Below are 72,089 nucleotides of genomic sequence, written 5' to 3'. Positions count from 1 at the left end.
ATTTTGCGAATTCCTTTTGAGTCTGATCAAATTTCAGTATGATTTGAATTGAAGATTGCATGAATCGCTCCTAATTCCAATCGTTGAAATTCATGTTGATGTATAACGCAGGGACAGGATTATATATTTGTGAGGTCATTCGTCCCGTTTGCAGCGAGTACATTAGTGAAGTCCTCGAAGGAATCTGGCGATGGTTTGGATATGGAAGTGATTCTCGGTGGGATGGCATCTCTAAACGACGAAATCAATTGGTTCAAGAACGAAGCTTCCAAGTTTCATGTTTCTCTCACAAGCGTCGTCCCACAAAAACCAAACATCAAATATTGCAGGTATTAACATAATCGACGATTCTTCCATTAACGTATTTTATGTTCAATTAGCAACTGAATTGCTTGTTGTTACAGGTTTCTGGAGAATCTAACAAGTTCAGAAGTCGAATACCCAGTTGCAATTTCAGTGTTTTGGGCCATTGAGGTTGTGTATCAAGAAAGCTTTGCTCATTGTCTTGAAGAAGGGAATATGATCCCAGAAGAACTACAAGCGACTTGTGAACGATGGGGGAATGAAGGTTTTGGAACATACTGCAAGACGTTGAGGGAGATTGCTGATCGTTGCTTGCAGAAAGCGTCGCCTGAGGTGATCTCGAAAGCAGAAGTGGCTTTTTTAAGTGTTCTTGAATATGAAGTTGACTTTTGGAATATGAGTGTTGGAGAAGCGTGAGTTATGTGAAAAAAGTGTTTGACCTTTAAAAACTATGTGAAGTATGTTAAGTTATTACTGTATTAAGATATGTATTAATGTATGATTAACCTTTAACAAATCGCTATTAGTAAATTATGTGATTGTAGAATTACATTGCAAAGATGTGAACATTTTTTAACTTTTTCTATGTAACATGATTTGAAACCCTCCTCCTATTCTTGCCTAGAGGGTGTTTAGGACTGCGATATGAAACAAGCATATAAATGCAGAATTAGATAATCATTGTAACATGACACGTAAGGTAAAGTGTTTGGATGTGTTCTTAATTTGTAATACTAAGGCAGAAGAGCAGTGAGCACCAACCCGTTTCCGAAGCCTGATTTCTCGCTGAAAACCCAACATCATTGGGCCCAAGTCCAATGATCACCAGTGGGACTTGCTGGTCTACTAGCACAATAAGACAGACTCCAGTCTGGAGGCCCAAACGTAATGATCACCAGTCCATTAGTCGGGCTTAGACACGGTAGAAATGCTCAATGCCAAGATACAACCGATGTGCTACAATACCCCGCTATAAAATAGTGGTGGTGATGCACCACAATACCCGGTTATAAAATAAACACACTAGTGGTTGCAGAGCCCCTACAACCAATAAGGGATCATATGATAACCACACCGTAGTAGTGGTTGCAACTTGCAAGGCCCCTACAACCAATATAGGATCATGCGATAACCACAAGCGGCTGTAAAAAAACACATGATATCACAACCTTCCTAGGCCAAACGGATTGAAATTGTCTCCGATACCAAACTATAAATACTTATCGCAGTGGAAAATATTGTTAACCAACATCTTGCGCACTTACTCTATAGTTGTTCTCATACTCTTGAGTAAAAACATTCTAACTTGACGTCATAGCCTAATCCTAAGCTCATCTAGAATTACAACCGACTGTAACTTTTCATTTGTAAACAACATATCCAGGAGAATCACACAATTTCAAGTATATCCACCATTCACAACTCTCGTTGAAGATTAGGGAAAATGCTCTAAAATGAGAATATAGTTCTTATTTTGTATAGGTTTAGTTCTTATTGGTTTTTTTTTCTTATAAAATACGCTCTTTAACCGGTGATTTTCTACAAATTCAGTCTTTATGACCGGCTACTCCAATTTAGTTCTAACTCTCAGTTTGTGTTTTTATACATTCAGTCCTTATGACCGTTTTTTTTAGGTTTTACTCACATGACATCCTATATGGGATAATCATTAATGAGGTCTCCACATACGTGGTTTGTCCCTCACTTATATTACTAACCTAATTCACGAATTGGTCAAATAATATTGGTGTCCTAGTTTTCTTCATGAAGAATATGTCTCCAGCTTCAATTTTTTCTATCTTTATATCTTTGTTATTGTTTTCACCTAGGTTGAATTTGCACTTCCAAGACAAAATAACACCCTGATAAAAAAAGTTTAGTGCCTTCCGTAACTAGGGGTGACAATTGTTGACATGACACGACAAAAATACACCACACGAAACGAAATTGGGACGAAACTGAAATTCAAATTCGTGTTCGTGTCGTGTTCATGTTAAGTGTAAAAACACGATGTCGTGTCGTGTCGTGTTCGTGTTTAAAATTCGACACGAAATTGACACGATTTAACATTTATTTGTCGTGTTTTTCGTATTATGTATGATTAAATATTAATTAAATAAATTTTTCTTTATTATGTTATCTTTGTTGTGTCGTGTCGTGTATGTCGTTTTTTATTCGGTTCGTTTTCGTGTTAGTTAATAAAAACACGACATCGTGTCGTGTAATGTCATGTCAGACAAAAACACGACACGATGGCCGATTTGCCTCCGCTATCCATAACTCCTTGGTATGTCAATTTTGAACATTTTTTTTGCAAAATGAGCTTTTTTTTTTCTTTTCAAATTGACTATGAGAAAGGAGGTTTCCTCAACCACCTTGGAACACAAATATAAAAACCTTAGAACGATTAGGGTTTTGTCGCAAGGACTAAAGAGACGCGTCCGGAACTTCTATTAATTTATTAATTTCTAATAAATTAACAAACTGGATCCGCAATAAACTCTCAAGTTAATAATTGCTTAAATTTGTTCTTGCATATAACCTAAAAAGACTTCGTTATTAATAATAATATTACAACAACTGAAATTATTATGGCTAGTGTATTTTCTTCACCTAATGTAATGTAGTTGGTATTTTTCATCTAATAAATTAACAAACCGGTCATATTACCCTATTTTGAACAGATCAAACAAGTTCAATGGTCAAATATGAATGAAAAAACATGATTACCTAAATGTTGATAAATACCAACGTTCGTTACCTTTTTAGGTCATTAACCCATATATAAAACTTTTTTACAAAGCATAATCATAATTTTATGAAATGATAATGTTATTTCTATGATTTTGTTTTACAAAAAATTATTAAATTATTTGAATTTTGTAACATGACCACTCTACTTTTGGCTATTTTTGTAATATCAATATTTAACTTCTCTATAAATATACAAATGGTATCTTATAAGTGGTTAGATATGTAGTTAAAGAAATAAAGATGGCATGTTTCCGATTTTGTCGCATTAGAAATAGATCATGGGAATCAAGATGGCCTGATCGTAAAAAGTAGTAAAAGCAGGGGCATTTTAAATGCACAATAAGAGTCAAGCGGAGTATCAACAAATGAAGAATATATTCTTTTCTCGCAGCAACAGAAATGAGCTTAGATTCATGTAAACCAAAGAATCGAGCCCTAGTTTCCATTTCTTAACTCGATTGCTTGTTTCAGTGTTGAAATTTTCTAATCAATTGAAACTATGGCGTTTTGGTGGGCTTTGATCGTGATAGCATTCGCCTTTGTGATCTGTAAATTTCTACTGATGCTCATTCCTTCTAATGTGCCTTCAATCGACGTTGACGCCTCCGATGGTATGCGTTCTCTGTAGCAGTTGGTTTATTTTACTAACATGAGTTCAACATTGAATTTCAGTGTACATTTCCCGTAAATTTGCAGATTGGGACATACAGTTGATAGAAGTGTATATATTTGATGCAAATGCGTGCACTCGTTGTGATGTGTAGCAAAATGTCATAGAACACTCGTTGCATTTAGATGAATGTGTAATCTATGATGTTTTGCAGTGTGTATGTTTGAGGTTGTGTATAGAGCCATGCCCTAATATGCATACATTGAGTTTTGTTGGGGTTTTGTATTGTGTTCAATGGAAGATTTTACTTCTAGATGTCTAGATGATATAGGGTGATAGTAAACACTTGCTTATTTTAGGTACATTAGAAAATTTGACTGACTGTATTCTGAAAAGAGAGGCTAAATGATTTCTGCCTACTACAAATTCTATCAGTTTTGGAGTAAAATTTGATGGTGAGAACGTTATAACTTTTAAGCAGATGGATTTTATCATTTAATCAGGGTCTATATCTTTTAGTCTTTCTTCTCCTGCCATCTTTTGTAGATCAAATTTCTAACACTTGTTGGAGTTCTGCAATGAAATCTAAGTTTTGTTTCCTGAAAATAGAAATAAAATCTATCAAAAAATAAATGTGGTGTTGTCCAACAAAATGGTTAAAAGAATTATATTAGGAAATCGACAGGTTTGAACTCTGAGATTCGATATAATCTACCATTTTCTATGGTATGAAGTATTATTACAAGTAGAGAGTTGTGAAATTTTGGAAGCATATCTGGGCAACAGAAATCGGCTTCTTAGTAGCCATCATTCAAGCCAACTAAGACATGTTTTAGACCCTCTTTTAGGCTAAAACTAATTGATCTTTGATTGTGATGCTTCTTTGATTATCTCTTGTGTCATGTGTGCATTTGCTTTTTCCTCCATATGTGGATGCTTTTGATGTATGTATTTTGAGACTCTAATACCTTTTACACATATTGGATGTTTAACAGTTCTAGATGATGGGCATCCAAAGGAGAATAGTTTCATTTATGTAAGTTTCTTATTTATGTTTCCAGACATTTAACAATGTATAAACCTTGGTCCTTACAGTTATTCCATGTTCAAAGTTCAAACACTATGGATTTTCAAGATTTAGAACACTTGACTTACCATTTTCTGTTTGGAATCTTCATATGTTAGATACCTTCAAGAAGACAAACTGACAAAGTCCAATGCTATGAGCCTGCAACAATGAAGTACCTAGGGTATTTCCCTGCTCTCAAACCTGATGAGGTTAGTAAAAGACAAGGCTACCCCTGCATTGCTTTCTTAGATTCCTATTGGTTAATAATGATTGACCAAAATGTCCTCAGGTGAAGGAGCGAGTGGCACAGGTTAGGAAATCTCAGAAAGTGTGGGCAAAGAGTAGCTTCAAGCAAAGGCGCCAGTTTTTACGTGTACTTTTAAAGTATATTATTGAACATCAAGAACTTATATGCGAGTAAGAAATCTTTTCAAAATTGAAGGTCTGATAAGTCAAAGAAATGAAAAGAGTCAAATGATCCTAATTCATTTTTATATTTCTTAGAATCTCTTCACGTGATACTGGAAAGACAATGGTGGATGCATCATTGGGAGAAATAATGACAACATGTGAAAAGATTACTTGGCTTCTTTCAGAGGGTGAGAGGTGGCTAAAACCAGAGTATAGGTATTCAAATGATCTCTCTTTAATTTGATTTTATTCAGTATTTCAATTACCAAACAACATTACTAGAAAAAAGTCAAAAACAGTTGAAAATTAATTATGTTTGTTATCAGATCATCTGGAAGATCAATGCTTCACAAAAAATCCAAAGTGGAATTTCACCCCCTTGGTGTAGTTGGAGCAATTGTATCATGGAATTATCCATTTCATAACTTGTTTAATCCAGTTTTAGCAGCTGTCTTCTCTGGGAATGGCATAGTTGTCAAGGTATTTAATTCTTGAGTAATTTACATTACACCCCCCGGAGTATTGCTATTTTTTCAGTCTTGGTCCAGAAATGTTTTTTCTTGCAAATTTGGTCATCATTTGTGGTCTTGTAACAGTTTTGGTCCCTGTTCCAAGTAAAATAACTATTTTTGTCCCTGAGTACAATTGATTTTTGCAATTTTGGTCCAAAAAATAGTCATTTTCTTGAAATAGATATGAACAACCTCAAATAAGGGACCAAAATTGCAAAATCAGCTATACTCATGGACCAAAAATGAAAATTTACTCTTCCTTATTGGTATTTCAGGTTTCAGAACATGCAAGCTGGTCTGGATGCTTCTACGTGCGAATTCTCCAAACTGCCCTTGCAGCTGTTGGAGCTCCCGAAAATCTTGTTGAAGTCATCACTGGGTAAGCCAATCCCTTTTTGGTCATTTCAATAATTTTTAATTTTATCAGGTCCCTTAAACTTTGAATTTTCCAGGTTTGCTGAGACAGGAGAAGCATTAGTCTCCTCAGTTGACAAAATCATATTTGTCGGCTCGCCAGGTGTCGGCAGAATGGTATGATTTTCCCTTTTCCATCTCATGACTGGAAGATAACATAAAGGGTATTAACGTAATTTCACATTACTTCTTTTATAAATCCAGATAATGAGAAAAGCTGCAGACACATTGATACCTGTGACACTTGAGCTTGGTGGAAAAGATCCGTTTATTGTCTGTGAAGACGTTGATGTGGCTCATGTAAGAATCTTTGACTTTCAGTTAAATTCATATAACAATTTTGACTTTTCCATCTTTTGTTTACTCCAAATTGTGAGAAATAGCAATGAATATACATTTTCTACCAATAATAGCAATATGTAATCCATAATAGCAGCTTACTTACATTTTCTTTATAAAAATAAGCAGCCTACTTACATCCTTTTTTTTACCAACAATAGAAATATATTAACAAATAAAGTACATTGCCTATATTTGTAAAAATGTTAAAGTACATTGCTATTCTGAGCAAAGAAGCCATTTATTAATAAAATCTTAAAATACAGGTTGCACAAGTTGCTGTTAGGGCTGCTTTACAATCTAGTGGACAAAACTGTGCAGGAGCTGAAAGATTTTATGTCCACAAAGACATATACGCATCATTTGTAGCTGCAGTAGTCAAGATTGTTAAATCTGTCTCAGCTGTAAGTAACTGATTAGTAATTACAGTTCTACCCTTTTGATTATATGTAATTTGCAACGTAGTGTTTTTATTTTTTTAATTAAGTAAAGAAATATTCCAGGGTCCTCCACAACTTGGAAAATACGACATGGGTGCAATTTGTATGCAAGACCATTCTGAAAGGCTTCAGAGTTTAATAAATGATGCGTTGGATAAAGGAGCTGAAATTGTTGGAGGTGGAAATGTGAGAGATATTAGTGAAGGTGCTGTTGACCAATACTTCCCTCCTACTGTTATTGTAAATGTCAACCATCAGATGAAATTGATGCAAGAGGAAGTAAGTCTTTTTTTTTTTGATAATTTGGATTATGATGACGTGGCATATGTTAATTTTTATTTGATTCCATGAATAGGCTTTTGGACCGATTATGCCAATAATGAAATTTAGTACGGATGAGGAGGCGGTGATGCTTGCAAATGACTCGAAATATGGGCTTGGGTGTGCGGTGTTTTCCGGGAGTCAAAAGCGTGCAAGATCAATAGCTTCACAGTTAAATTGTGGAGTTGCTGCTATTAATGACTTTGCTTCTAATTACATGTGTCAGGTAAAACTTACATTTATAGGTTCTTCTAACGTTTTTGGTCCCTGTTCCAAGTAAAATGACTTTTTGGTCCCTGAGTATAAGCCAGTTTTTGCAATTTTGGTCCATATTTTTAGGTTCTGGTTACGTTTTCAGTCCCAGTTCCAAGTAAAATGACTAATTTTGGTCCATGAATACAAAACGATTTTTGCAATTTTGGTCCCAAAATTAAGGTTTTAGGCAGAAAAGTCCTATTATTTTGGGAAAGTTTTCGATAAAGTCGTAATTTTTTTTTTTTTTTGAATAGAAAAGTCTCATTATTTTGAGAAAATCACATAATCTATCATTTCATGTTAAAATAAAAAAAGGACTTTTTCGTTAATTTCGGCAAAATGCTAAATAATCAGGACTTTTCTGATAAAAAAAAAAAGATTTAGGACAAAATTATAAGTCATTTTACTTGGAACAGAGACAAAACATGTTATGTAAAACCTCAAATAAGGTGCAAAACTTCAACAAATCTTCTTGGGGCCAAAATTAAAAACTTAGCTATACTTAGGGACTAGAAATGTAATTTACACAATCAATAAATTAATTATTTTTTTTGGTGATGGCAGTCTCTGCCATTTGGTGGTGTGAAAGACAGTGGATTTGGGCGGTTTGCTGGGATTGAAGGGTTGCGTGCTTGTTGCCTTGTGAAGTCGGTTGTGGAAGATAGGTGGTGGCCTTTGATTAAAACCAAAATACCAAAGCCAATTCAGGTAAAACTTTTCCAATTAATTACTTTAAAAATAAAATAAGATATTTTATTTTGTCTAAAAATATAGACATTTGTTTTTTTTTTTAATAGTATCCTGTTGCGGAAAACTGCTTTGAGTTCCAGCAGTCACTTGTGGAGGCTTTGTATGGGGTGAACGTGTGGGACCGGTTGAGGGCGTTGGTTAATGTTTTGAAAATGCTGACTGAACAGAATTCTACATTTAACAGTAAGAGAAGTGATTGACTTTTATTTTAGAATCAAATGAAAATGTATTTTTGGTTTGAACTTTGTATGTGAAAATGAAGTTGAAAATGACATTTTATCATAGGATCTTTTATTAAGTTGGAATGTATTTTTGATTTTTATTCCATGGTTGCTGATTATTATCGTATTTGTTCTTTTAGTTATGAACATGCCATTTTATTTAAAACAAAACACTCGTGTTTCATATATTTATGTTTTTGAAATTAGAGGTTTAGAAAACAAAATTAAAACTGATAAATAGATTGATGAATATATCAAAGAATGGACGACCCAATTCATCTAAATATTTGCCTGTTTAATTATACTTACAATGTGCAAAAAGTACTAAAATGAGAATAGACATTTTGAAGAAAATCAATGCTTTAATTGTATGAATAATAATGATATTGATACGTAATATTTACTTTTAATTTTCAAATAAGTAAGATTGTATGTTTCTAAAAAGGATAATGACTTGATAGGGTAAGATACTTTTTGAAATGTATACATTTAGTCTTTATTTTTTTTTTCTTGTAAAATAAATTCTTATATTTTATTTTTTGTAACAATGACCGGCTATACCTGGTATACAGGTCATATATGAATTTTCTTTTAGGGAAAACGACTTGATAGGGTAAGATATTTTTTGAAATGTACACATTTAGTCCTTATTATTATTTTTTTTTGTAAAATAAACCCTTATACTTTATTAATATGTACACATTAGGTCTTTTTCACCGGATTCTACAGGTTTTGCTGATGTGGAAGTATAAGTGGCACTAAATAGCAATTAATTAGCTTGTCACCGGAAGTGGGTGATCCTCCAGCAACAAGAAAAGGGCGGCGACCCTTCTCTTTCTCGTCTCTCTTCCTTCCGGTCGAACAACAACAACCAAACACTCTTTACCTGTTGTGTTTCTCATATCGGTTTCTCTTTGCCTCCATCTTTGAGATATGTTGCCAGAAAAAGAAGAAAGAATCGACGAGGGGGCTACCAGAGCAGCTCATCGCCGCCAATTACAGTCTCTACTTCCTCCTGCCTCACCCTTCGACCTTGTTGTTTTTGCCATCATTCCTCCTTGCTACCAGTGATGTGTAGGAACACACAAAGGAGTCGCCAGAGATCTAGGTTCTCCTTTTTCATGATGAATAAAAGTTGGAAAAATCTCGTTGTGAATATGTGGATGCCACCTAGGTATTTCATTTCAATAAAATAAAAGAAATGGAAAATGACTTGATAAGGTAAGATACTTTTTGAAATGTACACATTTAGTCCTTATTCTTTTTTTTGTAAAATAAACCTTTCCACGTCAGCAAAACCTGTAAAATCCGGCGAAAAGGACCTAATGTGTACATATTAATAAAGTATAAGGGTTTATTTTACAAGAAAAAAAGAATAAGGACTAAATATGTACATTTCAAAAAATATCTTACCCTATCAAAGCATTATCCCTTCTAAAAAAGACAACCAAATATTTTGAGAACAATGGTGAAAAGTAGGGCTGACAATTCTCGACACGACATGCGACACGACACAAAATAAATGGGTTTGGGTTGAGTTTTTCAACCCACCAACCCGCCAACCCGTTTATTAAACGAGTTATATATGGGTTTCTCAAAAAATAAACGGGTTGACCCGCCAACCCGTTTATATTCTTAATAAAAAAATTATTTTATTTTTAAATGTATTTATGTATCAAGTATTAATATTTAATAAGTATTACAAAAATATACCATTTATTCATAGACCATTTGATTGTTTTGACATTATGACTCGTGGTGAATGGTCTAATGTCATGAGTGGTAACCTATAAGGTTAAGTTTGTAACATATTTCTATTTTAATATTCATTTGGATGTTTAAGACTTAAATATGTAAAATTCGGACCCATGAACCCAAATCTGACCCACGAACCCGCCAACTTGTGAACCCATTTAAATAAATGGGTTGGTGGGTCATATATGAGTTTATGTTCCAAACCCGTCAACCCGTGACCTGTATATTTAAATGGGTCGTGTTTGGGTTTACATATTTTGACCCGCCAACCCGTCAACCCGCGACACACCAACCCGAACACGACACGATTGTCAGGCCTAGTGAAAAGTTGTAAAATTGTTAAAACTGTTTAAGATTGTATGATTTTTCTACTGACTTATTTTTATCCATCAACACAATGTTACAATTAATTGACAATTACGATTCTCATTTATATAAGCATCTCATTTATATAAATAATCAGGTTATAATTCATATACCACAAGGTTGACAAAGTAAAACAACATTAAAACTTAAAAAAAAAAAAGATAATGTAGTCATAGATTTACGAACAACTAAATTTAAAGAGTTAGATGTTTTGACTATAATTATAGAATCGTTAATTTAAATTAATATATAAGTTGTTTTGAGGATATGAGAAATTTTTTTTTTATGTCTAAATTAATTATAAATGATCATGTTCAAAATAATATTGTTCAAATTTAAACGACAAAACAAACCTAATAAATGTTGTTGATCAAAGGAAAAACAAACCTAATAAATGTTGTTGATCAAAGGAATAGAAGAAAAAAACTATTGTAAATTTGACATAGATAAACCATTTTAACTGCAATATGTATAAACCTTTTAAATAAAAACATTTTAACATTTTTTACAACAATATTAAAGAACTAAGATAAATTTGGCTTGCTCATTTTTGACTTTATTGACATCCGCATACGTAATATATTTGACAGTAATATGCACACAATTCTAACATCAAGATTTTAATATTTTTGACATAAGCATAAAAGAACTACGATATATTTGACATCAACATTTTTTGGTGTTTAGTTGTAAGCAACTTATCCTTAAGTACCACGAAGATGATCTCCAATAACAAACTTGAAACTCCCTGCACGATCCACTCCAAGGTTACCATACTAAATGCTCAAAACTTGGTCGACCAAAAGTAGGAAAAAACTAGACAAAGGTTACAAAAAAAAAGTTATATAGTCAAATCTTTTGAATGATAAAAAATTCAAGATCTCATTAGAACTTTATGTTACCTCAACTTGTATCTACAAAATTGATAATTTCATTAGACATAAACTCATTTCCGGTTACCTAAACATCAAAGTCAACATTCTTAGCCTTTTTTTGCCACTAAAAAGTAAAAACAATCAAGGTCCATCTTTTACAATTAAAAATGACAAAAATCTACAATTTTAGTCATTTTGACAAAAAAATCTTTGAAACTCGGCATTATTGTAACATCCCGTTTAAAATAGAATAATTAAATAATAAACCAGGGACCCCGAGAAGTAATTGTTATTATTATTTCATATTATTATAGCCCAAAATCAAATAAAAACTAACGGGGTGATGGTTTCGGGGAGCCAAATGACAAGACTTGAATCTTCAGGGGTTAAAAGTGTAAGTTCTGGATTTAATTTGAAAATGATTTTAGAAGTCATGGTGTGGTTGGGAATTAATGGACTTAAATTGAAAGGATTTGAAGGCTTAGGGGGGCATATTGGTAATTTCGGGACATATTATGAAATGACTTTTGGAGACAGGGGTTAAAGGGGTAACTTTTAGATTCATTTTGAAAAGATTAATTGAGGGAGGGCCATTGTTGTTATTCTGGGGAGAAGTTTCATGGGGCTCGGGGTATAAGACCCGTCACCCCGGTAAACCATAACCCTAGCCAATGTCAGCCGCCACCCTCTCTGTTGGTCTTTTGCAGGGACAACAAAAGTCCTTTTCACCAAAACAGGGAACTAGACACAGGAATGTAAACTAAACAGGGGACAAAAACAGACGAAAGACAGGAAGGGCAAAACTGGAATTAACAGTCCTCTGGGAAAGCTGCACATCACAGAGGACAAAGTGAAGGCACAAAGGATATTTGAGGCAAAGTATCTTTATTTACTGATTGGAAAATGAGAAAGCAAACTTTTGGGATACTAACAACGTACACATTGCCTAGAATTTAAACAAAAAAATGCAGAAAAATAGGAACTACCAACTACTTGCTAAAGACCAGGGGCATATCTGTCACGTGGCCTTGATTTATTCTTCCTACTCAATTTTAAACATGCAACATGTGACATCCCCATTTTCTCGGCCAGAAAAGACCGGTTTGTTTATGCTTTGTAAAAATCAGAGTACTTCTTTTAATGAAAGCGTTGCGGAATTTGTTCCCAGAAAAACACGATAAATACATTATTAAAACATTTTCGAAGAAACGTATTTTATTCACCTTAAAACGTTTGGGATGTCATCGTTAATACAGAAACATAAGCATAAACAGAACTTACATTTGTTTACACTAGTGATCTACATCTCTTTAAATCTCTCAATGTAAAGTGACTTCATATCAACACCTGTGATATAAATAAACTGAGTGGGTCAGGTTGGGAAACCTAGTGAGTACATAGGGTTTTCAACCCACAATAATATAATTATTATGTTAAACAATCAAACAATCCACCCAATTACCCATCCCCATTATCTTCTTTACTCTTAAGGATTTAACCTAAGAGTCATCTATCCTGCATTCGTTTATTCTGAAGTCCCTTACTTCCAGGGTTATAGGACTGGCACTAAATCCATAGATGCCAACGTTCGTTCGTAAAGCACTAATTCCATAGCTACTATATTCTACTCATCGGGTACTAAACCCATAGCTACCAGTGTTCAATAGGTACTAAGTCCATAGCTACCAATCCCTAACAGGTACTAAGTCCATAGCTACCAGCGTCTAACTAATAGGTACTAAGTCCATAGCTATCGGTGTTCGTCCCATAGGCACTAAGTCTATAGCTGCCAATGTATACTCACATCATCTTCTATCTCTCATCATTCATCTACCCATCTCATACCCAACATATTCGTATATATAAAATACATATACAGTTTAAATCCTTTAAAACATGTATAAAACGTTCATCCAGCATAGACAGCAAGTATTTAGATAATATGCACACATAGCACGTAGTTTATATAAAATACTTCATATCTATGTATAAGATGAAAGGGACTATGCACTCACCTGAGTAGGTGGTGACTCAGCACTTGGACAGCGCTTCGATACTCTCAAAACGATATTCCTTCGATAAAACCTAGTACCAATACCACTAGGGTTTAGTCTAACGATAGCCGCGACGAATAGTTAATAACACTCAATATAACTCATAATAATAGCCCAAATAATTATTTTAAGGACCTAATAACATTCCTATAATTATTTGAAAGCTATATTAAAAATTGCGTAAGCGTAGCACACTTACAGCGAATTTTATCGAAAACCGGAACTTAATTGGAGCAGCGTTTCGAAACCGAAAGGCTCTTTTTCTCGAGACTCTGGGAGCCTCGGGGATTCCCTCGGGGGCTAAGGGGTTTAACTAGGGCTTAGGGGGGGGGGGGTTAGAAACCCTAGAGAGAGAAAGAAATCTAGAGAGAGAAGGAAAATTATGGGAAAAATGCGAAGGCCCTCGCCCCTTTTTATACCCTGCGAGGCCTCGGACTACGCTGGGCATAATCCTTGGCTACGCAAGGCGTAACTTCGGATAAGGCAGACACGCATGTTCCAGCTGGCTCACACTCGGACAGGACCCGGATAAGACCAAAGGTACGCGGGGCGTATCGAACCTCGTACGTGGGGCGTAATGCGAAGGCTTCGTGGCATGATCCGAAGCGAGGTCTGATCAGCGATGGAGGGTCCGGATGTTGCCACGTCATCTTAGTTTCGCAAATTTCCTTCTCGACTTCTAAAAATCATAACTTTCGCATATGAGCTCCGTTTTCGACGTTCTTTATATCCACGCGAAGGTGGAAATGTACTCTACAACTTTCGTTTAGACTCCGTCGGCTAATTTTGACTCGATTTTAAATTTTATATTATTAACAGGCTGGGACAGGATTGGTCCGTTAAATCCTCATAACTTCTTCATCCGACGTCCGTTTTCGCCCATCTTTTTCTCGTTATGCTACTCTTAACGAGATCTTCGATTCTTGTTCAGGTCATGTCGGCTAAAAACTGCTCGATCTAATATTTGAATTTCGGGCTGTATACTGCTAGTCCGAAACTTCGAAAAATCATAACTTCTTCATACGAAGTCAGATTTGGGCGTTCTTTTTATCAATGTTCTTAGTTTAACATATTCTACGACTTTCGTTTAGATCGCTAAGGCTAAATCTCGCTCTATCGTAAATTCACTATTTACACTTCCTGGTGCCGTGCCAGTTCCGTCACGAAACTTCGACGGGTCATAACTTCTTCGTTATAACTCGGATTTCGGTGTTCTTTATATGTACAGAAACCTTGTGACATACTCTAAAACTTGGTTAAGATTATTTATTCTAAATAATCTTTTGTCGAAAACTCGTTTTCGACCCCTATTGCCTCTAAATTGACTAGCCCGGATCTACGGGCGTTACAATTACCTCCCCCTTAGGATGATTACGTCTCGGAATCATCAACCAAACAGGGCTCGTATAATGACTCCATATGTCATCTCTTCATCCTAGGTAATAATTTATAACTTCTATATTCCTTCAAGTCTATCTCTTAGACTCATTGACTGCAAGCAGTACTCGATCGTGTACCTGCTCTCTACCTAAGGTTAGACTCCAAATTATGACCTACCATCATGTGATGCTCGTTTAGACTCAGGTCTCTTAATGTCAAATTTTAAAACAAGCTATGCCTTCCTTCATGTTCTAATGTGATATAATCACACTACCAACTTCTTTAACAACGAGTGCGATACATCTATTGATCGCTTTGATTTCAATCGTTTGGTTTAAGTCGGACGCTACATTGAACTTGGTTCTCTGAACCACACAACATACTTATCGTAGTCGGACTCGATTCGATATGACCACTAGGGTCGGAATATCAACAATCTTCTTAGTCATTACCGAAACAATGGTAACGACATACTTGAATAAAACGAAATCAATTACTAGCTTCTCGATGACCTTGTGACTTTCCCTGATCCAAGTGTGAGTCCTGTGCTTCCGGTAGTATAGGCCTCTACTACCATTCACACCTACTCATACTCGTCCCAAGTATTGTCTCGTAGTTTCCCAAGTCACCATGCAGAAAATCACACAACAATTTAACACACCAGATAACAAAACGAAGATTTTATTATCTCTTGAAACTATTACATAGGTGTTCAAGTTCACCCTAGACTATGCCTCTAATAGGCTACATCATAAAATACTATGGCTACTACATAACTTGATCTTTCGATATGAAGTCCTCATCCTTGATTCCTCGCACGGTTTTCTGCTTCGTCGAGGATCATGTGAAATGCCCTTGGCCTTGGTGGTGTTTCTGGTCTTGCTGCTTTATTTTTCCTTGGGCAGTCTCTGGACATGTGCCCCTTGCCTCCACATCCGTAGCATACTTTATCATCATGTGTGCAGTTTTTGGAATAGTGACCAGTCCTCCCACACTTGTAACAAGTCACTTCTTCGTTGCACTTCCCACCATGTTTCTTCTTGCATTTATCACACCATCTCGCTTCACCTCCATCTCCTCCCCCAAGCTTTGAAAATTTGCTTTCCTTGTTCGACCTCGAAGATCCTTCAAACTTCTGCTTCTCTCCTGCCTTATCTTTTTCTAGACCCTTTTCTCTTATCTGGGCCTCTACGTTCTTAGCTGCCCTAACAGCTGCTTTCAAGGTAGTTGCCATTTTGACCATTGGGCCAAAGTCAGTGGGCAGTCCGTTAGCAAACCTATCAATCTTGGAGAGTTCAGTAGGCACCAAGTAGGGGAATAGCTTCATCCTCTCGGTGAATGTGGTGACATACTCATCAACACTCATCTTCCCTTTCTTCAGGTTCTGAAACTCGTTGTTTAGGTCTATCAGATCTATCTTCGAGCAGTACTGCATTTTCAACTGTTCCGAGAACTCCTCCCATGACATCCTTATGGCTTCTCCTCGTGGCATCGTATCTGCCAATAGCTTCCACCAGCTCAAGACTCCAGTTTTCAGTTGTCTTACGGCGATGACGGTCTTCCGTTTCTCGCTACAGTCGCAGCTCTCAAACACCATTTCCATCTCGGAGATCCAATCCATAATCTCAATAGGCTTTGGGCTTCCGGAGAGACTTGGTGGTTTCGAAACCAAGAAATTCTTATACATCCCCCCATCCTTGTTGTTTCTCCCTTATGGGCCATCCCTTTGCTCACCTTGAGTCCCTACTTGACTCACTTTGCGGCTGTAGTTCCCTGTTGGAATAGTGTCTAAGGTTGCAACTATATTAGGCAAGTATTTGACCCGGTTGTGCATGGTCCTTTTGGGTTGCCTTCACCATAGCAACTTGATAGGATGATTTATTACGAGAGAGTAAATATTATTAATATATTATGAGAATAATATAATGAATAATATATTTGTTATTTGATTAATATAAGTCATAGAATTAATTAGAATTAATTTGGTGACTTAAAGAGATTAATTAAATAAAGGGGTATAAACTGTCAATTGTTTGATAGTTAAGCTTTAGACTGTAAATCCATTAGGATATGGTATGGACGAATTCTAAGAGTTTTAGGATAGCTAAAATCGTCCATATAGATATCTAAGGAATGGATTTGGATAGCCTTAAGAGAAGATTATCCAATTAGGGTTTAGGTTGTAACCCTTAAGGAGTCTACAAGTATAAATAGACCCCATGGCATAGAGAATTCGACAACTCTCCTAAAGTAAGAGAACCCTGGCCGAATTCCTACCCTCTCCTCTCTCCTAAATCATTCTTCTTGCTATTGGTGTTTGTAAGCCATTAGAGGAGTGACATTTGTGACTCTAGAAGCTCCAAGACCTCAAGATCAACAAGGAACTCAGAGGTATGATTCTAGATCTGTTTCAATGTTGTTATTTAACCTAATTAGTCATTAGAAGACTTGGATTCAAAGCATGTTTATTAGAAAGCCTAGATCCGAGCATTAGGGTTTTGCATGCGCACATAGGAAAGTTCTTATGGCTAAAACCCATCATTCCCTTCCTCAGATTGCTCGGGAACTGGCTCCGTCGGTTCAACATGTACGGTAGGTTCGTCCCTATTCAACATCCCTCTCATTTCTTCCCTTTGTTTAGCCAACATAGCCCGAATCATGGCTTGAACTCCAGCCATGGTGACTGGCTCAGGCGCAACTTCTTCTACAACATGTATTTGTTGAACCACTGGGGGTTGGTTTCTGTTCCCATTTGCGTTTACGTTTCCGCTACGTGTTCTTGCCATCTTGATCTATACACCGAATAAGGTGAATCTAGATCTTAATTTAGGATTGACGTCTTAAATCATCCTTATCACCCCGAAACGTTTATATGCTAGTTCTAATATCGTAGTTAAACGCTTAGAATCCTAAACACATAAGGTTTCCAGATCCGGTCGGCAACAGACCATGGATCTGAACAAATAACAACATATCATGCACAAAGCATTTAGCACATAAAAGCAATTTAGGCATCATTCCTAAAATAAGCTAGTGCTCACACCTCACAATCATCACTTAGCATTCTAAGTTTAAGTCTAGAAATAAATCCATATTCCTAGTTCGCTTAAACTAATGCTCTGATACCAACTGTGACATCCCCATTTTCTCGGCCAGAAAAGACCGGTTTGTTTATGCTTTGTAAAAATCAGAGTACTTCTTTTAATGAAAGCGTTGCGGAATTTGTTCCCAGAAAAACACGATAAATACGTTATTAAAACATTTTCGAAGAAACGTATTTTATTCACCATAAAACATTTGGGATGTCATCGTTAATACAGAAACATAAGCATAAACAGAACTTACATTTGTTTACACTAGTGATCTACATCTCTTTAAATCTCTCAGTGTAAAGTGACTTCATATCAACACCTGTGATATAAATAAACTGAGTGGGTCAGGTTGGGAAACCTGGTGAGTACATAGGGTTTTCAACCCACAATAATATAATTATTATGTTAAACAATCAAACAATCCACTCAATTACCCCCATTATCTTCTTTACTCTTAAGGATTTAACCTAAGAGTCATCTATCCTGCATTTGTTTATTCCGAAGTCCCTTACTTCCAGGGTTATAGGACTGGCACTAAATCCATAGCTGCCAACGTTCGTTCGTAAAGCACTAATTCCATAGCTGCTATATTCTACTCATCGGGTACTAAACCCTTAGCTACCAGTGTTCAATAGGTACTAAGTCCATAGCTACCAATCCCTAACAGGTACTAAGTCCATAGCTACCAGCGTCTAACTAATAGGTACTAAGTCCATAGCTACTGGTGTTTGTCCCATAGGCACTAAGTCTATAGCTGCCAATGTATACTCACATCATCTTCTATCTCTCATCATTCATCTACCCATCTCATACCCAACATATTCGTATATATAAAATACATATACAGTTTAAATCCTTTAAAACATGTATAAAACGTTCATCCAGCATAGACAACAAGTATTTAGATAATATGCACACATAGCACGTAGTTTATATAAAATACTTCATATCTATGTGTAAGATGAAAGGGACTATGCACTCACCTGAGTAGGTGGTGACTCAGCACTTGGACAGCGTTTCGATACTCTTAAAATGATATTCCTTCGATAAAACCTAGTACCAATACCACTAGGGTTTAGTCTAACGATAGCCGCGACAAATAGTTAATAACACTCAATATAACTCATCATAATAGCCCAAATAATTATTTTAAGGACCTAATAACATTCCTATAATTATTTGAAAGCTATATTAAAAATTGCGTAAGCGTAGCACACTTACAGCGAATTTTATCGAAAACCGAAACTTAATTGGAGCAGCGTTTCGAAACTGAAAGGCTCTTTTTCTCGGGACTCCGGGAGCCTCGGGGACTAAGGGGTTTAACTAGGGCTTAGGGGGGGGGGGGGGGTTAGAAACCCTAGATAGAGAAAGAAATCTAGAGAGAGAAGGAAAATTGTGTGAAAAATGCGAAGGCCCTCGCCCCTTTTTATACCCTGCGAGGCCTCGGACTACGCTGGGGGTAATCCTTGGCTACGCGAGGCGTAACTTCGGATAAGGCAGACACGCATGTTCCAGCTGGCTCGCACTCGGACAGGACCCGGATAAGACCAAAGGTACGCGGGGCGTACCGAACCTCGTACGTGGGGCGTAATGCGAAGGCTTCGTGGCATGATCCGAAGCGAGGTCTGATCAGCGATGGAGGGTCCGAATGTTGCCACGTCATCTTAGTTTCGCAAATTTCCTTCTCGACTTCTAAAAATCATAACTTTCGCATATGAGCTCCATTTTCGACGTTCTTTATATCCACGCGAAGGTGGAAACGTACTCTACAACTTTCGTTTAGACTCCGTCGGCTAATTTTGACTTGATTTTAAATTTTATATTATTAACAGGCCGGGACAGGATTGGTTCGTTAAATCCTCATAACTTCTTCATCCGACGTCCGTTTTCGCCCATATTTTTCTCGTTACGCTACTCTTAACGAGATCTTCGATTCTCGTTCAGGTCATGTCGGCTAAAACCGCTCGATCTAATATTCGAATTTCGGGTTGTTCACTGCTAGTCCCAAACTTCGAAAAATCATAACTTTTTCATACGAAGTCAGATTTGGGCGTTCTTTTTATCGATGTTCTAGTTTAACATATTCTACGACTTTCGTTTAGATCGCTAAGGCTAAATCTCGCTCTATCGTAAATTCACTATTTATGCTTCCCGGTGCCGTGCCGGTTCCGTCGCGAAACTTCGACGGGTCATAACTTCTTCGTTATAACTCAGATTTCGGCGTTCTTTATATGTATGGAAACCTTGTGACATACTCTACAACTTGGTTAAGATTATTTATTCTAAATAATCTTTTGTAGAAAAGTCATTTTCGATCCCTATTGACTCTAAATTGACTAGCCCGGATCTACGGGCGTTACACAACAAATTAAGTAAAACTTTTGAATTATTTTTAACACTTTCCCCCCTTAATTCAGAATTTGGTAATAGCCTTGACTCCAATCAGATCTCTCATTTCTTCATGCTTCACTTTTGCCATTGTCTTTGTGAGGATGTTAGCTTTCTGTTTGGTGCCACACACATGACTTACCAATATCTCCCCATTCTCAACACATTCCCTAATAAAGTAATATATTATGTCAATGTGTTTACTACGCCCTTGGAACACCGGGTTTTTCATCAATTCAAGAGCTGACCGATTATCAACAAACAAAGCTACAGGTGGCACCTTTTGCCCAGTTATTTCTGTGAGAAGTCTCCGAAGCCAAATACCTTGGCAAGCTGCCATGGTTGCTGCCATAAACTCTGCTTCGCAGGATGACAAAGCTACACTACGTTGCTTTTGTGAGGCCCATGTCTCTAGATTGCCATTCATATAAAATGTTGTCCCACCTGTGCTTTTTCCATCATTCATATCTTTTCCAAAATCACTATCAGAGTACCCTGTGAGAGTGACTCTGTTTTCTACTTTGGTATAAGTCAAACCATAGTTGAGAGTGCCCTTTATGTATCTAAGTATCCCTTTTACTGCTTGTAGATGTTTGACAGTTGGTTTCTCCATAAACCGGCTGACTACCCCTACTGTGAATGAGAGATCAGGGCGTGTGTGGGTGAGATACCTGAGTGCACCAACAATGCTTCTATACTCAGTGGGATCAACCCGTTCTCCTTCTTCATCCTTAGTCAATTTCAACTGGTGTTCCATTGGATATCTTGTGGCATTGCAATCTATCATTCGAGTTTTGTTTAGGATGTTCTTAGTGTAGGCTTCTTGTTTGAGTGTTATTCCAGCATCATGTTGACTGACTTCAATTCCAAGGTAGTATGTTAGCAATCCAACATCACTCATTTCGAATTTTGCTCTCATCTCCTGCTTGAATTCTTTCACATCATCAGGGCAGCTACCAGTGGACCAACAAATCATCAACATAAACACCTATTATCAAGATCCTCCCTTGCTTCTTTCTTGTGTAAATTGAGTACTCTAGAGAACATCTCATAAATCCCAGTTTCTGTAAGTATTGGTCTAGACAAGCATTCCAGGCTCTGGGTGTTTGTCTTAGTCTATACAGAGCCTTTGAAAGTTTGTAGACTTTGCCTTCTTCGTTTCTTCTTTCAAAGCCTTCAGGTTGCTTTACATACACTTCATCTTCTAGTCTTCCATTTAGGAAAGCCGATTTCACATCCAAGTGATGTACCCTCCATCCGCTCGAACCTGCAAGGGCTAAGATTACTCGAATCGTCTCAATTCTTGCCACTGGAGCAAAAACTTCATCATAATCGACCCCCAGTTTCTGCACATAGCCTTTTGCCACATTTCTCGCCTTATACTTCATAATTTTCCCATTAGGGTCTCTTTTCACCTTGTAGACCCACTTTAACCCAATTGCTTTTCGTCCTTTTGGAAGATCAACCAGCTCCCAAGTGTTATTCCTTTCGATTGAGGTCAACTCTTCTTTCATTGCATTGACCCATTCAGTCTTTTCTTTTGCTTCTCGAGTTAGGTTCTTCTTTATCTTGGACCATTAACAGTTCTTCAGGGAGTTCAATTTCTTCTGTTTGATCGTACAGATCTGTGAGAAGTCGGTATCGTTTTGGGGCTCCTCCTCCTGTGGAGCTTGAAGTCGTGCTTGGCGTTCCGACTAGCGCACTCGGTGTAGCAGGTGACTCGTGTGAGGTGGGTAAATTGGGCGTACCCGACTGATTTATGGGTATGCTGTGTGGGCTTCCATGGGAGTCCAATGGAGAACTGTTGGGCTCACCTCCTACGACCCAATCATTATCACCATATAACGAGTCGGACTCAAATCGTGGAGACCCGATTTCATGTTGGGGAGTATGTGACTCTGAGTCCAGATCATCGCCTTGAAATTCTTCCAAACTAAAACCTTCGACTGTAAAGCTCATACCAGGTATCGACTTAATCTTGGTTGACTTCTCCCATGCCCACATTTTATTTTCTTCAAACACTACATCTCTGCTTACATATATCATTCCTGTGTCAGGATCCAAAAGACGATGAGCCTTTGATCCCTTTTTAGTTCCAAGATACACAACTTGCTTTCTTCTATCATCCAGTTTCTTCAAATGACTCTTAGCTATTTTCATGTGCGCAGTACATCCAAACACCCTTATGTGACCCACATGTGGCTTTCGACCGGTCCACATCTCATAAGGCGTGGTGTCCTTTAGAGCTTTTGTGCTTATTCTGTTTAAGATGTAGACTGCATGACTCACAGCTTCTCCCCACAACACATCTGGGACACTCATCGTCTTCAAGGAGCTTCTAACCATCTCAAGCACTGTTCTGTTTCGTCTCTCCACAACACCATTCTGTTGTGGAGAGTAAGGTGAAGTAAAGTGTCGATCTAGTCCTGTTTCTTCGCAGTACGTGATGAATTGGTTGGAGAGGAACTCCCCTCCTCGGTCTGTTCTAAGCACCTTCATTCTCTCTCCTGTTTCTATTTCAACTTTTGCTCTAAAATTCTTGAACATTTGAAATGCATCTTCTTTTGATTTCAGTAGGTACACCCACATGACCCTGCTGAAGTCATCTACGAAAAGCATAAAATACTTATTGCCTGCAGGTGTTGGTGGTGAAACTGGTCCACACAGATCTCCATGGACAAGCTCTAACCTTCTCTTTTCCCTGAAGATTGTACTTGTTGGGAATGGATGCCGGGTTTGCTTCCCTATGAGACACCCTTCACATGGATTAGATGGAACCACCGCTTTTGGTATTCCTTCAATTAGAGTCTTTTTAGACATTGCTTTTAATGAGGTAAAGTTCACATGACCTAACCTTGTATGCCACAACCATGTTGGGTCACTAATTTCGACTGCCAAGCACCTTGAATTGACTTCTTCGAGTTCTATTTTGTAGAGGCGGTTTGGAGACCTCTAGACTTTCATCAATAATCATCCAGCCTTGTCATGTATCCACAAAAATGGCTCTTTTATTTTGATTTTATCTCCACTCTCCGATAGTTGGCCAAGGCTTATAATGTTGCTACACAAGTCGGGTATGTAATACACTTCTTGGAGCTTGCGTTGCTCTCTGTTTTTGCACTGGAAGATTATTGATCCGTTTCCTTCTATTCTGACTTTGGCATCATTTCCAAATCTTACGTATCCTTGCACCTCCCTGTTCAGATCACGAAATTTCTCTTTGTCACCGGTCATGTGATTGCTTGCGCCGATGTCGAGATACCATACTTTTGACTGGCTTGTTTCTCCACCTCCTGTCTTCAATTTCGGATTCACATTTTCTTCATTCAGAAATACTTCACCCCTTTCTTCTTTGTGCTCAAAGGATGACAATAGAAGTGCAGGCTCGTTGTCCTATTTTATCAAGTTGTTTTCAACATTTCTCTCACGTCTTGGATTCGGGCATTCTGTTGCATAGTGACCATGCTCCTGACAATTATAGCATTGGACCTTACTCTTGTCTTGGTTACTAGTCGAGCCACGACCTCCATTTTTCTGGTAGTGTGATCCTCCTCTCCCACGAGTGCCACGACCACCATTACCTCTGCCTCTTCCTCTGCCTCGTGCTCGTGAGTTTCCAAATCCTCCTCGATTTGACTTAGATTTGTAATCTCCCTCAGTCTTCTTCTTGTTCCTTTCTGACCACTCTTGGTGAGTTAGTAGCAGCTTCTTTTCATCATTCTCCCCATGTCCCTTCATTCTTTCTTCATGGGCCTTCAGTCTCCCAATTACTTCCTCTAATGTCATTGTCTCTAAGTCCCCAAATTGTTCAATTGTTGAAGCAATTTGGAGAAACTTAGATGGCACAGCCCTTAGTAGCTTCTTCAACACGTAGGATTCTTCTACCGTGTCTCCCAAAGTACGCATAATGGTTACAATATTGATCACCTTTGCAGCAAACTCATCAACACCCTCTGTCTCTTTCATATTCGGTGCCTCGAATTCTATTTTCAAAATCTGAATCCTGGCAGTCTTTACTCTATCTGCTCCCATGAACATTGTTTTCAATGCCTCCCAGGCCTCTGTCACACCCCAAAACCATTGAATGGCGGAAATGTTCTGGGGCGGAAAACGTCATGTACAATATCACAACAAAGTAAAGTAGTAAACAAGCAACAACATCATCCATTGCATTAATAATATAATTATTATACAAATGTGTTCTGTCAAATTTTCATAAACACTAAAGCATAAATCAAAATGAAAGATGAGTCTTCAACGAGCTCCATCTTCCCAAATCCTTGCATCTGTACCTGTCTATGATGACCTGAGGATACAAGTAATTTTGAAAGCGAGTATCAGCTTTGAAGCTGGTGAGATCATAAGTATTTTAGTGTCTTAATTTGTATGAAAATACTTGTACGTATTTGAAATATAAATATTTGTATGTATAGGAATTGTAAGTATTGAAAATGTAAATGAACTGTAGGTATGAAAATGTTTGTAAAACCACTGTAAACATTTGAATAGCCCTAGAAATCCCTATGATTCCTATTAGTAACAAAAGGAGTCTTCTACCAAGACTTAACTGTTCTCAAGGTAGTCTTCTACCAAGACCTAGCTGCTCTAAATGTAGCCTTCTACCAAGGCATCTAGTGTCTGTGCGTGTGTCTCTTGTAAGAGTATGTATTTTCCCAGGTATGACTATTATTAACCAAAAATATAGTTTCTACATTTCCGTGCGTCGTGTGAATGTTCACGAAGTGAATGTAAATGGGAAAACGAAATAGTACTATGGTGTAGTGTCGAACTACAATCATACCAATTTCCTTAAGTCTATGGTAATCGTGTAAGTACTGTAGTATTTGTAATAAATAACTACATCGGTACTCCGCTGCCTTATTTGAGGGATAAGGTATAATGTGATGTCTAGATCCCAGGCTGTACGCTCCCATATCAAAGGGATTTTGGGATCTACCCACGACCACTGCATATCTACAAGCCGTGAGCATCCACATTACTATGATCATGTATACTCGATATAACTATCACAATTACGTTATGATTCATTAGTATAGTTAGATCCTGAATTGGGTCCATGCTTTAGCACCTAGTGACATCTGTTCTATGTATATGTAAGTGTACTCGTGTAAGTGCGATCATGTAATTGTACTCATGTAAACGTGACAACGTAAACTTATCTATGTAATAGTATAGTAATGTACTGTAATGTTCTAGCTGTAGTTTACGTGCTCTCTATCTAGCAAGTATAGTAATGTACTCGTTCTAGTATCGTTGTATATGTTCTCTTTCTAGTATAGTTGTATTTGTTCTCGTAGTAAGTATAGACTCATGAATGAACTGACTCATAGTATGATATTGTGTTCTAGTAATAGTTCTAGTATCTTCCTAAACTACCCATATGGTAGTTTACTAGTAATCTAACTGGTACGTATGGACATGGATGTATACCCTTGTTACCCAAGGGCATGGGATGAACTGGAAGGACCTTTATGACTATATATGTACATGTGATATATAACTAATGTATAAACGACCTTCGGACGAATACCCGATATCCCACCAGACCACATCTCAAGCGTGAAAAGGAAATAGGGTGGATAGCCTTCCTAAGTCTTTTAAACATTTCTTATACAACTATACATATAGAGGCATGCAATTTATAATTTAAAAGCATAAAATAAGATTTGTAAAACCTTTGAACATAAATATTTTCTAAGAAAAGACCGACTTGGTGTCGATCTATAAAATGGTTTTGAAGGCATGGTTTTGATAAAGCAGTTTAGTATAAAGAAACGTTTGTTTGAAACACAAGTGTAAATGAGTTTGAAAAGTAATATACAAAGTAAAATGTAAAGAGAAATAAGGAGTTTTAAACACATATAGTGTTTATGAAAGACATTTGAAGGAAACTGTTTAGTAAAACGGCTAATGAGTAGCCAATCATTTAAATGCTACTTATTAATCACATGTGATTGATATAATAACTAGCATAATTCTACTTGTATCCCCCCCATAAAACATTTAAAAGTAGTTTAAAATATTATTTAAGGGGTATGAACTCACCTGTAGTGAGTGGTTCTGATGAAAATGTTGGATCAGTTGCTAAGTATCAAGTGGTGACTTAAGTACACACGTAAATCCTATTTAGCATATATTGACACATATATGAATATAATTAGTGTTATGAACAACTAATTAATGAATTGGGACCACCTTAGGGACTAGTAAACACTTATATTGAAGCGTTACAACCATATATGATTGTATGAAGGGGGTATAAGGCTTTACAATGGAGTGTATGGCCAAAATACACACTATATGTGTGTGTGCGGCCAGGTGTGCGGCCTAGTGTTCTGCTAGCACATGTGTGCGGCCCTGTGTGCGGCCATGTGTGCTGCCAGGTGGTGTGTGCTGCCATGTGTGCTGCCGGATGGTGTTCTTGGTACCTTTTATGAAGATCTTCAAGGAGAATGGATGATACTTGAGAGGATTTTCAAGTTCTATGCTTGAAGAAGTGAAAGAAGTGTTCAAAAATGACTAAGTGTGGTATATATAGGTGGAGTGTGCGGTTGGGAAGGGTGTGAGGCCGCAAAAACATGTGTATGGCCACACACTCAAGTGTGTAGCCGCACACTGCATGTGTTGGAGTGTTTGGCCCGGTTTTGATTCCTACACTTCGAGTTAACCCTTTTTAACACTCCAACCTTGAATATAACATGTTTAGAACGCCCCAATAAACCCTAAATGGTACTACAAGATAGCAAAACGAGTCTATTGTTGATAGGAAATGAAGAATGCAAGTTAGAAATTTTCGGGTTGTCACATCATCCCCCTGTTAAAGGGAATTTCGTCCCGAAATTAGAATTTAGATAAGGAAGTAGGTACGAATGATCGAGTCACAAGGAGGAAAATTTCTACTCGATTGGTTCTAGCGCTCCTAAGTGAAATCGGGTTCTCAGTTGGTATCCCAACGAACCTGCACTAATGGGCGGTGGCGATGCTTCGTCCGCTTGACCTCTCGGTCGAGGGTCACTACGGTTCAAATATGCAGGCGTGGATCTCGACTAGTGGACTTACAAGAGTCCTAACGGAAAGGTATGGTTTCATGATCGAGACGCTAAGAGAATAATGTACGTTACTGAGTTCGCGAAGTAGGTCTAGTTTGTGCAAGGCACAGGACCGATTCTAATAAGAATCTCGGAGGTCCTAACTATATTGGATTTAGCTTTCCACGCGATCCGAAGCGTATTAAGCCATTCCCAGAGTGGGTTCTCCTAAAGAACTTGGTCACTCACTTGGAATCTCCAAGGTTTCTTTTTCTTGTTTAACTTCCCAGTCAAGGGCCACCCCTTGATGGGTTAGAGTCGAAAGGGTTTCTGTGATTTACGAGGAGTTCTGGATGAATTATGACAGTAGGTCTGTAAGACCTAGAATTTGGCGAATTTCTGTTGGCGTCTCTGGTGTCGATAAATGCTCAACGGTTTCAGATAATTGCCAGAGTACTCAAGAATTTCCACATCACTAATAGTGTGTCTTTAGGAAATTTTGACTCTTCAACTCGAAAGCTCGAGTTCATAGAACTTTGCGAAAAGTTCCTCTGAAGGTAATGTTTCCATGGGTTCCTTCTTACTACAAGGGTAGATAAGTGAGTCATTACATGGAGAAATGACGAACTGATCCAAGTAAGAAGGACGCACCCTACTCATTTTAGCTCATGAAAGCTATGGGTGCTTTGGTCCTATCCGAAGGGTATCACTACGGACTTGAAGTGTCTGCATCGAGTTCGGAAGATAGTCTTCCGGGCATCCTTCCCTAACACTCGAACTGGTGATATTTGGATCTCAGATCCATTTCTGAAAGTAATTCTTTCCTTGCGTTTGTTCAACCATTTCATCTATGCGAGGCAGAGATAACGATTTTTATGAAATCTTGACGGAGTCCTCGATATCCGAGGCACATACGATGCAATCCGTCGATCTCTGGGAGCATAAGACTGGGGGTTCTCGAGGGTGAGAAGCCTAGTCTTCTTATTCTATCGCTGTGCAGTTCGTTAAGTTGTTTGTACTATTCTGGCATTTCCGTAGGTGTTTAGACTATAGGGCGATCTGTTTACAAGAGTCGTACTGGGTTCTGAGTTTGTTCACATGACGATGCGATTACTTGTAGGCTTAGGCAGTTCTCCATCCTGAAGTTCATATTAGAATTCATACATGTTTTCACAATCTCAATCTCGTGTATACGGGTCGTATATAATTAAGATTGAAAAGGTAGTCGAATAACTAATTCTTCTTTAAGCTCACATGCCATCGGGGAAAAAGAAGTTAATGTGGAATCATCAATTCTAAACCTGTAGAACCATGATTATATATCACTCTTATGTATACATTCCTCAGTGATAGATCAATCGTATGAATCCTTGGATTGAACTTGACGTACTGCATGAGTGGTACTTCGGGGATTTCTTCGGAAATAAAATATCTAAGAGGTACTCCTGGCATGAGTACTTCGGTGTTCTGATATGACGGCTTCGCTGGAAAAGTAATCTAGAAGAAAGAGATGTACGCATGAAGCTATTTTTGTGAGGATCTAATTGAATCGAGTCGTATGATAATGTCGAAATCATACTGAATCTTAAAGACATTAGATTTGAACATAAGATGTTTACAGACAAAACACAACTGTGCAACCATGAACAGAGTTACAGTACTTTAGACTTACGACAAGACTGTTGCTGCGAATATGATATATTACAAAAGACAAGTATACGCAGCACGAACATCCTTATAAAGACAGGATCTCGTAAAAGGTAAGACTCTAGTTGCACTAGTTCCGGATAGTTTATAAGTCTGTTAATACACAACGCCTTAATTACATTAACGAGGGTTCCGGAGTAGGTTCCCCTGCAGCTGTGATCCTAAGAATCTTCCCATCTGCACCCGAGTTCTTCGCTATCGGGCAATCCCTCTTGATATGTCCAATTTCACCGCATTGGTGACATATATGGACTGCACCCACATTGGTGGTGGAAGTGAAGTGTTTAGTAGGAGTTATGGGAACGCGGGTTCTTTCCCTTTTTGGGCAATCTCTTTTATAGTGCCCAAACTCACCACAATGATAGCAACCTAGGCTTGCCCCAGTGGTGGGGGTAGTTCTACAGAAACGAGCAATGTGCCCTACCTTGTTGCAATTAACACATTTCAAAGCTCGACACATTCCCTCGTGGTGGTAGTTGCACCGGTCGCACTTCAGGAGTGTTCCTTTGTATGGTCTGCTCGGTACGGGGATGGCAGAGGTTTCCACTTGCTGCTGTTGTATAGCCAGCTTTTGGGATCTCTTGCGTTTTCTCCGGGCTTGACACTTTCGTTTCTTGTTTTCTGTTTTTCGGCTTTGCGAGCCTGTGACTGTTACTGTTTGGCGACTTGCTGGATGGATACTACGATTGGAAACTTCATTCCCATCAGTAGCTTGGACTGTGCTGATAGCGCTACGGTGCGCAAGGACCGCGGTTACGGCAGCCACCACGGTAGCTGTAACTGCTGTTTGAAAGGTAGCGGCGTCCATAGTAAAGGCGGAGGTCTCGCTGTTCGACTGATTGTTTCCGGGTGACGACATGATTCTGTAACACGAAAGATAAGGATTTTGTGAGCGATTCTGGTTGACCCTTGATGTACTTAGATTGTTCATGTAAAAGAGTACGACTATGTTCTCGAAAGTTTGACCTACATCCCTATGATGTAGTCCTAGCACGAAGTGGAAGTATGTTCACGGAGGTTTGACCTACATCCCTATGATGCAGTCCTAGTAATGAGTAGAAGTAAGTTCGTAGAATGGTCTCAAGATGTTTGTCATTCAAGCTGAGGTATCGTGGGTTGGTGAATAACAAGATCCAACCACTGAAAGAGACTTGGAAATGTCTCCAGAGCTAAATTACTATAGTCCAATGACTTGACTAAAGCATGATTCAGATAGACTCCAATGAAAGTATGATAAAAGTACTTGAATGAAGAATGACACAGAAGTTAGCCGACTGTCAATATCTTTGATATTCATGACGTAAAGATTCGGGAAAATGACCTTGTAAAGGTCTTACATCATATCCGAAGAAGATAGTTCTTGACGGCATAATGACTTAACCAAAAGTACTTACGGTACAAGATAATTTCATAGAAAATGCCACATCGGGCATAGACAGAAATCGATTCCTTTTAACAAGGAAAAATAAAGTAAAGCGTCTACTACCGGCGACGGTCATCCCTCTGGTGAACTCTCAGTTCAGCCAGTTGACGTTCCACATCAAGTAGGTGTCTTTCGTACACCCTCTGGCGTACTCGGAGCTCTATGACTTCGGCTTGTGATTCAGCCAGTGCTCGCAGCAGGGTTTCATGGTTTCTCTCAGATCTCTCGCGTGCATCTTTTACACAAATGGTGCGGAGGGTATGCATTCTCGTATTGGCGACAACTTCAGTGATCTGATGTAGGGCTCTCCTGCCTTGAATCTCACTTCGGGCCACTCTGCGGACCAAGATTGGCAAGACTCTATCTGCGGAGCCCCCATTGTTCAGGTCGTAAAAGCTCCGGTTGTCATTAAATAAATGGCATGGGATGATCTTTTCCTTGGCTCCATGTTTCTAAACATTCCACCCACTCAGGCGTCGGGCCATGAAAAGCCGGACGAGGGTTAGGAATCGGAAAGGGAGCTGCTTAGGGTAGGTTCTCAACCTCTGGTTCGGAATTAGTATAGACCGAAGGGTTTTCATCATGGTGATCATTCAAATGATCATTCTCTGGTTCTTCTCCCGACCAACCAGCTATGACCTCATTCGGAAGGTACTGGTTGCCGAGGGGGTGGAGTCCAGCTATGTTTTCTATGCGAGAATTGGGGTAAGAGAATAATTATTAGACGAACTATCTAGATAATTATTTATAAAATCTTCATCAGTTACATCGCTATTTGTGAAGTGCATACCAGTTATATGTAATCGAAACAGGATAGGCCTTCGAATATGTGACCTTAACTCCGAATTCACACAGAATCAGGGTAAGGTAAAATTTCCACAGATTCTAAGTTTATAACATCCTAATTATATATAGCCTTAGTGTATCCACCTAGCAACTATCAACTTAGTAATGAAGATCCCGTTTTAATTCTCAAGTATAAAGTACTTATAGTAACACCAAATACTCCTATAGTATTTCAAATTTTAATGTTATGTTCCATTGTTCTCATTATGGTAGGGTTGGTAAGATTTTAGCATTGTTGCAACCACACCATTACAATTAGGCACATGCTAGTCAACCCTCGGATAATATAGGTGATCAGGCTATATCTTCCCAGTTTTGACCATATGTCTCTAAGCCCACTTGTGTTGCCCAACAATCGTAATTCTTTTGTACTGTCCTAGTGACACTGATTTTAGTATGAATGCAGCACGTATACTTACTTAAATATTTTATTATTTAAAGTATAAACTTTTGGTCAGAGTATTTTTAATCCCTTATGTATTTATAGTTAGTATATCTTTTATGGGTTGATATACTTAATTCACTGTAAACAATGCTCTGATACCAATCTGTCACACCCCAAAACCATTGAATGGCAGAAACATTCTGGGTAGGAGGACGTCATGTACAGTATCACAACAATGTAAAGTAGTAAACAAGCAACAACATCATCCATTGCATTAATAATATAATTATTATACAAATGTGTTCTGTCAAATTTTGATAAACACTAAAGCATAAATCAAAATGAAAGATGAGTCTTCAACGAGCTCCATCTTCCCAAATCCTTGCATCTGTACCTGTCTATGATGACCTGAGGATACAAGTAATTTTGAAAGCGAGTATCTGATTTGAAGCTGGTGAGATCATAAGTATTTTAGTGTCTTAATTTGTATGAAAATACTTGTATGTATTTGAAATATAAATATTTGTATGTATAGGAATTGTAAGTATTGAAAATGTAAATGAACTGTAGGTATGAAAATGTTTGTAAAACCACTGTAAACGTTTGAATAGCCCTAGAAATCCCTATGATTCCTATTAGTAACAAAAGGAGTCTTCTACCAAGACTTAACTGTTCTCAAGGTAGTCTTCTACCAAGACCTAGCTGATCTGAATGTAGCCTTCTACCAAGGCATCTAGTGTTTGTGCGTGTGTCTCTTGTAAGAGTATGTATTTTCCCAGGTATGACTATCATTAACCAAAAATATAGTTTCTACATTTCCGTGCGTCGTGTGAATGTTCACGAAGTGAATGTAAATGGGAAAACGAAATAGTACTATGGTGTAGTGTCGAACTACAACCGTACCAATTTCCTTAAGTCTAGGGTAATCGTGTAAGTATTGTAGTATTTGTAATAAATAACTACATCGGTACTCCGCTGCCTTATTTGAGGGATAAGGTATAATGTGATGTCTAGATCCCAGTCTGTACGCTCCCCTATCAAAGGGATTTTGGGACCTACCCACGACCCTTGCATATCTGCAAGCCGTGAGCATCCACATTACTATGATCATGTATACTCGATATAACTATCACAATTACGTTGTGATTCATCAGTATAGTTAGATCCTGAACTGGGTCCATGCTATAGCACCTAGTGACGTCTGTTCTATGTATATGTAAGTGTACTCGTGTAAGTGCGATCATGTAATTGTACTCATGTAAACGTGACAACGTAAACTTATCTATGTAATAGTATAGTAATGTACTGTAATGTTCTAGCTGTAGTTTACGTGCTCTCTATCTAGCAAGTATAGTAATGTACTCGTTCTAGTATCGTTGTATATGTTCTCTTTCTAGTATAGTTGTATATGTTCTCGTAGTAAGTATAGACTCATGAATGAACTGACTCATAGTATGATATTGTGTTCTAGTAATAGTTCTAGTATCTTCCTAAACTACCCATATGGTAGTTTACTAGTAATCTAACTGGTACGTATGGACATGGATGTATACCCTTGCTACCCAAGGGCATGGGATGAACTGGAAGGACCTTTATGACTATATATATACATGTGATATATAACTAATGTATAAACGACCTTCGGACGAATACCCGATGTCCCACCAGACCACATCTCAAGCGCGAAAAGGAAATAGGGTGGATAGCCTTCCTAAGTCTTTTAAACATTTCTTATATAACTATACATATAGAGGCATGCAATTTATAATTTAAAAGCATGAAATAAGATTTGTAAAACCTTTGAACATAAATATTTTCTAAGAAATGACCGACTTGGTGTCGATCTATAAAATGGTTTTGAAGGCATGGTTTTGATAAAGCAGTTTAGTATAAAGAAACGTTTGTTTGAAACACAAGTGTAAATAAGTTTGAAAAGTAATATACAGAGTAAATGTAAAGAGAAATAAGGAGTTTTAAACACATATAGTGTTTATGAAAGACATTTGAAGGAAACTGTTTAATAAAACGGCTAATGAGTAGCCAATCATTTAAATGCTGCTTATTAATCACATGTGATTGATATAATAACTAGCATAATTCTACTTGTATCCCCCCCATAAAACATTTAAAAGTAGTTTAAAACATTATTTAAGGGGTATGAACTCACCTGTAGTGAGTGGTTCTGATGAAAATGTTGGATCAGTTGCTAAGTATCAAGTGGTGACTTGAGTACACACGCGAATCCTATTTAGCATATATTGACACATATATGAATATAATTAGTGTTATGAACAACTAATTAATGAATTGGGACCACCTTAGGGACTAGTAAACACTTATATTGAAGTGTTACAACCATATATGATTGTATGAAGGGGGTATAAGGCTTTACAATGGAGTGTATGGCCAAAATACACACTATATGTGTGTGTGCGGCCAGGTGTGCGGCCTATTGTGCTGCCAGAACATGTGTGCGGCCCTGTGTGCGGCCATGTGTGCTGCCAGGTGGTGTGTGCTGCCATGTGTGCTGCCAGATGGTGTCCTTGGTGTTCTTGGTACCTTTTATGAAGATCTTCAAGGAGAATGGATGATACTTGAGAGGATTTTCGAGTTCTATGCTTGAAGAAGTGAAAGAAGTGTTCAAAAATGACTAAGTGTGGTATATATAGGTGGAGTGTGCGGTTGGGAAGGGTGTGAGGCCGCAAACACATGTGTGTGGCCACACACTCAAGTGTGTAGCCGCACACTCCATGTGTTGGAGTGTTTGGCCCGGTTTTGATTCCTACACATCGAGTTAACCCTTTTTAACACTCCAACCTTGAATATAACACGTTTAGAACGTCCCAATAAACCCTAAATGATACTACAAGATAGCAAAACGAGTCTATTGTTGATAGGAAATGAAGAATGGAAGTTAGAAATTTTCGGGTTGTCACGGCCTCTTTGGCTATTTACTTCTCAGCCAGGGACAGTAACAGATCTTCCGGTATCCCTTGATAGATGGCTGTTAGTGCCATCTTATCCTTCTTCACCTCGACAACTGTGTTTGATGTTCTGGGTTCCACTGCATCCCACACTCCCTGGGCCTTCATGAAAACTCTCATCTTGATGGCCCATGCAGAATAATTGCTTCTTGACAACATAGGGTAATGGAGGGTGATCATACTCTCTTTCTCTCCATTTCCGTTGTTTCCTGTCATCTCTTCACGAGGTTGATACTTTGGCATACACCAGGTTGTGCTCTGATACCACAATGTTTGTCTTTTGCAGGGGCAACAAAAGACCTTTTCACCAAAACAAGGAACTAGACACAGGAAAGTAAACTAAACAGGGGACAAAAACAGATGAAAGAAAGGAAGAGAAAAACTGGAATTAACAGCCCTCTGGGAAAGCTGCACAACACAGAGGACAAAGTGAAGGCACAAAGGATATTTGAGGCAAAGTATCTTTATTCACTGATTGGAGAATGAGAAAGCAAACTTTTGGGATACTAACAACGTACACATTGCCTAGAATTTAAACAAAAAAATGCAGAAAAATAGGAACTACCAACTACTTGCTAAAGACCAGGGGCATATCTGTCACGTGTCCTTGATTTATTCTTCCCACTCAATTTTAAACATGAAACAAATTAAGTAAAACTTCTGAATTATTTTTAACACTCTCCATCCTCCTTCTCCTCCTACCGCCGCCATCTCTTCCATAGTCACCTTGCACCACCATGGCTGGATTCGTCGAGCACCACCACCATAGCCCATGCCGACTGTGACGTCGTGAATGACCGGAGAAAACCCCAACAAGAGCGAACCCACCACTAACTCCGGTGGATCTATTGTTTTTATTCGCTGTGGCCTAGACCAACCGCCATAGTTCCTTCCTGACCCATAGTTGATGTTGTCGTGGTTGCTGCTGACGAAGACGAAAGTCACCACCCGTCACCGTTCAGCTTTGGAGATCGAAGGCTGACGGTAGTGGAGGTCGCTGTGGTCATGGGAGAGAACGGTCAAACCTACTGCTGTTGGATCTCGATGTTGCTGTCGTTGCCATGCGGTGTTTCGCCGATGACGATATTGTTGCCGATCGACCGCCGTCTGCTGCCACTTTCCGTCGCCACTAGCCATCGTGGAAGGTGGCTGTGTGCATGTTTTACCATGTGTTTAGGTGTGTGTTGATGTATTATGTTGTATGTATTGTTTGGTCGGATTCCGCAGGAAAAGCCACCACCAGCACCATGAGGTGGTGGCTGCCACTATATACCACCACCAGCCACCACAAGGGTGGCTGTGTGTGTGTGTGTTTATTTTATTGTGTGTGTGTTTATTTGGGTTTTTTTGTGTTTTATGTTGTAATTGGTAAAGGAATAATGAAAAGAAACTCATAACCACCACCGTGAGGTAGTGGTTGCCGCTACCAACCGTCGTGTTGGGTGGCGGTGTGCTTAGTTGTGTTTGGATTGCTTGGACACGATTAGACTAGAACCATAACCACCACCATGAGGTGGTAGTGGGTGGTGCGCAACTAATGAAACCCTAATGGGCCCAATGAAGCCCAAAGTGATCTAGAAGCTTAACCATGTGACTAATGGGCTAGTATTTGGGTTGAAAACCCTAATTAGGGTTTGGAAAACCCTAATGTCATGAAACCCTAATTTTGGGAATTTGATTAGGACCCACACTAGAATTACTATGGGACTTAAAATATTAATTAATAATCATTGGCAAATTACCTAAAGCAATATTGGACTTAATGGATTAAGTCCTTAATGGGTTAAATAGGAACACTTAACCATAATCGTTATTTTATGTGAAAACCCTAATTTCACTTAGGCCTTGAGTTGGGCATTCCTATTGGACTTTGGTGATTAGACTATTCATGGGCTTATCCAAGGACAAGTAAATGGACCAAAATAATTGGATGAGCTTTAGGATAAGGCCCATATGAAGGACTTGGGCCCAATTTGGAAAATTGGGCCATTAGTGGGCCATAATTGGGCCTTAATGATTATGTGATTTTGGGTCATGGGAATACCAAGAATTTGAACTAGAATAATTGGATGGGTGACGTGTGTAAAACCAACTAGTTTTAATCCTACTTTTTAAATATAAATTTGACACACAAAGGCAGTGGACCTATCAATTGTGGTGTAGCTAAATAAGTAGGGTATCGAACTCAGGGAACGGAAATTAAACAAATAACTAATATTATCTAAGAACAAGTATTAAAAAGAATGGTTTTCTCTAGTTTTACAGGACTAGAAACTTAAATAGACTAACTAACAGCTAAAGCAAGTAAACACCACTAAATTCAATAATTAAGAGGACTTCTGTTTAGGTTCGAATCATTTGTTCCCATGGATGATTTTATGGTAAATGCATCAGATTAATTCTTCATTGGTTACCGATTAAAGTGATTAGATTCACGTTCGCTATTGCTAATCCTTAGAAAAAAGATTAATTCAAGTAATGGCCAGTTGTCTAAATTAATGAATTTCCTAGTTTATTGGTTCGGGTTAAGACTTGTAATAAGCTAATTCAATGAACTCCTTGTTGATGGTTCATCACACAAGATCACACATTAACTTACCTATCTTCTAGTTAATTCTAGTTTCACATTCGTTATTCCTAGACATATAACTATGTGGTCACATAAATCATATGAAATTAATAACTAAGAGATGTTCATATAACTTAATTACTGATTTATTAACAGAGAATAGTTGTTATTAACATATGAGGTTCTTTAACAAGCTTAACAAAACAATATCACAAATTAAAATTAATCCTAACCATAAAATCAATCCATATTCACAAAATCATCTACCCTAAACAGAAGATAAAGGGTTTAGTTCATAATTGCAGTAAAAACAAATTCAAAAATGAATTCAAATAGTTCAAACATGATTCAATCAAAATATTAACTAAAAATAAATTAGAACTTGCCTTAATCCTCTTCAAAATCGAACGCAGGTTGATTCCTCAGCTTCTCACCGTCTAGCAGCACCTTCAATCGCAATTTTTAACCTCCTAGGGTTTCAGAGAAGTCCCTATCTCGATCTCAAAGTCCCTATTTATATTTTTTTTGGAAACGAAGGTGACTCGTCGAGTCAAGGTCCCAACTTGCCAAGTCCCTCATTAAAAGTCTGTGTACGTCAAGTACTTCTAGAGCTTCGCGAATCTTCGTTCTGACTCGTCGAGTCAAGAGTTGACTCGCCGAGTCCTTCTTGTTTTTGGCATTTTTCTTCTTTGTTTCAACTCCCGAACTTCCAATTGCTTCTCCTTCTTCATTTTGCTTCCGAGGATATCTTTTGGACTGAAAATACAATTCAAACACTATTAAGTACCTTTTGTCCATAATGTGAAAATAATTAGTTAATAAATAAGAAAAATCTACACTAAATATATAAATATGAACATATCAAAATACCCCACACTTGAATTTTGCTTGCCCCGAAGCAAAACTAAATTTTAGCACACTAATATTACATAAGACAATCCCAATCAAACCCAACCATTATCTCAAGACCACAATGCATGCATTTGTATCTAAAATTTCCTAAGGACCCCCCCCCCTTAATTCTAAATACTCACAATCCTCATAAACACTTGCCCACTTATCCATCCGCAGAAAACTTCCTAACCTCAAGGTATTTTTGGTCAAGCAACCCAAGCATACATAATCTAGAAAATTACAACTTTTTGATACCACTATAGAGCTATTTGGAATTCTTCACTTCTTTGATATGTGACTTTGATTTCTTTGAATTCACCAACTTTTTGTTTGATTTTTGGTATCTGTAACTTTTTGAATTTTTCAGAATTTTGATCTTTTGATCTTCACTTTGATTGCTCCAAAATTCTTACAACCTTTCTTGTAGTTCTCTTTATTTTTTTATGTAACTCACTTTTTTTTTCACTCAAAACCTACATGCTTAAGCAAGGGTGCTCCACTTCAACCCGTATTGGTAAAAGTATTACTTTTCCTGGATACATTTCAAGTACACGATGCTAAACATATTGCATCCCTCAAGCTAAGCGATGCTGTGTTTTTGTCCCATGATTTCACTAGAATAAAGGAAGCCACAAATGCATTATAACGTATATAGGCTCAATTAAACATTTGAGTCTTCATGCAATCATCGAACATAACACTAGCATGATACCTAATTGCTTTTTACCAAAATATCTAAATTACTTCCTAGCAATTTTATGCAAAAATTTTAAAATTTAACTAGTGTAACCAACCCCCTACCCCACACTTAAATTATGCAATGTCCCAATTGCATGTTATGCATGACAAATATATTGAGAAAATAAAGAGGGAATTGGAACAAACTCCCTTGGGGTAGTAGTGACGAGGTCGATATATCTTCTGAAAAGCTCCATCTTCAATTGACTTTAGGCATGGGAACAACTCATCCATGACTTGGGTGTCAAAATGTCATGTGGTTAGCTCCAAATATGCAAGACAATCCCTCGGAAAATTTCAGGAATCAATCTTAAAGAAAATGCAGTCAAGTGGTGTATAAAATAGCATCAAATCAGCTTCTTTAGAGGTGGAATGATAAACGAGTCGTCGATTCAAAAAGGCGACTCGCTGAGTAGTAGCGCAAAAATACAGAAATCGTGAAATTACACTAGGACTCGTCGAGTCAGTATGTGCACTCAGCAAGTCCATCGATGTGTGATAAAAAAATATTTTTCTTCAAATCTGACTTTTGGTGTGTTGAAGTAACAACAAAAAGACACTCTTGCTCTTCTCCTGTTCAACATTTACGCACTCTTCAACCCTCTCTAAAACCAGACTCGATACTTATAATCCATTCTCGCTCGCCTAGACTCGATGCTTCTATGGAACGACTCTCAAGACTCTTTGTGTGCAAACCCTTTATCCAAATTCTGAAAAGACTAAAACAAACATGTAATAAAAAGGAAAAACACACCATAAGCAAATCCTAAACTACTTGTCCAAACCAAACAAAAACAAACAAACACAAACAAAATCAAACAATAAAAATTGTTTTAACACAACCAAAATAAAAAAGATAGGACTTCAATCTTCATCTTCTTCCTCCTCATCATCTTCTCTTACTCCACTTCCTCCCGCTTCACTCGTTCGTGCATTGATCCGCTCTTCCTAAGTAGGCACATAAGGAAATTGACCCCCATCCACATGTTGGATGTTGAAGTGATTAAACATTTGGATAAAGGACTGGTTGGCAAAATTCAAACCCCTTCCCAAATCATCTTGATATCTTCTTCCCTCCATATTTAACCACTGCGGGGGTATACCATCTTCAACCGGGATCACTGGTGGATCTTGATGTGCTTGCTCGCGTCTCAGCCTTACCGTCCTTGCCGGCTCCTCGAGTCTTATCACCACATCATCATGAGGAATAGCATAGTGGCCCCCTCCATAATCTTCAATAATTCTGGCTCTTCTAAAAAGAATGGGATTAAAAGGAGGGCTTAGGACCATCTTCATCAAGTTCCATGCTCCTCTTTCCATTAACCCATAAGATTTGGCTAGGCGGGTCACAAACATCCCACCATTGATCTTTGAAGTTTTGTGATCCTTGACTACCCCCCGCCCCCAACTAAATAAGAAGCCATGCAGTACGGAAGATTACAGAAAATGTTTGGAGTAATAATACTCCACAAATAGAAAACATCAAGGTTAGTTGTATTGGCAACGAGGCGGTGAATCAGTCTATGGGTGGTGATCAAATATTCCCCTCTTGAGTGGACTTGGGGATATAAACCTTGTTTGCAATGGTATTCCACCAAGTGGAACCCACAACCCCCTCCGGGAATTCCTTGTGACAATGCTCCAGAAAGGTGCCAAAATCTGCAGTGCTGACCAATTGTTGGTCATAAATACCCAACCTGCAACCTAGTTCCACCATACTACATTGGCGGAATTCACTACCAAGGCAAAAAGTAACAATCCACGAGTTGTAATAATCGTTCCCTTCATGGAAGTTGATGGTTGAGAACAACTCCCAACATAGCTCCTTGAACATTGGTTCTTGAATGCGGAATATCCGGTTCCATCCATCACAAGTGATGGATACCTCATCATTCATAAAGACTTTGACAAGATACGAGGCCAACTCCTCTTCATAACGAACTTTTCCTAACCAATCCCAATCTATTGCATTTGTCACATAAATTTCTTTCTTTTTAACTTCAACCAGCTTCTTCTTCCATCTTTTTATCGTGGAATCCAAATCAATTCATGGAAAGTTTAACCAAGGATGGTCCCCTTGGTTACCCCTAGAGCTTTGTCCACCTCTTGAAAACATTTTCTGCAACATAAGAAAACCATACAAACTAGAAAACACAAAAACATTAAAGCTCAAAAACTAGGACTACCTTCAGGGACTGACTCGTCGAGTCCACGAACAGACTCGGCGAGTAGCAAGAACTGTTCGAGTCGCTCATCTGAGGTTCATCAATTCATCCAACAAAACCCAAAATTGGTCCTAGGAGTTTGTCTCGAGATGCATACTAAGTATAAATTCACAATCAATTGCATCTATAACATTCTAATTAGACAAGAATTAAAAACCCTAGAATCCTAATCAAGTCAAAGGAAACAGGTTGCAACAAAATGGGACCATTATTCTGCAAAAATTACAGCTTTAAGAAGATAATAAACAAAAGATCTTACCTTGTTAGAAGAAAGTGGAAGAAATCAAAGAAAAATGGAATGGTTTCTTGAGAGAATCTTGGCATGTCGAGTATAGGTATGTCGGCCGTATGAAGTGAAAATGTTTTACAATTAGGTTAAAAACCCTAATTTTACAGAAATGTAAAATTATTTTTTTTTTCAGTAAATTAAACCGACTCGTCGAGTCAATATATGGACTCGCTGAGTTAGGTCGCGAAATTAGTTCATATCTGCGTAAAGACTCGTCGAGTCACTGTATAGACTCGTCGAGTCTATTAATCTGTTGAAAACATCTTTTTTCTAAAAAAATTATTTCTTTAAAAAAATAACACCACACGCCACACTTAGGCCTTAATTACCCTCAAGCAATCATTTATGGATGAATATGAAGATTGAAATAGAGAAAAAAAATCCTAAGTAAACCACACAAAACGAAAACTAAAAACGAAAAAGACAAGAAAACCAAACTCTTTTGACAGGTTGTCTCCCGTTAAGCGCTTCTTTTTGAGGAGTCTTTAGCTGGACTCCATCCCACATTATGTTTCTGCTGCTTCCTCCATTGGGATCTCCTTCTTTAATTTTTGTACTTTATATTTTGTCTTATACAAATGGATTTTTCTCTTGTATGCCCTCTTCAATTCTTCCATGCTCTTTCTTGCAGTGATTTCTTCAGCTTTACGCTTTTTCCCTTTACAATGCTTATTTTTTTCCACTCCTTCCTTTTCACGCTCCATCGTTTTCCTTCCTTGCTTATCTTTCTTGACTGCATTTTTGGTCATTAAAGAATATGGTGTTTTGAAAGTGAAAACTTCAAACGTAGTAGAGACAATGGCACGAGGCTTGGTTCTTTTGCTTTTGATTGACATCTCTTCTTGATCTAGCATATGTGATTCAATAGAAGAGTTAATTATTATCACCATTCAAAGTTTTAGGATCCCCTTTATCTTCTAAACTTCCTCTATCCTCCTCTTGGACAACCTCATAATTTTACACGATTGTTTCAAGAAAAGACAAATGTGCATCCTCAAAGTTGATGAGATCTTTAACAGCCTTGTTTTCCTGGAGAGGATTCTCCAAGTAATCATGCAAAACATGCGCATCCGGTTCACAAAGGATACTAATGGCTTGCAGACTAAAATTTTCATCAGATTGGGATTTTTCGTATATACTCGTCGACTCAGCGGGTACGACTCGGCGAGTCAGAGAGTCTTCAACACTTTTGAGGCTTTCTTTGTAGTCAGTTTCCTTGATCAGCCTTTCTATCTCCTCTAGATCTCCTTTGGCATCAGAATTCTCTTCCAAAGATACTAAGAATTGATTTGGATTGATCTCTTGCAAGTAAGTAAGCTCTCTCTCCAACAATTCATCATCCAAAATTATTGATGAAACCTTATCTTCTTTTAACTCTTTGTGCTTCTCCTTTTTCTCAGCTTTAAAAATTATGGAATCATCTCCCACCCTTAAGGTTAGCGTAGATTCTCACATATCTACCAAAGCACAAGCAATATTCAAAAATGGTCGCCCAAGAATGATTGGTACTTTAAAGTCCTCCTTCATGTCTAATATTATGAAGTCAACCAGAAATACTAACTTATCAACTTTGATAAGGAGATCTTCACACACTCCCATTGGATGTATTATTGTTTTGTCGGCTAGATGAATCTTCATTTGAATAGGCTTTGGGACCAGAAGGTTTAACTTTTGGAAGAAGGAATATGGCATAATATTAATACTTGCCCCCGAATCTGTCAATGCTCGTGTGCTCATTATGTTCCCAAATTGACAAGGCACGATGATGCTTCCCGGACCGCCCCTCTTTTCTGGCAATTCATTCAGCACTATTTCAACAACTTCTTCTATATTTCTTTTAGTGGTAAAGAGGTTTTTAAGTAAACTAGCATATTTTGGTGTTTGTAATATCGTTTCAACAAACGGAATATTTACTTGGAGTGCCTTTATGTGCTCCATACAGCTCTTATATTCTTGAATCTGCTCACCAGGTATGGCTCGGCTCGGAAACGGTAAAGGGGCCCAGTAAGGTTTCAAAAGATAGCAGTTTTCATTATCAGGTCTTCGACTCGTCGAGTCCATGTTGGCGACTCGGCGAGTCGAGTCGGGTTTACTCGAATTCAAGCTAATTACTTCTTCTGTTTGCACCTTGTTGGGTTTCTTCTGGATAGAGTTCAGAGGAGTGAAGATTGGCTAAGAATATATTGTTATTGCATTCATATGTGCCATTCTTGGATTTTGCTCGGTATTGCTAAGAAGTTCACCGGGTGCTCTTTGGTTGATTTGTTGTGCAAGCTGGCCTAGCTGTTTTTCAATGTTATGAATAGATTCTTGCTGATTTCTATGCATATTTTGTTGATCCTTCATCATAGTTTAATGATCTCTAAGCATAATTCGTTGCTCCTTCAATTCAGTGTTGGTATCATTGTGCCTCTTCTCGGACGCGGCTACAAATCTTGTGAACATATCTTCCAAATCAGAATTCTTCTCTAGCACCGGTTCCTATTTTTGATAAAAAAACCTCTTTATTTTGCTTATATTCTTCTCCTTTGCCTTTTTGTACTCATCATACGGGAGCCAATCCTTCTTGGGTTTTCGCCAGTTGTCATCGTACCTATCACCACTTGAATAGCACACTTGTGCTTTCCGGTTCCCATTCTCGTTAAGATCACAATCTTTAGTAAGGTGGGGCCCTTTTCAATTCTCACATCCTACCCGTATAACATGGATGGACTAGTCCATCTTAGTCATTCTTCGATCCAAACTCTCTAGTTTAGCCATCATTGCTGTCATGCTATCATTAACTGAGTTCACCCCCCCCCCCCAGATTTAGTTCATTCCTTGGGCACCAAGGGTGCTTTCTTCGTGAGAGGCCCTTGCGAATCAAGGAGCTGCCTTGTTGTCACATTCACTCCATCATAGAAAATGGAGACTTCTTGTTGACTATTTAGATCATGATGTGGGTAGTTCCTTAGTAAACCTTTATATCTTTCCCAAGCCTCGTATAGTGACTCTCCAACTTATTGTTTAAAGTTGGCAATGACTTTCTTCAACATGGTTATCTTTAAAGGAGGGCAAAATTGGTCTATAAATTTCGTCTTCATTTTAGCCCAAGTAGTGATGGATTCGGGAAGGAGTGATTTCAGCCAATCTTTCGCGGCTCCCTTGAATGTGACTGGTAGCATACATAGTAGAACGGTGTCACGAGCCACATTGGGGACATTAAAGTAATCGGATATATCGTTGACCTCATCTAGATGTTTTTATGTATCTTCATGATCCTTCCGGTTGAATGGGATCTCCTTGAGTTGAGCTAGTATGTGACCTTTAAGCTCAAAGGTGGTGGTCGCAAGAATTGCGGGTTGCATAAGTCCTGGACCGGTATTTTCACATATCCTCTTCTTCCATTCTCCCATGGGGATTTCATCGATGTTAGCCAGAGGTGTGTTGGATCCTCGGGTCATGTAATTCCTGCAACCAAAGCAAGAAACACGCGTAAAAAGAACAAAAACAAAATAAAACACGAAACTGGGAATCAGCTATGGACTCGCTGAGTAGCTTCGACTGTATTCGGCGAGTTCAAGGCAAAAACAGAAAAAAAAAATATTAACGAAAATCTAAAACAGAAAACTCTTAAAACTTATCCTAATAACTAAATTATTTAAGAAATAACTTTGTGTAAGATAAATCTCACACAAAGGATCGATAAAACTAGAATTTAGTATTAATTTTTGAACCATTCCTCGGCAACGGCGCCAAAACTTGATGTGTGTGAAACCAACTAGTTTTAATCCTACTTTTTAAATATGTAAGTCCCTAATCTGTCTGTGTATCAATCTGATCCGTTTGATGGTGCGGAATCCCAATCAAACGGATGATGCCATATCACAATAAAGAGAAGGAGAAGAAGAATAATATGAATCTTGAATGTATTGATAATATGAATTAAGTTCCTTACACAAGATTCACCCACACAAAAGTTCCTTTCTCTCTGGCCGTAAACTCCTTAGGGTTCATCAATCTATTCCTCACACCCTAACACCTATATTTATACTATGGAGCATGGGCCGGAAACACATGGGCCGTAAATGAGTTTACGGTCGTAAGGTGTTTACGGCCGTAAACTCATCCATAAACTAGATCATAAATTCATAAATATTACAGAAAAATATAATTGCCCATAAAAGAAAAGTATAAACCATATTTTGACCCAACAATCTCCCCCTTGGTTTATAGCTTTCTTTTCTTAATGACCCAACAAGCTCCCCCTAAAAAGTAGCTGACTCTTCTTGTCAATCTTCAATGAGAGCTTAGCTTCAGCTTTAACTTCAATGAATGACCTCATCTTGAGCAGTTGGGCTTTTCTTCAGAATTTGGCATTGAACGCACATTAGGTGAGGATGCTTGACGTACTAATTCTTGAAAGATGGCGCTTTCAGCTTGAGAATCTTTAGAGAGAACTTCAGAGAGAACAAATCTTCTGGATCACTTCAGCAAGTACAACGATAGCAGCAAACTGATTGAGGAGGCTTCAATGCAATCCATCACATAATCTTCAATTGCAGCTTCACCTTGCTTCTGGGGTTGAAGGATTGAATGTTGAAAGAATAATCTTCATTTCTTGCTCCTTCGAATGCGAATTCTTTGATGCTCACGGACGAGGCTTTGGCTCAGAAATCTTCAACACAAACTCCATGAGTCTTATCTATACCTTAAATCACTTTTCAAGACAAAACAAAACTAAAAGAAAACTTAGCACACAAATTAAAACATAGACAAAAATATTTTTGGATTTTTGATTTTTCTGAACAAGAAATAAAACAGAAATAACACTATTTTTGGATTTTTAATTTTTCTGATTTTTCTTTGATTTTTGAATTTTTCTGATTTTTTTTTTTATTTTCATTATTTTTAATTTTTTAATTCTCCCCTAATATTTAAATTAGAAGAAACTATGACAAATTTAACAAAAACAAAAATAATAGCTAACTTTAAGAGTGATTTGGGATCAAAGTTGTTGGACCACCTTATTCCACTTGTCGGTACCCTTATCTTCACATCTTCGTCTGATCGATCGCCAATATTGTGGTCCACTTAAACACGAAAAATTTGTGATAGATTTGGACAGTTTACCAATGACATGACATATGCATATATCTAGTAGTAACTTTATTATCATGATTGGTCCTAATTCTTAAATAACTTTTTCTTAAGACCATTTAACTGACTACAACCAGGGATATTGTTGTCCACCTAAATCGAGCAGCGAGATCTACAGACAATCTGTATGTGTTTAATTTTTAAGTGTACTAGAACATGTTTCCCGCTTCCTGATATGCCCCAGCCATCAAGAACTTCCAGAGTACTCCTTACACCGGGTGAGCAGACAACCATTCAGAGAGAAGATAGATTCAGAATTCTATAACTTATTACTTTAGCAAGACTAAGATGATTGAGATCTTTTGTCTTCTTGATGATAGCCACATTCATATCCCACGATTTCGGAAATGAATTTAGCAGCTTTTTGTTTATATCGGACTTAGTCAAGAAGATCCCGACTATATTCATCTCAGTAGTGAGTGTAGTGAATCGCTGCAACTGAGTTTCGAGGGTTTCTCCAGGGATATAATCGAAAATGTTGAAATTTTGTCTTAACATATCCTGAAGACTCTCTTTCATGTTTTCAACTCCCTCGTAGACCTTAAAATCAATTAAAAAGCACAACTAGAAGCCAAAATCAAACTTAAAAGTCAAACCCTTTTAAAAAAATCAAACTCAAAAGTCAAACATGAAAAAGTCAACCTTGAAAGAGTCAAACTTGAAAGTCAAAGTGAAAAGTTAAATTTGAAAATTTAATTATTAAACGACAAAGTCAAAGTTTAAAGTCAAAGGTCAAACTTGAATGTCAAAGTTAAAATTTGAAATAAAAAATCAAAAATAAAAGAAAAAAAATAAAAACAGATTATTATTATTATTTTTATTATTTTATTATTATTATTATTATTATTAATTTATTTATTTATTTATTTATTTTGATGAAAATAGAATTTAAAACTAAAAGAAATTTAGTTTTGGGGTTAAAAGTGTAAAAAAACAAAACTTGCTGCGAAAGGAGTGGTTATAGCAAAAAAAACGGAAGGTTGAAACAACAGAAAGCTTGGCTCAAGTGGTAAGACGCATGGATGTTGATTCAAGAGACCCGGGTTCAATCCTTGGCACCTCCAATTCGTGTATTATTTTTGATGCGAGGCGAGGAAAGTGCTTGCGAGGACGAGGTGCTATGTATGAGGCCGTAAACCACCGAGGCCGAGGCCGCAGGCCCGGACCGTGAACCTCGGGCCGCAAGCTCGGGAACCCTAGCCGCCGGCCGTGAACTGTTTCCGGCAGTAAGCTCCGGCCGTGAACTCCGAAACCCTAGCCGCCGGTCGCAAACTCCGATCAAAAACACCGATTTTTCGACTTTGAAGCTCCAAAACTCGATCAAAAACCCTTTTTTTATGAAAAACACGAAGAACAAACCCCCCTTATTTTTGCGAGACCTATCCAAAAACGCAAAAATATTTTGAAAATAAGATCAAATAATGCCCAAATCTGACAAAATTGACTGATACAACTTGGCTCTGATACCAATTGTAAGTCTCTAATCTGCCAGTATATCAATCTGATCCGTTTGATGGTGCGGAATCCCAATCAAACGGATGATGCCATATCACAATAAAAGAGAAGGAGAAGAAGAATAATATGAATCTTGAATGTATTAATAATATGAATTAAGTTCCTTACACAAGATTCACCCACACAAACGTTCCTTTCTCTCTGGCTTTAAACTCCTTAGGGTTCATCAATCTATTCCTCACACCCTAACACCTATATTTATACTAGGGAACATGGGCCAGAAATGAGTTTACGGTCGTAAGGTGTTTATGGTCGTAAACTCAGCCGTAAACTAGACTATAAATTCATAAATATTACAGAAAAATATAATTGCCCATAAAAGCAAAGTATAAACCATATTTTGACCCAACAAAATATAAATTTGACACACAAAGGCAGTGGACCTATCGATTGTGGTGTAGGTAACTAAGTAGGGTATCGAACTCATGGAACGGAAATTAAACTAATAACTAATATTATCTAAGAACAATTAATAAAAAGAAGGGTTTTCTCTAGTTTTACAAGACTAGAAACTTAAATAGACTAAATAACACGCAATTTACTAACTAACAGCTAAAGCAAGTACACACCACTAAATTCAATAGTTAAGAGGACTTTTGTTTAGGTTCAAATCATTTGTTACCATGGATAATTTTATGGTAAATGCATCGGATTAATTCTTCATTGGTTACCGATTAAAGTGATTAGATTCACGTTCACTATTGCTAATCCTTAGAAAACAGATTAATTCAAGCAATGGTCAGTTGTCTAAATTAATGAATTTCCTAGTTTATTGATTCGGGTTAAGTAAGACTTGTAATAAGCTAATCAAATATGCTAATTCAATTAACTCCTTGTTGACGGTTCGTCACACAAGATCACACATTAACTTACCTATCTTCTAGTTAATTCTAGTTTCACATTCGTTATTCCTAGACATATAACTATATGGTCACATAAATCTTATGAAATTAATAACTAAGAGATGTTCATACAACTTAATTACTGATTTATTAACAGAGAATAGTTATTATTAACATATGAGGTTCTTTAACAAGCTTAACAAAACAATATTACCAATTAAAATTAATCCTAACCATAAAATCAATCCATATTCACAAAATCATCTACCCTAAACAGAAGATAAAGGGTTTAGTTCATAATTGCAGTAAAAACAAATTCAAAAACGAATTCAAATAGTTCAAACACGATTCAATTAAAATATTAACTAAAAATAAATTAGAATTTGCCTTAATCCTCTTCAAAATCGAACGTAGGGTTGATTCCTCAGCTTCTCACCGTCTAGATGCACCTTCAATCGCAGTTTTTAACCTCCTAGGGTTTCATAGAAGTCCCCATCTCAATCTCAAAGTACCTATTTATATTTTTTCTGGAAATAGAGGTGACTCGTCGAGTCAAGGTCCCAACTCGCCGAGTCCCTCATTAAAAGTCCGTGTACGACAAGGACTTCTAGAGCTTCACAAATCTTCGATCCGACTCATCTAGTCAGGAGTTAACTCGCCTAAAATGACTACTTGCACATCTTCATACGATTTTTCTACAATTTTTTGTGATTTTTACAAAACTGCCTATCACCGCAACAACGAAATCAGACCAGGTTGTGAAAATGAACATTTTCACAATGGTTTGAGACCCGCAAAAATTATAAGAAAATTTGTGAACATAGTAGACTCTTTTTCCAAACTCTCTAAGTTTACAGATTTAGTTTTCGACTTACGATGATTTTTCTATAAATAATCTAAAACAGTGACAGTTAAGAATTAAATTATTAAAACAAGATAAGTGTTATTCACACCTTGTAACATGCTGAGCAAGGTGTGTAAGATTTTATATTTAGCATTTTCAATGTCATTCTATTGAAATACAAGGTCATGCTTAACAAGGTTTCATTTACAACATAAAACATTTTGATAAAACTATAATAGGTATAGTTTGGACACCTCAAATGATAATGCTATCGATTTACAAAACGAGTATTTTATTACAAACTATGTGAACATGTTAATGAATAAATTTGTGAGACACTCATCTTCGTAGTACTCTTTAGTACTACAGAAAAGTCCTGTAGTTATAGCCGGAATCTCTTGTAGGGAGAGCGTGATAGTTGTATATAGATCTATATTGGGTTTGACAACCTGCACCTGAGCTGCTTGCAACAGCTAGACCGGCAGGTCTAGGGTGACAAGTGTCATAACATTCCGACACGTGAAGAACGTCGAGTACGAGGTCTTCGAGTCATAGTATGGTTATAACAATTCACATAGGAAATTAACAAACATGCCGTTCACGGGAATTTAAGGATTTCACAAAAAAGAGTTTTTATATAAAACCACATATAACTATGATGATTTACTTACATATGCTAAGTCTTGATTCAATTGAGACTACAATAACCTTTTTGAAAATATTGGATTTTCTGGAAACAAACTCATAACAAAACTTTAAGGAACAATATTCATTTTTCATTCATAAATTGCTTATGAACTCACCAGCTTTAATGTAGATACTCTTTCAAAAACAACTTGTATTCTCAGGTAATCAGTAATACAGGAAATCACAAGACTTTTGGAAGGCAAGACGCTAAGGCGTAGATTTCTTTTGAACTATTTTGACATCATATGCAATTTATTTGGAAACATGTATTTTTCAACGATGTAACCTTTTAAATTATATTTATGATGGTTGTGTTTACTTTCTTCACTATGGTTATAATACTGAACATGACTTCCTCCACCCCCGAACGTGTCCGTTGTTCCGGTTTGGGGGTGTGACAATCCACACCGATCACTTTGAAAATGCTCGTGAGAGATCTGAGAGAGACCACGAGGCTCTGCTACAAGCACTAGCCAAAACAAGAGCTGAAGTCATAGATCTCTGGGTACGCCAGAGGGTGTACGATAGACACCTACTTGAGGTGGAGCGTCAGCTGGCTGAACTTAGAATTCCTCCGATTGATGCCCGTCGTCAGTAGAAGATATTCTACTGATCCTTTCCGATTGAATTTGTCGTAAACTTTGCTTTTGACAAATTCACATAGATAGGAACAAATACACCGTTTAAATCTAAGTGTCATAAGATTTCCTCCTTCATGAAAATGATTGTGAGGAAATACTTTCACTAAGAAAGATTTTAAGAAGATAGTGATTGTAAAATTGCATTCTCAAATTCGATTATGGTTACAGTATCCCTTTCCATAATTTGAATTATGAGGTTTGGCAATTGTTTAGACACACATATGAACTATCTAAGGAAAAGGTGTATAAGTTCAAGAACCCTTGATAAAAGATTATCAAAGCACTAAGTATTAGTAACATGAACTTAAGAAATTCAATAAGCATTGTTTTTCTGAAAGTTAAGCTGTTTCTGAATACATGTCAAAGCTAGTGGGAGCATAAGTGTTATGTTTATAATAATCATCATGATAGTGGGAGAATAAATGTTATGATTGTATGATTATTAAGGAAAGTATAGCAAGTTGGCAATATTAATTATAGAAAACAAGAGTCATTCTTTGCAAAGTTGTAAGGATGGAATAGTTGTTTTGCTATAATTAAGGGAGAGAATATTATGCTTCATTTCAAATCTAAAGGCTTAGGTTGTGGAATGTTAATAAATTTAGTCAAAGGTATATAGTGTGTTCTTAAAATTTCGATTATGATTATGACATTCCTCTTCACAATTCGAATTTTGAGAACATAGCAAATAAAATATTATGGCAGAAGATTGATAAAGTATCAAATCTTTATGCATCGTGTCCCATACGCTTCGGGTATAGGATTGATTGCAAATGATATAATATTTGACCATTCTAAAATTTTCAAAATGTCTAGCGCATTTAGAGGGAAAAGGGACAGGAATCGGTTTTGGCTAAAATAAACAACTAGCAAAGGACAATCCAAAGTTCGTCGAGGATTGGTCGCTTATGAGTAGTTGGAAGTATAGTATTGGAAAATATGGAAATGTTTCCATATTGGATGGACCATATTGACATTATTATGAATAGATAAGATTCTATTAAGAATGAGTTGTCATATGGAAAATATGGAAACGTGACCATATTGGGAAATTAAATATTGAAAACCTATGACTAGATTTGAAACTTTTATGCAAAGGTTGTTCAAAGGAAAGTACTTTGAGTGAGAGACATCATATCTAAGGAATTATATTGTAACAATATCCGATAGAGGACTTTGTAATATAATTGGCAATAGTCTTTGTGACTTTGGTGCAGTGATATTACGAAGGATCATTGCATAAAATGTTAGAATCTGGCATATTCTATAAGTGGCAAGAATTTGGTATTCTTTCACTTATGAAAAAGGATTTGGAGTTGTGAAATGAGTATGATTGGAAATGTGTTCAATGTGATCTATTTCACAAAGTAAGAACCATAGGTAAACATTGTGTTCATGCTAGGAGCATGGGACAAGTGTTGTAATTCAAGTAAGAAGTTGATTAACCGAAATGACAAATAATGAGTAATCGATATGGTGATAAATAAAAGGTGTTTTATTTATGCTCAAAGGGTTGAGGCCATATGGGATTAGTATTATTCTTGTGTTTCACTTTGCATTTTTTGACTTCCAGAATAATTGAGTTTATTAAGAATAATCGAATTATTCAAACGGACCACAGTTAGTCATACGTTGGAAGTAAGTATGAATGAAGATTGTCACGAATTGGTTTGTAGATTGTCTAGAGCATATTAGACATAGCAAAGGTTTGCTGCAATGTTTGTGAGTGCTTATGAATATGATTTGAGCATTGGATTAAACCCACGCTCACTTGGATCACTCCATGGATTGTATCACGAGTGATTGGTGAGACGATAACATCTTATATTCTTGAAACCGAGATGTGTGAGTTGTATCTTGCAAATCGGTTGCACATTGATAATATGTCAACACACCAGTAACTTGGTGTCATAAAACATATTGTTGTGTGTGATTCGGTGCGTGAGTGCAAGCGAGCATTGAATCAATGTTTATTCGTTCCTTTTATCAAAAGTAGGATAAAAGCGATATCTTTGGGCCCCTCGATGATTTAGTGATGACAAACATAAATGCTCGGTCGGGCTAGGGCTAATTTGATTTGTTCAATTAGTCAGTCGTCATAAATCGGAAGTCGAGAAATAGTACAAAGAGAATGATTAGAAATCATGTCTTACGATATCTAGAATGGAGGAATATATGATCCCTTATCTAAAGGACACGTGTATCTGATAGGATCAGAGTTGACAGCGGCTTTGGAAAGCTACGATTACAGATCAAGATCTGAAGTCATACGCATAATAGTTATTAGACTTATCCAAGTGGGAGACTGTTGGATTAGTGTCTAAATCCATAACTATTTTGGTATGTACTTGACCCGATGGTGCATGGTCCTTTTGGGTTGCCTTCACCGAAGCAACTTGATAGGATGAATTATGGAGAGAAAGGATTGAATATGATTTATTAATATATTATGAGAATAATATATTAAAGGAGAAATCATATTGGTTAATTAATATTAGTCAAGAATTAATTGGTAATTAGTTTTGTGACTAAAAGAGATTAATTAAACTTAAGGGACTGGAATTGTAATTATAAGATAATTGCAATTTGGGCCATGGATTGCCTTATATTAAGGAGTGGACGAATTCTATGGGGAAACCCAAGAAGAAATCGTCCAAGGCCTTAAGGAAAGGAATCTATGGGTTGCTTAGGGCTTAAGCATCCAAATTATGGTTTCCTTGTTAGATAACCCTAATAGCCTCCTATATATATATATATATATATATATATATATATATATATATATATATATATATATATATATATATATATATATATATTTATATTTATATATATATATATATATATATATATCCCTTATGACCCAAAAACGTGGCTAAGACTTCTTCTAGGGTTTCACACGTTTTAGGGCAGCCTCCTTCCTCTCACCTCTTCATCCTCTTACTCTTGGTGTTTGTGAACCATTAGAGGAGTGACATTTGTGACTCTAGGCTTTCTAAAGTCAATAGAAGAAGGATTTGGGATTGTTATTGCTACATAACAATCAAGGTATGATCTAAACCCTAATTATATGCTATATTGATTTTCATATGCTAGATCTAGGGTTTATAGTCTTGGATAACTTGCATGTATAATAGAGAAACCTAGATCCAAGCATTAGGCTTTGTATGAGCACATAGGATGATCTTATGACCAAAACCCATCAGTGGTATCAAAGCCTAGATTGGTTTCTATTGTATTGATGCCTTGTATGTTGAAAAAATTCGTTTTTTGTGGTTCTGCTTGCTGAACTCGCCGAGTTTCTAGATGAACTCGCCGAGTCCATGCTGACTCGACGAGTCGGCTGGTCAGAATGAGGAAAACCGGGATTTCTTGCTGTTTTTGCTTGAGGATACTTGCCTTATCATATTAGATCAATATAAATCCGATTTTTTGATATATATGACTATATTCTTGATCTAATTGAAGATATTTATCAATTAATAAAATATTTGTTTCCTTATGTGATAATTGATTAATTATTTTGATTAAATTGGTAAATTGTTTTGCAAGAAATCATTAAATAAATCAAATATGGATAATTATATGATTAAATGATAATTTAGATTATTTGTTATTTGATCCTTATGTTATGAAATGTTTCATATTTTCCCTTTTAGGTTTTATAGTTTAAATTTGACCTCAAAAGTTTTTGTTGTTTTGAAATTTAAATAGTTGAAACCCTAATGTTTTGAAAAAGGTTTCAAAACTTGCCCTCAAGTTTTGGAATTTAAATTTTGATTAATAGTTTAATTTTGATGTATATTTAAATTCTAAACCCTAATGTTTGAAATGTTTCAAAACTTGCCCTCAAGTTTTGGAATTTAAAAGTTGATTAAAAGGTTTAATTAGGAATGTTAAATTCTAAAACCCTAGTAATGTTTTGAGAAGTTCAAATCACACCCTTATGGTTTTATTAATTAATTAAGGTGTATAATTAAAAGAGGTTTGATAATTCCATAAAAGTTTTGGTTTACAATTTAATTGAATTAAAGGTATAATTATTAAATTTGACCACATAGTATTTTAAAAGTGTAAAATACACCCTATACTATATATAACATTAAAAGTCTAACATTATATGTATGAGAAAAAGTCAGTCTTACCGTTAGTAGGCCTCATTCACAAAGCTGGTCTATAAGAGGTGTTTAAGGAAATTGCCTATAAAATGGCGATTGAATGGGTATCCACTCTTACCCACCGCACTCTTGACTAGTGGAGGGTCGTTAGCCGAACGGGTAGGATAGGATGAAACCTTCCATTATAAGTATAATGAATTATAAAAGTAACTAAATGTTTTACAAATTCCCAATCTTAGTTACTTAGGCAAAAGTGAATTGATGAAATTCCATGAAATTACACTTTGTGCCCTTGCGAAGACGTTAGTGGAGCGTGTGTGGTTTACCGGCACACTAAATGGTTCTAAGCAAAGGTAGAAAAGGGTGACTCAATGTTTGTCATACTTCGGTGGAGCGTGTGTGGTTTACCGACACATCGAATAGGTGACTGTAACATGTGAGGGCACCATGTAAGTTTGCATGGTTATTCACACCCGCTTTATGATCCTCGGCATCCCAGTCACAAACAAGAGGGGCATATCGAGATTTAAACATGCCATTGAAATGTTCAATAAATCTCATAGGATCTAGGAGTTTTCATAAATTTAAAACTTAATTTTTTTTCGTTTTTCATGGTGGAAATTAGTGAATCGTCATTCACTTACCTTCAAATGTTATGCAATTTGGGTTACGGCATCCCTCTCCCGAGTTGTAGGATATTGTGTTGGGTCCTAGCCTTAGTATCTCATTTGGGTGATTTGCTAAGGACTCAAATCAATCAACTAACTTGAATTCGTTTTCTCCCATTTTGTAGATGTCAAAGTACGACAACTATGGTCTTCCCAAATCCCGTGGAACAAGCATTCCACATGAAGATGATATTCCACGATTCGATCGAGGAACAAGAGATCATGCTTCACTTCCTCCACCTCCTCCAATTATTCTCCCTAACCCACAAGTTCGACGTCTTGAAAAGTTCAAAATCACTCAAGCCCTTTTGGCAAGTAAACATAAAGAAGGAAAGTCGGTGTGTGCACACGCCCTAGGGATGAAGTCACACATTGATAGGTTAAGAATGTTGGGATCCGTTGTCTGTGAGAAAATTTCTGTTGATTGGGTTCTTCAGTCAGTTCCTAATTCATATAGTGAGTTCGTAAGAGAGTACTATATGATGAACTGCGACGTGACCCTTATAGATCTCACCTATATGCTTATTGATGCTGAATCAGCAATGGTTTGGCGCAATAGAGAAGCAAAGTTGATTGGTGAATCTGCCTTCCAGACCTCTATGGATATAGGAAATGGCAACGGAAGACATGCTATGATCGAAAAGTTTGATCATAAGAGAAAGGCAATGTCTGAAGTAGTTCCATGTGCTGTTCCAAAAGAGTCGATTTGCTTTTATTGCCAAGAGAAGGGGCATTAGAGACAAAGATGCCCTATTTACCTAAGAGATATAAGAGATGGGAGAGTCGAAATGTATGGCTCTGCTTTAGGTAAAATCCATTGACTAACTCTTTTAAGCTTCTATTCTAGATTCTTAATACATAATGTGATAAGATTACAATTGATGTTTTGTAGGATCGAAGAGAAGAAAGGAAGCTTAAGGGAAGAAGTGAGCAAAATCTAACCGTGAAGAAATGGATTTCGATCATTAGATTCTTGAGCTACTACATAGAGTTAGAATTGTATTGCTAAGAAATATGTATTAGCATAGTTTTTCAATGAATTGCATTGTAAGGACAGATTTTTTCCACAATAAAATAAATTTTGATTTTATTTATTTATTTATCCTTGCAATGGCGTGTATGTAAAATTGATGTTTGAATGTTTCTAATATTAGCAATAATGGATTTTATTCTTAATTATGTTGTTTGTGGAAATGTCGAGAATTTACCAAATAGGGAGAGTTTCTCATCGCTCAAGTTTCAATTGGACAGAAACTTGGAATCATGCAACTTGGTTGCACGATGAATGAGAATTTTCATATTTGGAAATTAGACTAATTCATTGACAAAGTGTCAAGAGAAGCACTAGGAGATCGAGTACACAAGGTTGTATGTTGGTCAAAGTCCACCATAAGAGTAACAAGACATTCATCATAATTTACTAAAAGTTTAGTAAATATGATTATACTTATAAGATTAAGTGTAATTCTGAATTGATTAAAAAAGGTTTAAATCAATAGCAGAACGAATAAAAAGAATCAAGTAGGCAGAAAGATAAAAGTTTCTCCATTCTAAGAAGAAGGGAGAGTACCTTTTATGCTCTATGATAGGTCTTAATGATTAAGAACCATATCTCAATTAATCCTCTAAGAGAGTCTTAGTACAATTGCATGTCTAAGAAGAGGATTCAAGAATTGAAGAAATGGTTAAATCAAGAAGTCAATCATACTTCGTTCCAAAACAAGTCTTAGAGTTAATATTGTGACATTGAGTGAAAAGTATTAAGAAGGTTTATAACATTCATCAAATGTGGAAAGTTGTGATGTCTTGGATAAGACAAAGACCAACTAAGACCAATTTATGAAGTGTTTTGATAAAAACTACACTAACTCTTGAATATTTGGTTGTCAAGAAATGTTTATTGACAAGAGAATCTTATATGTCAAGGAGTCAGTGGGAGTCTTAATGCTCTTGAAAGGTTTCAAGAACAAATCAAAATAGACCTTATCGATCATCACTAGCACAAGATTTGAGGTTTACAACCTATCGTGTTGACACTATTTTGTTTCTGTGCCATTCCAATTGAGTTAATTATGCATGTGAGTCCTATGAGTTCTCATTTGAACGCATAAAAGGCAAGGCACCTTAATCAATGAAAGGTACATTGATAGGAAAGGGTGAGCTGCTTAACTACTTGGAAGACATGGTGGGCAGCTGTGCTACCATAAGGCAAGAAATCGAGATTAAGAACGTTCGATCCATATGAGTTAGAATTTGTCGTAAACTTTGGTTTTGACAAATTCACATGGATAGGAACAAATACACCGTTTAAATCTAAGTGTCATAAGATTTCCTCCTTCATGAAAATGATTGTGAGGAAATACTTTCACTAAGAAAGATTTTAAGAAGATAGTGATTGTAAAATTGCATTCTCAAATTCAATTATGGTTACAGTATCCCTTTCCATAATTTGAATTATGAGGTTTGGCAATTGTTTAGACACACATATGAACTATATATATAAGGCAAAGGTGAATAAGTTCAAGAATCCTTGATAAAAGATTATCAAAGCACTAAGTATTAGAAACATGAACTTAAGAAATTCAATAAGCATTGCTTTTCTGAAAGTTAAGTTGTTTCTGAATACATGTCAAAGCTAGTGGGAGCATACGTGTTATGTTTATAATAATCATCATGATAGTGGGAGCATAAATGTTATGATTTTATGATTATTAAGGAAAGTATTGCAAGTTGGCAATATTAATTATAGAAAATAAGAGTCATTCTTTGCAAAGTTGTGAGGATGGAATAGTTGTTTTGCTATAATTAAGGGAGAGAATATTATGCTTCATTTCAAATCTAAAGGCTTAGGTTGTGGAATGTTAATAAATTTAGTCAAAGGTATATAGTGTGTTCTTAAAATTTCGATTATGATTATGGCATTCCTCTTCACAATTCGAATTTTGAGAACATAGCAAATAAAATATTATGGTAGAAGATTGATGAAGTATCAAATCTTTATGCATCGTGTCCCATACGCTTCGAGTATAGGATTGATTGCAAATGATATAATATTTTACCATTCTAAAATTTTCCAAATGTCTAGCGCATTTAGAGGGAAAAGGGACAAGAATCGGTTTTGGCTAAAATAAACAACTATCAAAGGACAATCCAAAGTTCGCTGAGGATTGGTCGCTTATGAGTAGTTGGAAGTATAGTATTGGAAAATATGGAAATGTTTCCATATTGGATGGACCATATCGACATTATTATGAATAGATAAGATTCTATTAAGAATGAGTTGTCATATGGAAAATATGGAAACGTGTCCATATTGGGAAATTAAATATTGAAAACCTATGACTAGATTAGAAACTTTTATGCAAAAGGATGTTCAAAGGAAAGTATTTTGAGTGAGAGACATCATATCTAAGGAATTGTATTGTAACAATATCCGATAGAGGACTTTTTAATATAATTGGCAATAGTCTTTGTGACTTTGGTGCAGTGATATTACGAAAGGATCATTGCATAAAATGTTAGAATCTGGCATATTCTATAAGTGGCAAGAATTTGATATTCTTTCACTTATGAAAAAGGATTTGGAGTTGTGAAATGAGTATGATTGGAAATGTGTTCAATGTGATCTATTTCACAAAGTAAGAACCATAGGTAAACATTGTGTGCATGCTAGGAGCATGGGACAAGTGTTGTAATTCAAGTAAGAAGTTGATTAACCGAAACGACAAATAATGAGTAACCGATATGGTGATAAATAAAAGGTGTTTTATTTATGCTCAAAGGGTTGAGGCCATATGGGATTAGTATTATTCTTGTGTTTCACTTTGCATGTTTTGACTTCCAGAATAATTGAGTTTATTAAGAATAATCGAATTATTCAAACGGACCACAGTTAGTCATACGTTGGAAGTAAGTATGAATGAAGACTGTCATGAATTGGTTTGTAGATTGTCTAGAGCGTATTAGACATAGCAAAGGTTTGCTGCAATGTTCGTGAGTGCTTATGAAATATGTTGGAAGTAAGTATGAATGAAGATTGTCATGAATTGGTTTGTAGATTGTCTAGAGCGTATTAGACATAGCAAAGGTTTGCTGCAATGTTCGTGAGTGCTTATGAATATGATTTGAGCATTGGATTAAACCCACGCTCACTTCGATCACTCCATGGATTGTATCACGAGTGATTGGTGAGACGATAACATCTTATATTCTTGAAACCGAGATGTGTGAGTTGTATCTTGCAAATCGGTTGCACATTGATAATATGTAAACACACTAGTAACTTGGTGTCATAAAACATATTGTTGTGTGTGATTCAGTGAGTGAGTGCAAGCGAGCATTGAATCAAAGTTTATTCGTTCCTTTTATCAAAAGTAGGAAAAATGCGATATCTTTGGGCCCCTCGATGATTTAGTGATGACAAACGTAAATGCTCGGCCGGGCTAGGGCTAATTTGATTTGTTCAATTAGTCAGTCGTCATAAATCGGAAGTCGAGAAATAGTACAAAGAGAATGATTAGAAATCATGTCTTACGATATCTAGAATGGAGGAATATATGATCCCTTATCTAAAGGACACGTGTATCTGATAGGATCAGAGTTGACAGCGGCTTTGGAAAGCTACGATTACAGATCAAGATCTGAAGTCATACGCATAATAGTTATTAGACTTATCCAAGTGGGAGACTGTTGGATTAGTGTCTAAATCCATAACTATTTTGGTATGTACTTGACCCAATGGTGCATGGTCCTTTTGGGTTGCCTTCACCGAAGCAACTTGATAGGATGAATTATGGAGAGAAAGGATTAAATATGATTTATTAATATATTATGAGAAGAATATATTAAAGGAGAAATCATATTGGTTAATTAATATTAGTCAAGAATTAACTGGTAATTAGTTTTGTGACTAAAAGAGATTAATTAAACTTAAGGGACTGGAATTGTAATTATAAGATAATTGCAATTTGGGCCATGGATTGCATTATATTAATTAAGGAGTGGACGAATTCTATGGGGAAACCCAAGAAGAAATCGTCCAAGGCCTTAAGGAAAGGAATCTATGGGTTGCTTAGGGCTTAAGCATGCAAATTAGGGTTTCCTTGTTAGATAACCCTAATAGCCTCCTATATATATATATATATATATATATATATATATATATATATATATATATGTTGGAATAGTGTCTAAGGATGCAACTATATTAGCCAAGTATTTGACCCGGTTGTGCGTGGTCCTTTTGGGTTGCCTTCACCATAGCAACTTGATAGGATGATTTATTACGAGAGAGTAAATATTATTAATATATTATGAGAATAATATAATGAATAATATATTTGTTATTTGATTAATATAAGTCATAGAATTAATTAGAATTAATTTGGTGACTTAAAGAGATTAATTAGATAAAGGGGTATAAACTGTCAATTGTTTGATAGTTAAGCTTTAGACTATAAATCCTTATGGATATGCTAGGGACAAATTCTAGAAGCTAAAAGGATAGCTAATTCGTCCAAGGCTTATCTATGGAAAGGATTTGGAGAGCCTTAAGAGAAGATTATCCAATTAGGGTTTAGGTTGTAACCCCTAAGGAGTCTACAAGTATAAATAGACCCAATGGCATAAGGAAATCGGCACCTCTCCTAAAGCAAGAGAACCCTGGCCGATTTCCTCCCCTCTCCTCTCTCCTAAATCATCTTCCTTTGCTATTGGTGTTTGTAAGCCATTAGAGGAGTGACATTTGTGACTCTAGAAGCTCCAAGACCTCAAGATCAACAAGGAACTCAAAGGTATGATTCTAGATCTGTTTCAATGTTGTTATTTAACCTAATTAGTCATTAGAAGTCTTAGATTCAAAGCATGTTTATTAGAAATCCTAGATTCAAGCATTAGGGTTTTGCATGCGCACATAGGAAAGTTCTTATGGCTAAAACCCATCAGTGGTATTAGAGCCTAGCTTGGTTTTCTTTAAATTGTTGCTTGATTAACTGAAACAAACCTGCAAAATTCGATTTTTAGGTTTCTGAGTCATGGACTCGGCGAGTTCCAAGGTGGACTCGGCGAGTAGGCCTGACTCGGCGAGTCCCCTTGTGCACTCGGTGAGTCCAGGCGTCAGGAATGGTCAGATTCGGGATTTTTTCATAATTATCTTATGGAAACTTACCTTAATCTTAATAGATCAATCTAAATCCGATTTTTTTGATATATATGACTATTATCTTGATCTAGTTAAAGGTATTTATCAACTAATAAAATATTTAATTTCCTTATATGATAATTAATTAATTATTTTAATTATTTTGATAATTATCTTTCAAAGAAATCTTGAGTAAAATCAAATATAGATAATTAGGATATTAATTGTTAATTGGAATTATTTGTTATTTGATCCTCCATGTTTTAAATGTTTAAAACTTACCCACAAGTTTTGAAATTTATATTTGTGATTAAAAGTTTTAATTTAGACAACTTAAATTTCAAACCCTAGATTTTTAAAAGTTTTAAAATATAGCCCTATACTAATATGATATTACTAGAATAATATATATATGTATAACTAAATGCTAGTCTTACCGTTAGTATGCCTCGTTCACGAAGCCGATCTATAAGGTGGGTATAAGGTTGCGGCCTATAAAATGGCGCTTAATGGGTGTACACTCACACCCACCGCTTGCTTGATTAGTGGAGGGTCGTTAGCCGAACGGGTAGGATAGGGCAACCTCATCCTCTCATTAAAAGTATAATAAGAAATATAAAGTAACTACACATATTTTTTAAAATTTCCCAATCTTAGTTACTTTAGGAAAAGTGAATTGATGCAATCCCATGAAATTACACTTTGCACCTTGCTGAGAAGTTAGTGGAGCGTGTGTGGTTTACCGGCACACTAATTGGTTCTAAGCGAAGGTGGCAAAGGGTGATTCATTGTTTATCATAGTTTGATGGAGCGTGTGTGGTTTACCGGCACATCGAATAGGTGATCGTTACAATGAAGGCACCATGTGAATTTGCATGGTAATTCACACCCGCTTTGTGATCCTCGGCATCCCAGTCACAAACAAGAGGGGCATATCGAGATTTAAACATGCCATTGAATAGTTTCAATGAATCTCATCCGAACCTAGGAATTCTCAATACACTTAGGACTAATAGTTTAAGTTTTGTGATGGAGAATTAGTGAATCGTCATTCACTTACCTTCAATTTATTTGCATGTTAATTTACGGCATCCCTTTTCTAGTATGTAAATGTTATTGTTGGATCCTAGCCCTAATTTTTCTTATTGGGTGATAATTAGGGATTCTTATTCTAATCTATCTTTGTCCTTTCTAATTGTAGATGTCGAACGCAAACAACGCTGCTGCTAGTTCTTTCACGTTGATGAGCCTTTGCCAAAAGGTCACCTTCGATGGAACGAACTTTAGCGAATGGATAAGATACATTCGCACCATTGCTCGCTATGAGGATAAGGAGTATGTCCTCGATGAGAAGCTCGAGAAAATAAACCCCGAAATCGCTACTCCGGCCGAAATCACCGCTTTTGAGACTCATGAGCGAGATGCAACGAAGGTACATTGCATCATGATCGCTACCATGAACTCCGAATTCCAAAAGTCCTACGAGGATATGTACGCGTACGAGATGCGCCAAGACTTATTGGAGAGATACCACCAAAACGCGAGACAAGAACGTTATGAGATTTTCACCAACATGATTTCCGCTAAGATGGGTCATGGAGAATCTCTTACCGTGCACCTGCAAAAGATGCAAAGGTATGTTGACCGCCTTCGCAAGTTAAATGTTGACTTCGGTGAAGACTTGGCGATCGATATGGTGCTTCACTCTTTGCCTCCGATGTACAACCAATTTAGGATGACCTACCACATGAACAAAGAAGAGGTCACCCTAAGCAAACTCCAAGGTCTATTGAGGGTCGCTGAGAGCAACTTCAAAGACAAGTCTATTGCACCTACTCCCAATCCGCCCGCTGCTCCTGTCTTGGCTATTAGTCAAGGAAAGGGAAAGAAGAGGAAGGCTTCATCAAAGAACCATCGCAAGGTTAGAGCCCGAGATGGTGCCTCTTCTAGTGGGACCAAAGTTGATCCCGCTAAGCCCTGCCCTAACCCAAAGGAGGCAGAGTGCCACCACTGCCACAAGATAGGACATTGAAAGAGAAGCTGCCCAGATTACCTGCAAGCAATCAAAGAGGGAAAGATCAAGCCATCTTTCGCAGGTATATACACAATCAAATCTAACGATTCTAATCATGCTATTTCTTGGGTTCTTGATACCGGTTGTGGTTATCACATTTGTTCTAATGTGCAGGGACTAAGAAGAAGTAGGGATGTGGAGCAAGGAAGGATCAATCTAATCATGGGGAACAGAAGATCGTCGCCTGTGACCAAGATTGGAGTGTATTCTTTAGTGCTTAGGAATAGTTTGGTTTTAGATTTGAACAATTGTTGCTATTCGCCAGAAATGGCTAGAAACATCATTTCATTTCATGGTTTATATAGACAAGGATTTAGATTTTCTTTTAATAATGAGAATGGTTCTATTTTGGCTTATCTAAATGGTGTCTTTTACTTTGAAGCTATACCATTTAATGGAATATATGAAACCGTTATGATTGTTGATAACTTAGGAAATGATGTTTTGAATATTGATTCTTCCACTAGTATGGATAAAGCATCCTTGTGGCATTGTCGTCTTGGACATGTCAACAAGAAACGCATAGCCCAACTCCAAAAGCATGGAGTGTTGGAGTCATTCGACCTTAGGGAAGATGACACATGCGAGTCTTGTTTACTTGGAAAGATGACTAAGTCACCCTTCACGAGTACATGTGAAAGGGGCGAGGGTTTATTGGACCTAATACATACCGATGTATGTGGACCGTTTAGATCAACCGCGAAGGATGGGAACCGCTTCTACGTGACCTTTACCGATGATTATAGTAGATATGGGTATATCTATTTAATCAAGCAAAAGTCAGAAACTTTTGAAAAGTTCAAAGAGTTCAAGAATGAAGTAGAGAATCAATTCGGCAGGAAAATCAAGATGCTTCGATCCGATCGAGGAGGAGAGTACCTAAGTCTTGAATTCCACGATTATCTCAAGGAGTGTGGAATAGTTTCACAATTGACGCCTCCTAGGACACCGCAGTTGAATGGTGTGGCAGAAAGGCGTAATCGAACCTTATTGGATATGGTTCGCTCTATGATGAGTCGTGCTTCACTACCTATCTCTTTTTGGGGGTATGCCTTAGAGACTGCCGCCCATATCCTTAACCGAGTCCCTACTAAGAAGGTTGCCAAAACACCTCACGAGATGTGGACAAGGAAAGCTCCCTCGTTGGCACATATCAAGGTTTGGGGTTGCAAGGCTTTCGTAAGACGAGATACTCACGACAAGCTCGAACCTCGAAGTGAGCGATGTATTTTCATCGGCTACCCGTAGACATCCTTTGGATATCTCTTCTATAGACCGAAGGACAATGTTGTCTTCGTTGCAAGGAGAGGAGTTTTCCGAGAACGAGAACTCATAAGCCAAGGAGACAGTGGGAGGCAAATCGAACTTGAAGAGATTCAAGAGTCGATAGATGAAGGAACCTCTACCGCTGGCATTCAACCCGAGGAGGAAACTCCGGTTGAACCGATTGACGAGTCCTTACCTCTTAGACGTTCCGATAGAGTTAGAGTTCATCCCCAGTTTTATGGCTTTCATATTACTACCGAAGGGGACACGTATATTAGTGATGGTACACTAGTAAATCTTGATGAACCTAATAGCTATAAGGAAGCCATGGCAGGCCCGGAGTCTGCAAAATGGAAAGAGGCAATGGATAGCGAGATCCAATCCATGTATGATAACCAAGTTTGGAATTTGGTTGATCATGTGCCCGGACATAAGACCGTTGGGTGTAAGTGGATCTTCAAGAAGAAGACCGACGTGGATGGAAAGGTGCACACATATAAAGCGCGATTGGTTGCGAAGGGCTTTACTCAAACTCCCGGAGTTGACTATGATGAGACCTTCTCACCAGTTGCGAAAATTAAATCTATTAGAGTGATGCTAGCTGTTGTCGCATTTCATGATTATGAGATTTGGCAAATGGATGTCAAGACCGCTTTCCTTAACGGAAAGTTGGCTGAGGATGTTTACATGGCTCAGCCAGAGGGGTTTGTGGATCCGAAGCATCCGAATAGAGTGTGTAAGCTTGAGAAGTCCATTTATGGACTTAAGCAAGCGTCTCGCAGATGGAATCTTTGCTTCGATGAGAAAGTCAAAGAGTTTGGTTTTGTACGAAACGAAGACGAATCTTGTGTATATGTCAAAGCCAGTGGGAGTATAGTAAGCTTCCTCGTTCTATATGTCGATGACATATTACTCATAGGAAACGACATCCCGACCCTGCAGGAGGTTAAGTCCTGGCTCGGAAAGTGCTTCGCTATGAAGGACCTCGGAAAGGCTTCTTACATTTTGGGAATAAGGATAGTAAGAGAAAGAAGTAAGAGACTAATTGGACTTAGTCAGAATACTTACTTAGAGAAGGTACTAAAACGTTTTAGTATGGAAAACTCGAAGAATGGAGAATTACCGATACAAAGTAATGCCAAATTGAGTAAGACTCAAAGTCCGAGTACCGAAGCTGAGATAGCAGAAATAAGCCGAGTACCATACGCTTCCATAGTTGGCTCAATCATGTACGCTATGACTTGTACTCGCCCTGATGTAGCCTTCGCTTTGAGCATGGTTAGCAGATATCAAGGGAATCCTGGCAAAGCACATTGGATTGCGGTGAAAAACATCCTTAAGTACCTTCGGAGGACGAAGGAATGGTTCTTAGTCCTCGGAGGGAGTGATGACTTGAAGGTGCGAGGGTATAGTGACGCCAGTTTTCAAACCGACAGGGACAACTACCGTTCGCAGTCGGGCTGGGTCCTTACCCTAAATGGAGGAGCAGTGACATGGAAGAGTTCCAAGCAGGAAACCGTAGCTGATTCAACGTGCGAATCAGAGTACATTGCAACGAGCGAAGCGTCGAAGGAGGCAATATGGCTAAAGAACTTCATCGGTGATCTTGGAGTTGTACCTGCCATAAAGGAGCCAATGGAGATTTTCTGTGATAACGAAGGCGCGGTTGCCTTGACCAAGGAACCGAGGGATCATGGTAGATCAAGACATATCGACAGAAAGTATCACTTCATTAGACATCGTGTAGAAGAAGGACAAATCGTAGTGAAGAGGATATCATCAGAAGATAACCCAGCAGATCCGCTTACAAAGGGACTGAGTAGGGTTAAGCACTTGCAGCATGCTAGGAGTATTGGGCTGAAGGATGATATTAGCATAGATTAGATAGTATTAGAAACGTGTAATAGATAAATGTAATTAACATTTGATGATTAAATAAAGGAGTTTTATTTATGAGTAATGTTACTATCTTATGTTAATTGTTTAGCTATTGTTTCATTTTGCATGTTTTGACTTCCAGAATAATTGAGATTATTAAGAATAATAGAAATTGTTCAAATGGTCCACAATCGTTCATATGTTGGAAGTAGATATGAATGAAGATTGTCATGAATTGGTGTGTAGAATGTCTAAATGGTGTTAGACATAGCAAAGGGTTACTGCAACGTTCATGAGTGCTTATGAACTAGTTTTGAGCATTGGAACAAACCCGCGCTTGCTGGAATCACCTTATGGAATACGATATAAAAGGTGATCGCAAGACGATAATATCATATGGTCTTAAAACCTAGATATATGATTTGTTATTTGTTAATTGATTATACATTGATAATACGAAAATGCATCAGTAACTCGGTGTTATAAAACGTATTATTGTGTATAGTTGGTTAATGAATAAGTAAATGCATATAAGTCGAAGTTTATCTGTAACTTTTATCTAAGAAGGTAAAAGCGATATCTCGGCCACTCGATGATTTGATTTGACTTATGTGCCGGGCCCGGTCAGAACTGAATTGATGTGTTCGATTAAGTTCTATGTCAAATAAATCAGAGATTGAGAAACCTAAATGCTTGACTAACCATTCCATAGGATTGTCAGCATGATATCTAACAGAGGACTGTACGTTCCCTTATCTAAAGGACAAGATTGATTAGATCAGAGTTTGATAGCGTCTTTGAGAGCTATGATTGCAAACCGAATTGTACTTGTGAATATAGTTACTAGACTTATCCAAGTGGGAGACTGTTGGAATAGTGTCTAAGGCTGCAACTATATTAGGCAAGTATTTGACCCGGTTGTGCATGGTCCTTTTGGGTTGCCTTCACCATAGCAACTTGATAGGATGATTTATTACGAGAGAGTAAATATTATTAATATATTATGAGAATAATATAATGAATAATATATTTGTTATTTGATTAATATAAGTCATAGAATTAACTAGAATTAATTTGGTGACTTAAAGAGATTAATTAAATAAAGGGGTATAAACTGTCAATTGTTTGATAGTTAAGCTTTAGACTGTAAATCCTTATGGATATGCTAGGGACGAATTCTAGAAGCTAAAAGGATAGCTAATTCGTCCAAGGCTTATCTATGGAAGGGATTTGGATAGCCTTAAGAGAAGATTATCCAATTAGGGTTTAGGTTGTAACCCCTAAGGAGTCTACAAGTATAAATAGACCCCATGGCATAAGGAAATCGGAACCTCTCCTAAAGCAAGAGAACCCTGGCCGATTTCCTCCCCTCTCCTCTCTCCTAAATCATCTTCCTTTGCTATTGGTGTTTGTAAGCCATTAGAGGAGTGACATTTGTGACTCTAGAAGCTCCAAGACCTCAAGATCAACAAGGAACTCAAAGGTATGATTCTAGATCTGTTTCAATGTTGTTATTTAACCTAATTAGTCATTAGAAGTCTTGGATTCAAAGCATGTTTATTAGAAAGCCTAGATCCAAGCATTAGGGTTTTGCATGCGCACATAGGAAAGTTCTTATGGCTAAAACCCATCAATATATATATATATATATATATATATATATATATATATATATATATATATATATATATATATATATGTAGATCCCTTATGACCCAAAAACGTGGCTAAGACTTCTTCTAGGGTTTCACATGTTTTAGGGCAGCCTCCTTCCTCTCTCCTCTTCATCCTCTTGCTCTTGGTGTTTGTGAACCATTAGAGGAGTGACATTTGTGACTCTGAGCTTTCTAAAGTCAATAGAAGAAGGATTTGGGATTGTTATTGCTACATAACAATCAAGGTATGATCTAAACCCTAATTATATGTTATATTGATTATCATATGCTAGATCTAGGGTTTATAGTCTTGGATAACTTGCTTGTACAATAGAGAAACCTAGATCCAAGCATTGGGGTTTATATGAGCACATAGGATGTTCTTATGACCAAAACCCATCAAGAAATTCATTCTATCACCTGTTGTTGAACTATGGCGATTTAGTTCATGGGACACATTCATTTCATTACTATTGGATTCTTATCAATGTTTCTATATTTTCAACTTATAGTTGAAAAATGCCACCTCATAGATGTCCAAGGCGTAACATTGGTAAGGAAGCACCTATACCACCACCGCCTCCACCTCCTCAGTTTGACGCTGTTATGTTCCAAGCAGCAGTCACGGCAGCCGTAGCGGCTGCCATGTCGCATATCAATACTTCTGGTGCTACTGGTTCGGGAGTTGGTGCACATCTTTCCAACCATGACGAGAGTCATGGGCACCCCTGAGAGTGCACCTATAAAGACTTTACGAATGCCAAACCCATGATTTTTAATGGGACTAGAGGAGTTATGATATTGAGGCAGTGGATAGAAAAGACAGAAGCAGTCTTTGAAATCTGTTCCTGTCCAGAGAACAACAAGGTCAAGTTTGCTACTTGTACCCTTTCTGAGAGAGATTTAACTTGGTGGAATGGCCACGTTAAGGCGGTGTCTCTAATAGTGGCTAATTGGATAAAAAGGGAGAACTTAAAAATCATGCTGATGAGAGAGTATTGTCCACGGGGAGAAATTCAAAAACTCGAGCATGAACTGTGGAATCTTAGAATGGCGGTACTGATACATCAGCCTATACGAGTAGATTCTATGATCTGGCAATTCTGTGCCTGGATATGGTTGCTCCTGATAGCAAGAAAATAGAGAGAGATATATATTTGGGGACTGTCGCCCAGAATTCAGTCAAGTGTGTTAGCATCAAGGCCTGATACTTTTGACAGTGCCAAAGAACTAGCACAATCTATTATTGACCATGGGAACTATAAGAATTCAATAATTGTTGCACCAGATCAACAATAAGGAAACAAAAACAACAACAGCAACAACAACAAAAACAACAGGAAGCAGGGTTGGAACAAGAGGAAGGACGATTCTTCACAAGAATCCTCAAAGAAACAACAGCTAGTTACAGTTAATGTTGTCACTGTACCTACTAATCTATTACCAGCTAAGCCTTATGCTGGTAATCTCCCAAAGTGCAACAGATGCAGTTTCCATCATAATGGACCCTGCCATGAATTGCAGTGCTCTAACTTCAACTGAAAGGGACATACTACCTGGTTCTGCAAAAATCCAGCAAGGCCGATCACTCAAGTTCCCGGCGCTGGTGTGGGCCAAGCCTGCTATGGTTGTGGCGAGATAGGTCACTACAAAAGAAACTGCCCGGGGACAGCGAATGCTAGAGCAGACAGGGAAATACTAATGATCACCGCTGCGGGAGAGACTACTTCGGATACACGTTGAAATTTTAGTACGTTTAGTAGCGTTTATGTTAGACTTATAAACTTTTAAAAACTAGTGAAACTAGAGTCATATCTTTTGCGAGATCCCATCAGTTCTAGGGACCCTCGTGCTGCTTGTACTTGCTTTTTGTAGTATGCCCTGTTCGCAGCTGTAATATCATAGATGAAACCAAAGTACCTAAACTCTTTCATAGATTGCACTGTTGTGTTTTTGTAACACCTTTTGACCTAGTCTAACGCCTTTTATTTCCGAGTAGTTCGACATTGTCATTTGAGTTGAGTCGATTGAACCTCACAATGCCAGTTTCATGCGAAAATTCTTTTTCTTGTAATCGACTTTCTAGCGAAGCCGTCGTTCCAGAACTCCGAGGCACTCATGCATAGATTTCCTTATGCTTCGTAGTTTTCCCGAAGTAACCTCAGCCCACCTCTCCGGAATACCACTCGTACAATACGTCAAGTTCAATCCGAAGGCCCATACGGTTAATCTATCATGGAGGAATGTATACGCAAGGGTGGTACATAATCAAGGTTCTATAGGCTTAGAATTAATGATTCCACTTTAGCTTCTTTTCCTTGTTTGGATGTGAGCTTAGAGAAGAATCATTTATTCGACTACCTTTTCAATTGTAGTTATATATGACTCGTATACGCGAGGCTGTGATTGGTGAACCATGTATGAGTTCTAATATGAATTTTAGGACGGAGACTGTCTCCAGACAACGAGTGATTGTGCTACCATACAAATAAACTTAGAAGCCAAACTTAGAACTTCACACCGATCATGACAAGAGATGCAAATGGAATAGAAGTACCTATTCTTTTCATGATTCTTGAGTATTCACTTTCGAATCTGAATTTCGGGACGAAATTCTCTCTAACGGGGGGATGATGTGACAGCCCAAAATTTTTATATGGTACACTCATTCAATTCAATCAAAGTCATACTTGTATCTGCTAACTTTTAGCACTGTTTTGAGTCACTTTGAGCTTTCTGAGCTTAGTACATCAAAGGATCAAATAGTAGGATGGGTCAACTAGGGTTCCAAACCATCAAACAAGCCTTAAACCCTTAAAGGATGAGTTTACGGCCATGAGACCATAGGTTTACAGTCGTAAACTCATGGATTCGTAAACTCCATGCCTATATAAGGAAAACTTGGCCATTTTCAATCATTGTTACCATTTCAAGTCTAGAATTCGGGTTTGCTCTCAAGTATCATCTCGACTTTCATCCCCGATCTTCAAAAGTCATAAGTGTTCTTTATTTATTATGTTATTAGTCCTTCATAACTAGCTTCATACTCATGATTCATCCATGAAAATCAAGTTTTCTTTTATCTTCAAGAAACACCAAGAACACACACTAGTGTTGTTGACCAAAATTAAACCTTTCAACCTTCTATATTGTAAGTACACTACCCTTAGCTTGTTGTATACATGAATCAATTACTTTAGACCTT

General features: G+C 37.3%; 3 protein-coding genes and 1 non-coding gene across 4 annotated transcripts in view; 3 read left to right on the top strand and 1 right to left on the bottom strand.

The window, feature by feature from the left end:
* Nucleotides 1–850, top strand: part of LOC111890428 (probable bifunctional TENA-E protein) — a 1,378-nt gene extending 528 nt beyond the window's left edge. The window contains exons 2-3 of the mRNA XM_023886548.3: nucleotides 112–329; nucleotides 405–850. Of these exons, the coding sequence (XP_023742316.1) occupies nucleotides 112–329; nucleotides 405–720 (534 nt within the window). The 3' untranslated portion in view covers nucleotides 721–850. The remainder of the gene's footprint in view (nucleotides 1–111; nucleotides 330–404) is intronic.
* Nucleotides 851–3,387: 2,537 nt separating this feature from the next.
* LOC111890427 (aldehyde dehydrogenase 22A1) lies at nucleotides 3,388–8,505 on the top strand. The gene is made up of 14 exons (XM_023886547.3): nucleotides 3,388–3,668; nucleotides 4,663–4,703; nucleotides 4,853–4,945; nucleotides 5,026–5,153; nucleotides 5,241–5,363; nucleotides 5,474–5,627; nucleotides 5,935–6,038; nucleotides 6,112–6,190; nucleotides 6,278–6,373; nucleotides 6,679–6,816; nucleotides 6,916–7,131; nucleotides 7,208–7,399; nucleotides 7,993–8,136; nucleotides 8,226–8,505. Exons 1-14 carry the CDS (start codon nucleotides 3,557–3,559, stop codon nucleotides 8,376–8,378), a joined length of 1,773 nt encoding a protein of 590 aa, XP_023742315.1. The 5' UTR covers nucleotides 3,388–3,556; the 3' UTR covers nucleotides 8,379–8,505.
* Nucleotides 8,506–23,279: 14,774 nt separating this feature from the next.
* On the bottom strand, nucleotides 23,280–24,347 carry LOC111890429 (uncharacterized). The gene is made up of 2 exons (XM_023886549.1): nucleotides 23,799–24,347; nucleotides 23,280–23,702 (listed from the first exon to the last, which is right to left on the bottom strand). The coding sequence occupies exons 1-2, from the start codon at nucleotides 24,345–24,347 to the stop codon at nucleotides 23,280–23,282; spliced, it is 972 nt and encodes a 323-aa protein (XP_023742317.1).
* Nucleotides 24,348–44,346: 19,999 nt separating this feature from the next.
* On the top strand, nucleotides 44,347–44,453 carry LOC111890434 (small nucleolar RNA R71). Its single transcript, XR_002849870.1, has one exon. It is a non-coding gene; the product is annotated as a small nucleolar RNA R71 (small nucleolar RNA).
* The last annotated feature ends 27,636 nt before the right edge of the window (nucleotides 44,454–72,089 follow it).

This window comes from Lactuca sativa, chromosome 6 (genome assembly GCF_002870075.4).
Source record: "Lactuca sativa cultivar Salinas chromosome 6, Lsat_Salinas_v11, whole genome shotgun sequence".
NCBI lineage: Eukaryota > Viridiplantae > Streptophyta > Magnoliopsida > Asterales > Asteraceae > Lactuca > Lactuca sativa.
The sequence above is the reverse complement of the archived record's forward strand: the minus strand, read 5'-3'. Positions and strand labels throughout refer to the sequence as shown.

Excerpts from the sequence above, each read along its gene's own strand:
- LOC111890429 (XM_023886549.1), bottom strand. The coding sequence starts at position 24,347 with ATGTTCATGGGAGCAGATAGAGTAAAGACTGCCAGGATTCAGATTTTG. Across the intron at positions 23,703-23,798 it reads GTAACCAAGACAAGAGTAAG|GACAACGAGCCTGCACTTCT; the intron begins GTCCAATGCTAT and ends TTGATAAAATAG.
- LOC111890427 (XM_023886547.3), top strand. The coding sequence starts at position 3,557 with ATGGCGTTTTGGTGGGCTTTGATCGTGATAGCATTCGCCTTTGTGATC. Across the intron at positions 5,628-5,934 it reads GGAATGGCATAGTTGTCAAG|GTTTCAGAACATGCAAGCTG; the intron begins GTATTTAATTCT and ends TTGGTATTTCAG. Across the intron at positions 7,400-7,992 it reads CTTCTAATTACATGTGTCAG|TCTCTGCCATTTGGTGGTGT; the intron begins GTAAAACTTACA and ends TGGTGATGGCAG.